Raw genomic sequence first — 62,544 nt, 5'->3', positions numbered from 1 at the left:
AGAAATCAGTGGCTTTCTTATACACTAACAATGAAAATACAGAAAGGGAAATTAGAGAATCGATTCCATTTACTATAGCACCAAGAACCATAAGATACCTGGGTATAAACCTAACCAAAGAAGTAAAGGACCTGTACTCGAGGAACTACAGAACACTCATGAAAGAAATTGAAGAAGACACAAAAAGATGGAAGACTGTTCCATGCTCTTGGATTGGAAGAATAAACATTGTTAAAATGTCTATACTGCCTAGAGCAATCTATACTTTTAATGCTATTCCGATCAAAATTCCACCGATATTTTTCAAAGAGCTGGAGCAAATAATCCTAAAATTTGTATGGAGTCAGAAGAGACCCCGAATTGCTAAGGAAATGTTGAAAAACAAAAACAAAACTGGCGGCATCACGTTACCCAATTTCAAGCTTTACTACAAAGCTGTGATCACCAAGACAGTGTGGTACTGGCATAAAAACAGACACATAGACCAGTGGAACAGAGTGGAGAGCCCAGATATGGACCCTCAACTCTATGGTCAAATAATCTTCGACAAAACAGGAAAAAATATTCAATGGAAAAAAGACAGTCTCTTCAATAAATGGTGCTGGGAAAACTGGACAGCGATATGTAGAAGAATGAAACTCGACCATTCTCTTACACCGTACACAAAGATAAACTCGAAATGGATAAAAGACCTCAACGTGAGACAGGAATCTATCAGAATCCTAGAGGAGAACATAGGCAGTCACCTCTTCGATATCAGCCAGAGCAACTTCTTTCAAGGTATGTCTCCAAAGGCCAAGGAAACAAAAGCAAAAATGAACTTTTGGGACTTCCTCAAGATCAAAAGCTTCTGCACAGCAAAGGAAACAGTCAACAAAACAAAGAGGCAACCCACGGAATGGGAGAAGATATTTGCAAATGACAGTACAGACAAAAGGTTGATATCCAGGATCTATAAAGAACTTCTCAAACTCAACACACACAAAACAGATAATCATATCAAAAAATGGGCAGAAGATATGAACAGACACTTCTCCAACGAAGACATACAAATGGCTATCAGACACATGAAAAAATGTTCATCATCACTAGCCATCAGGGAGATTCAAATTAAAACCACATTGAGATACCACCTAACACCAGTTAGAATGGCCAAAATTAGCAAGACAGGAAACAACGTGTGTTGGAGAGGATGTGGAGAAAGGGGAACCCTCTTCCACTGTTGGTGGGAATGCAAGTTAGTGCAGCCACTTTGGAGAACAGTGTGGAGATTCCTGAAGAAATTAAGAATAGAGCTTCCCTATGACCCTGCAATTGCACTGCTGGGTATTTACCCCAAAGATACAGATGTAGTGAAAAGAAGGGCCATTTGTACCCCAATGTTTATTGCAGCAATGGCTACGGTCGCCAAACTGTGGAAAGAACCAAGATGCCCTTCAACGGATGAATGGATAAGGAAGATGTGGTCCATATACACAATGGAGTATTATGCCTCCATCAGAAAGGACGAATACCCAACTTTTGTAGCAACATGGACGGGACTGGAAGAAATTATGCTGAGTGAAATAAGTCAAGCAGAGAGAGTCAAGTATCATATGGTCTCACTTATTTGTGGAACATAACAAATAGCATGGAGTACATGGGGAGATGGAGAGGAGAGGGAGTTGAGGGAATCTGGAAGGGGAGATGAACCATGAGAGACTATGGACTGTGAAAAACAACCAGAGGGTTATGAAGGGGTGGCGGGGGGGTGGGGTGGGAGGTTGAGGAACCAGGTGGTGGGTAATAGGGAGGGCACGTACTGCATGGAGCACTGGGTGTGATGCCAAAACAATGAACACTGTTATGCTGTAAATAAACAAATAGAAATAAATAAATAAAGAAAAGAAAAAAAAAGAATTGAGTAGTAATAACTAAAGTTCCAAAGTTCTTGTGTTGTTTTGAAGGACAGTAAAGATACTAATTACATACAGTCTCCGTTAAGTATGTGTGCAAAATAATTTTAAGATTATGTCTAGAAGGTGGCATCTGGTCTTGAATTCAGGACCTCTGCCTCCAAATAATTCTAGAGAGGGGGGAAAAAAGGATTTCTTAGAGTGCTTTTGGCCTCTTAGCCATAAAATGCAATTGCTAGGAGTCTAAAGCCTAACCAGTCATTGAATGATTCCTCCTAATTCTGCCTCAGAACTACTTCAGCCTCACAGCCATTAGGCAGATCTGCATCAGCCTTTTCCAGCACACTCTGTCCCCTCCTGACTCTCAGACTTACTCATAAATTCCTTCATGTCTCCAGCCACCTCCTATTTCTTTCAAACAGGTCTTAAATGTCAGGAATACTCAGTCACCCACAAATAAACTGAGATGTTGCTTCTTCCACAAAACTTCTTATTAACAGTTATGAAGACATCTCCCTTTGGTCACACAGACTGTGCACTGAAATTTCCATCTATCAACTCCTTGGCTCTGGATACAAGATGCCTTCCCCATGAACTCCCAAAACCCTCTCCTCATTTGGGTCTCTTCAGTCATACTTGTTTAGCTGACTATGTATCCTTTGCTATTACATCTGTGTCCAGACCAGCATGACGTTTCTAGAGGACTTGGACTACATATCCTCCTCCCCAACAGACTTGAAGTCTCCTAGTGTGTTATCTGTGGTATACCCTACTGAGAGATGCTTCATTAGGCTGATGAGAAGGAACACCTGAAGGATTCCAGGGCAGAAGAGGTCCCGCAGATTTCTCTGAAAACAAACAAGAGGGAAATTCCTATTGTGGAAGATCAGAATGGGACCCTATACCACCCCTTCACCTGCTATAAGCCTGACAGATGGCTTGTTCCACACATTCAACATTCCCCATGCTCTCAGCCATCATGACCCAGAGATCCCAAAGATGTCTTCATCAACCTCTGGATCTCTCTTTCCCTGTTTATTCAATGTGCATTGTTGAGTGCCTACTGCATACCCAGCAATGTTCCATCTGTCTTCTGCCTGTAACCCAGAAGACCAGACCTCTAATTACTGTTCTCTTTTGATTCTCATATTTCCATTTGCTTCAGAGATGTGGGGTACCACCCACTAGCTCATTCACTAGGGCTTTTTCCTGACCAAAACAGCCACACAGAACTTCTTGATCAGGAAACAACGTCTTGCAGTAGAACAGGTTTCTGGCCCCATCCCTCCATTAGAGGGTGGGTCCCTTCCACTCTGGCAAATTTGATCTCCTCATGCCATTTTATTTCCTGCTCTGACCCAGCCAGTCCTGTGCCCTGACTAGTGTGATCATGTCATTCTCCTTTCTCACCTTCCTCTTGACCCCTAGTCTATTCTTTCTCAAATTCAGTATTGTTTTTTAACTGCTCACGGTTGGCAGAAGAACAAATAAACTTCTGAACTCCTCCCCAACACATATGAAGATATAAAGGTCCCTGCAGCTCTTCCATAATAAAGAAAAAGGCAAGAACATTGTATGGAGGAAGCTTAAGTAGGCATCTAGTCTTCTACCCAAGCTCAAAGTTCTTCCCCAAAACAAGTGCCTAGTAGACCCAAGCTCCTGGAAGCTCCAGCCTTTATCTCTTCACCTTGAACTCTCCTTTTTCAAGAATTCTGTTCTTTGCCTTCTAGATGGCCACAACTGGGATTCAGGCACTTTACTTTCCAACAACAATGAAGAAGATCAAGATGCAGAAAGGAAACAGTCTCCTTAAGTATTGGTTACTATTGCATCTCTTACTTTCAGAAACCGGTAAGTGATTTCCTTTAAAAGTGGGTGATCTCAGAAGCATCAAGGTGCTTTGGGAGATGCTGGCCACTGCCAGGACTAGCTCTGATTCTCTTCTATAGAGTGGGGAATCATCATTTTACCCCAATCACTTTAGTCTAGTTAGGTATCACCCAGGAGGCAGTCAGAGCACAGTGGTTAAAACTGTAGACTCTGGTCTCAGACTGCCTGTGTATGGGTCATGGCTCGACTGTTACCTGTGTACTTCAGGTGACTTGTTTAATTTCTCTGTGCCTCAGTTTCTGCATTTACAAAATTATAATAACCTGTGTGGTTGGCTGGGGGTTTAACTACTAAGAACGGGAAGAGTTGACTGTGTAATCTTGGTCATCTCAGTTTCTTTATAGTTTTATTCAAGATCCTGATCTTAACCCCAATTTGTACCACGCTGCTGAAAGGGGGGGGCTTCCCAAAATAGAGCTAAAACTCTAACCCTATGTTAGTTCAATTAAGCCCAAAGAAAAAATACGTATGTGTGGAATGAAGTGATAGGCACCCATATTCCAGTTAGTGGTAAAGTGACCCACAAATTAATTTTGATTAAGTTGAGTATCTTTGTCCTTCAGTATTGTGAGGGGCAAAAAATAGACACAACAATAATTCTGTCTGAGTCTCCAAGAAGGTTGAAAGATTCCCTACATCTTATAGCCATTTGTTCTGGGAGATCTTGTGCTTTTAACCTATATATGACTTGTGCTTCTCCAGCCTCCACCATAGAGATCAGTAGACCTGGAAACTGAATGCATATAGACTCACCCAGTCCCTTGTTGAAAGGCCACATCTCAAACTCTGATTAATTTAATCTAGAATAGTTTGCCTAGGAATCTTTTTTATTAATAATCTACGCAGACAATTCTGAAATAGATGTTTTCTGAATAAAACTGAAAAATATTTTTTCAGAAGGGAGCAATACTACTTTAAGAATGAATTAATCAATATATACTAGTTTCACAGGGCTTCTACAATTCCTTTATAATACTTCTTATCTGTATTGGGTCTTATATAGTAGAATATAAAATAAGCTTACTACCAGTGGAACTAGGTTATATAATCCTGGTGTTGGGGCTGGGTGGAGAGGGCAATTTAGCATGGTAGCTGAAAGTGCAGATCCAGTACCCTAAGTATAAACTCCTGCTCGACTACTATCTGCATAAATATAGACAAATGTTAACATTTCTAAACCTCAATTTCTTCATCTTAGCTGTTGATAATAGTAGTATCTAGTTCATAGGGCTATGGTGAATATCCAATAGAATTATCCATGTAATGAATTTAAACAAGCATTGAACCAGAAAGTATTTATGCTCAGTATATGTTTGTCATCATTTAGGATTATCAACAGGTGAAACAACCACATCAGGTGAGAATGAACACAGCACAACCTCTGGTGGAACAAGTATAGTCTCCAATACTGGATCTAGTGTGACCTCTAGTGGAACCAGTACAGCCTCCAGTACTGGATCCAGTGTGACCTCCAGTGGATCCAGCACTATCTCCAGTACTGAATCTAGCACAGCCTCTGGAGGGACCAGCACAGCCTCCAGCACTGAATCCAGTGTGACCTCCACAGGGTCCAGCACTATCTCCAGTACTGAATCTAGCACAGCCTCTGGAGGGACCAGCACAGCCTCCAGCACTGAATCCAGTGTGACCTCCAGTGGGGTCAGTACAACCTCCAGTACTGAATCTAGCACAGCCTCTGGAGGGACCAGCACAGCCTCCAGCACTGAATCCAGTGTGACCTCCAGTGGGTCCAGCACCAACTCCAGAACTGAATCTAGCCCAGCCTCTGGAGGGACCAGCACAGCCTCCAGCACTGAATCCAGTGTGACCTCCAGTGGGTCCAGCACTATCTCCAGTACTGAATCTAGCACAGCCTCTGGAGGGACCAGCACAGTCTCCAGCACTGAATCCAGTGTGACCTCCAGTGGGTCCAGCACCATCTCCAGTACTGAATCTAGCACAGCCTCTGGAGGGACCAGCACAGCCTCCAGCACTGAATCCAGTGTGACCTCCAGTGGGTCCAGCACCAACTCCAGTACTGAATCTAGCACAGCCTCTGGAGGGACCAGCACAGTCTCCAGCACTGAATCCAGTGTGACCTCCAGTGGGTCCAGCACTATCTCCAGTACTGAATCTAGCACAGCCTCTGGAGGGACCAGCACAGCCTCCAGCACTGAATCCAGTGTGACCTCCAGTGGGTCCAGCACCAACTCCAGAACTGAATCTAGCACAGCCTCTGGAGGAACCAGCACAGCCTCCAGCACTGAATCCAGTGTGACCTCCAGTGGGGTCAGTACAACCTCTAGTACTGAATCTAGCACAGCCTTTGGAGGGACCAGCACAGTCTCCAACACTGAATCCAGTGTGACCTCCAGTGGGTCCAGCACCATCTCCAGTACTGAATCTAGCACAGCCTCTGGAGGGATCAGCACACCTGTCAAAACTGGATCTAGCATAACCTCTGGCAGGACTAGTATAGCCACCCAAACTGGACCCAGTGTGACCTCCAGTTGGTCCAGCAAAGTCTCTAGTACTGGATCAAACACAAACCCCGGTGGGACCAACACAGCCTCCAACCCTGGATCCAGTGTGACTTCCAGCAGGACCAGTGTAGCCTCCAAGACTGCATCTAGTGTGACTTCCAGTGGGACAAGCATAGCTGTCAACACTGCATCCAGTGCAACCACAGGAGGCTCTAGCACACATTCTCCAACTGGAACACACACAACTTCCCATAGGGTTGGCACGAGTGCTACTATTCCAGTGAATGAAATGATACCCAGTGGGTCCCTGAAACCATGGGAAATCTTCCTCATTACTCTGGTCTCGGTTGTAGTGGCTGTGGGATTCTTTGCTGGGCTCTTCTTCTGTGTGGTGAGTGCCTGCCTAATATGTAGGAAAGTGTCTGGGGAAGAAGTAGCAGGAACATGAGGAAATGGGGTATGAATAGTAGGGCCACCAAGTTGGGGGGGGGGGAAAGACCAGGAGTATGTTACAAAAGAGAAGTAGCAAGTTAGAACTGGAAGAGCCAATCAATGTGCTGAGCAAACTATTGACTTGCAGGAAAAGAGTCAAAAGAAGGAATAAAGTGTAGAGGAAGAAGTACTAGGTGAAGGATATGATACAAAGGGAAAGAAGATTCCAGAACAAGTCCATGTTAAGGCTTGGGAGAAGGGGATATGATTCTGAAATGATTTGCCCTTCTTTTTCTAGAGAAATTCCCTGTCCCTGAGAAACGTCTTTGACACAGCTGTCTACCACCCCCATGGCCCCAACCTTGGCACAGGCCCTGGAGGGAATCATGGAGTCCACCACAGGCCTAGCTGGAGCCCTAACTGGTTCTGGAGGAGACCAGTATCTTCAGTAGCCATGGAGATGAGAAGGGGACACAATGGGCCCTGAATGGCCCCTGAAGCCAGAGTGCCACCTTTTTCAAGGAGGAAGCCAACCAGGGAGACCAGAGACCTGAGTGTCCTTTTATTTGTCCTCAGGAGTCCCCTCCCAGTTTTGTCTGGGTCTCTGACAGCCCTGGGGAAGACACTCCCTGTCTCTTGCTTTTACTAAACTGTGGAAAGAGGACATTCTATTGGTCAATTATCTAAGAAATAAACACATCCAAAATACATGATGGAATCTTGTATGCGCATGAGTGAATGTCTACAGTGCTGAGTTGAATTTCTCTGTTCTATGAGAGAACCTCCATGCCAAAACCCCTTGGCATTCAAAATCTCCATAGTAAAATCCAGAGATTTCATTCCTGCCTTCCCCCTTTCTCTAATCCTTCTTATCCCAACAGAAACACTGTGTTTCTGAGACTCACCAGACTGATAAGGGAATTGAACTGGGAGAAATGAGAAGGGAGGGCAGGTGCCAGGATTCTACAGGCTCACTGCTTAAGCATGTGGTACACAGAGACTATGTCATGATATATAGAGAACCCAGAGCAGGATGAAGTGGACAGTTGCAATTACATGTGCTGTGGGACAGGGCACATTCACTCAAAATCATAGTTTCTTGGGCATTTACCTTTGCTCTAGACCTGGTCTACTTGTCAGAATAGAGGTGCAATCTGACACTTTTCTCTCTCACAGTGTTCCTTTCAGAAGCAGAGAGTGTTTCCTTTTACCAAGAGAAACACTTTTCAGCTTTAACTTTTCTGGCCAAGGTCTAAGCTTTCAAGAGGTTCAGAGCAGAGACACCTGTGGTAAAGCCTGCGATTCTAATGAGTCCCCTCCCAGAAGAGCTGAACATATCACTTTCATGGGTACAGGGGTGAAGCCCACCTACAGGTCTTGAAGGACAGAGAGGAGCTACTTTGGAAGGTTGAGTTGCCCGAAATCCACAAGGCAGTGACAGATATCCCCCTGGGGACAGAGCCCTCAGACAGGATTAGTAATTTATTAGAGGATTCACCCCAACTTGTAGCAGTGGAACCTGCTCTGCCTTCCAGTACTTACTTGGTTTTTCTAATGTGAGCAAGTCAGAGGATGATCAATGAGGCCACGCTAAGCCCTATTCAGGACCATCATCATCACCATTTCACTTAAAGGGACTCAGCACCAAAAGGAGATGCTGAGTTGAGCAGCCTGAAAAGATGTTTTCCACTGATGTAAACAGTGGAAAGCATACTGTGAAAGTCAGGCAAGGGAATCCATTTAGATAATTAAAAATTGTAAACATTAATTTTCAAGTTTAAAATTGTAATAGATAAATGGAAAGAGGCTGGCCATTGTTATGAATAAAATTAGTAACCTGGAAAAAAAATTAGTATCCTAGAAGAGTAAGTGGGAAAAATAACTTAATTATACAAAACAATACAGAGATGAAAATCACCCAGAAAATAGAAGACACTTGGAGAAGTGTCTAACATGCAAGTAATAAGGTTCAAAACAGAAAAAACAAAGAGATTCATTAAAAGAAGTAAAAGAAAAATAGAGGTTTAAATCTGCATAGTGAAAGGGTTTGGCAACTACAGCTCTGTAAATATAATAAAAATCATTGACATCTATTTTTTAAAGACTTTATTTATTTAAGAGAGACCACAGAGCAAGAGAGAACGTGGGTAGGGGGAGTGGCAGGGCAAGAGGGAGAATCAGACTCCTGCTGAGCAGGGAGTCCTATGGAGCTCCACTATAGGACACTGGGATCATGACCTGAGCTGAAGGCAGACGCTTAACCGACTGAGCCAGCCAGGTGCACCCCCGCACTGGCATCTACTTTAAACAAGTGAACCCTATCTTATGTATATTCTATTTCAATAAAGTTATTAAAATATTATTACCAGGCATATCATTCAAGTAAAAATTTTGATTTCCAAAGATAAACAACAAATGACTCAAAGAAATGGGCACTTCAACACAGAGGAAGATGGAAAGACAAAAAAGCACAGTAAACAAATTTAGCTTGTGATTAACTCACATGGTTAGGCTGTGAGTACCTTGCTACTCCCAGCACCTAGTGTGTGTGTGTGTGTGTGTGTGTGTGTGTGTGTGTGTAGTTTGGAAACATCATTACTTAACTTTCATCATGGAATTCACTTACATGGACCACACATATTTTGACTTGACAAAGTCACAGCTCACCAAGAATGTTTGATCCAAACAGAGTCTAAGAAGTGGACAGAATTAATGCTGTCCCTTTCAGATCTCGTGCTTTTGCACTACTGGCCTAACACAATGAACTTTGAATGAAATCATTTTTGGATCTTCATCCTGTGCCTAAAACTGATTCATCTGAAAAGACCTCTGTGGTCAGAGCATCACGCTAGTTAGACTTTTCTAACTCCCATTTTACTGCCACTAACCCTTTTCATTCTAGCCCCCATATTATTATGGGGTGCAGTTCTCTGGGTCTCAGTTTGCTCATCTGTAAAAATGAGGATGATGGAGTACCCCCTCATGAAGTGTATTGGTAGCACTATAAATTTTGTTATTTATTTATAGTGCTATTTTGGGTAAGTTAATATATCATATATTCTTGAAAATATGGAAAATAATTGCATCAAAAAACTTTGGTGACTGAGGGGAGGAGGAGCAACATGGCAGAGGAATAGGAGACCTAAATTTTGTCTGGTCCCAAGAATTTAGCTAGATAGTTATCAAACCACTCTGAACAGCTACAAACTCAACAGGAGATTGATGAAAAGAATGGCAGTTCTATGAACAGAAAAGCGACCACTTACTGGAAGGTAGGACATGTGGAGAAGTGACTCTGAGGTGACATATGGGAAGATAGACTGTGGGGGGAGGGGCTGGCTCCCGGCAAGAGGTAGAATAGTGGAACACAGAATCAGAACTTTTAGAAGTCTGCTCCACTGAGGGACATCACTCCAGAGGCTAAGCAGGGGATGGAGCCCTCATGGGGACAGTGTGGTCTCATGACTCGTGGGGATACAAAAAGACCCGGGGTGTCTGAGTGTGGCAGAGCTGCCAGGTACTGGAGTGGGGAAGCTGACTGCAGAGATGGAGCCAAGTCATGGGCTCTTAGCATGGGGTTACCTTAAACCATGATCCAAGGCACAGTTGGGCCACTGCTTTTCAAGCAGGGACCCCATAAGTGGCAGATCCAAAAAGACACCCCTCTTTCCTCCTCCAGTAGGAGCGGTGTGAGAGCACATGGCAGGAAGCAGCTGAGTTTGGAGACTCCAAATGGGGCTGAGTGCCAGAGATGGAAACACTTGGTCATAGGCTGGGTGAGCATGAAGTGTGGCTGGAGACCAGGGAGACAGGAAGGATTGACTGCTTTCCTCTAAGGGTGAACTGAGGAGCGGGGCCCCGAGCTCTTAGCTCCTACAGGGCTGGAGATTTGGAGGCTACCATTTTCATTCCCATCCTCCAAAGCTGTTTGGAAAACAGTCAGGGAATTAAAGCAACTGAGATAGAACCCGAGCAGATTAATTAGCCTGGCCCCTGGCAAGGGCAGTACAATTCTGCCTTGGGCAAAGACATTTGAGAATCACTGCAACAGGCCCTCCCCCAGAAGATCAGCAAGAACATTCAGCCAAGAGCAAGTTCACCAATCAATGAGAACTGCAAAACTTCAGAAATATCTGCGTACAGCAGATGGAATTCATGGCTTTCCCCCCATGATTCTTTAGTCTTGCAAAGTTAAATTTCTTAAATTTTATTTTTCTCTTCTTCTATTTTTAAAATTTTTCCTCTTTCCTATTTTAACCTTTTTAAACTATTTTATCTTATCAATACCTTTTAAAAAAAATCTTTTCAAATTTTCATTGTTAGAGTCATATTCTATCCCTTCATTGTATTTAACCTTATTTTTGTATATATATAGGTTTTTCTTTCTTAAAAAATTTTGGATACAGTTTCTTCTAAGAGATCAAAATATACACTAAGTCTAGTGCATGGCTTTGTTCTAGTCTCCAGCCTCATCACATTCTTCCCTCTTTTTTTTTTTTCATTTTTCAACCAACTTCTTATCTTATCAATTCCTTTTTTACAACCTTTTAAAATTTTCACCTTTACAGTCATACTCCATCCCTTCATCATGTTTGCCCTTATTCTTGTATATATATATACAAGTTGTGTGTGTGTGTGTGTATATATATATATATATATATATATATATATATAAGTTTTTCTTTCTTTAAAAATTTGGGAGCAGTTTCTTCTAACAGACCAAAATACACCCCAAATCAAGTGTGTGGCTCTGTTCTATTCATCAGTCTAATGTGTCTATATCTATATATCTATATATAGATATATAACATGGAAGATAATATAGAATACCTCTCTTGAGAAATAAAATCCCCTTCTTGGGAAATAACAGAACTAAAATCTAACCAAGCTGAAATTACAAAAGCTATTAATGAGGTGCAATAAAAAATGGAGGCTCTTGGGGCGCCTGGGTGGCTCAGTGGATTAAGCTGCCTTTGGCTCAGGTCATGATCTCAGGGTCCTGGGATTGAGTCTTGCATGGGGCTCTCTGCTCAGCAGGGAGCCTGCTTCCCTCTCTCTTTCTCTCTGCCTGCCTCTCTGCCTAGTTGTGATCTCTCTCTGTCAAATAAATAAATAAAAATCTTTAAAATAAAAAAAAATGGAGGCTCTTACTGATAGGATAAATGAGGCAGAAGAGAAAATTAGTGACATAGAAGACCAAATGATGAAGAATAAAGAAGCTGAGGAAAAGAGAGAAAAACAACTACTGGATCATGAGAGGAGAATTTGAGAGATAAGTGATGCCATAAGGTAAAACAATATTAAAATAAGTGGGTTCTCAGAAGAAGAAGGAAGAGAGAGAGGTGGAAGGTATATTGAAGCAAATTACAGTAGAGAATATCCCTAATTTGGTAAAGGAAACATCAAAATCCAGGATGCACAGAGAACCCCCTCAAATCAATAAAAATAGGTCAACACCCCATCATCTAATAGTAAAACTTTTAAGTCTCAGAGACAAAGAGAAAATCTTGAAAGCAGCTCGGGACAAGAAGTATACACCTACAACAGTAGAAATAGTAGGCTGGCAGCAGACCTATCCACAGAGACCTGGCAGGCCAGAAAGGACTGGCATGATATTATTCAGAACACTAAATAAGAAAACTGTGCAGCCAAGAATGCTATATCCTGCTAGGCTGTCAAAGAAAATAGAAGGAGAGAAAAAAAGCTTCCAGGACAAATAAAAAAAAGAATTTGCAAACACCAAACCAGCCTTTTAGGAAATATTGAAAGGGATCCTCTAAGCAAAGAGAGAACCAAAAAGCAACAGATTAGAAAGGAACAGAGACAATATACAGTAACAGTCACCCTACAGGCAATACAATGGCACTAAATTCATATCTTTCAATATTTACCCTGAAGGTAAATGGGCTAAATGCCCCAATCAAAAGACACAGGTATCAGAACAGATAAAAAACAAGACCCACCAATATGGTGTCCAAAAGAAACTCATTTTAGACCCAAAGACACCTCCAGATTGAAAGTGAGGGGGTGAAAAACAATTTAACACACTAATGGCCATCAAAAGAAAACTGGGGTGGCAATCCTTATATCAGATAAATTAGAAAAATTAAACAAGATGAAACCAGAGAGGGAGACAAACTGTAAGAGACCCTTAATCTCAGGAAACAAACTGAGGGTTGCTGGAGTGGGGGGGCTGGGAAGGGTATGTGCTATGGTGAGTGCTGTGAATTGTGTGACTGATGAATCATAGACCTGTACCCCTGAAACAAATAATACATTATATGTTAATTTAAAAAATCAACAGATAATGAGAACTAAATTAATTGAGGTTTTACTAAGTTCTAGGCTTAGAGCTGAGTGTTTAAAATGCATCATTTCATTTAATTTGCTCTACAGTCCTATGGAATATTATATCCCCCTTACAGGTGAGGAGCCTGGAGCTCTGTGATCTCTGTGATCTTAGTTATTTGTCCCAGCACATGTAGTATGGGGCAGATCTGGGACTCTAACCCAAGTTGGTTTGATCCTGGAGTCCATGCCTATACTCCCAAGGCTCTGTGTGAATACTGTCTGAGGGCACCTGTCCTCAGTTCCTTAGATGACTAACAGGCTGTGTCTTCTAGGTGAGTCTCCATAGTTTCACATAAGGATGTGGATTCACTTTTGTCTTGAAAGTCCAACAGCACATAACTTCACCATGTTGCAAAGGATGTACTAATAAAGTGGCAGGTGGGGGACCTGGGTGACTCAGTCAACTAAGCAACTGACTCTTGATTTTAGCTAAGGTCCTGATCTCAGGGTTGTAGGATAGAGCCCCATGTCAGGCTCTGTGCTCAGCACAGTCTAGTCTAATTGTCCCTCTCCCTTCTCCCCTTTACACACTCTATCTCATAAATAAATAAATAAATAAATAAATAAATAAATAAATAAGGCACATGGGTGGCATCTGCCTTCAGCATCTGCTTTCACCTCAGATCAAGCCCCATGTCATGCCCTCTGCAATGTGGGGAGTCTGTTTATCCTCCTTCCTCTGCTCCTCCTTCCGCTTGTGCTCTCTTGCATGCTCTCTCTCTCAAATAAAATCTTTTTAAAAAATAAATAAAATCTTTAAGAAAAAATAAAGTGACAAGGAAAGCTGTTTACTCATAAAGATTGTGAAACAACAGAGAGAGAGAGACAAAGACACAATAAAGATGGTAAAGAGAGGAGAAAATCAATGAATCTAGAAAGTAAAAATTTGACCATGAAAAAGATGATAAAGGGAGATAAGGGATATGAGATAAATTTGGGGATAAGGGAGAAGAGAAATTAATTTTATAATATTCATTTTTTTCTCCTTTAGAGGAACTTTTTCTTCCCCCTGATAAGTAGTGGCACTTACTAACCTCATGACTATAGCTTTGGCCTTGGTCTGGACCTGGACTCAGAATTGGACTCTGGCCTGTTCTATAGCCTAGAAAATGAACTGGTCCATGGAGGAGCACGTGGCTTTGTACACAAAGTGGGCCATGATGTGGGCCATATATTGAGCCACAGTGAATCATGGCAGGAGTCATGGACACAGAGGAGGCCATTACAACAGCCATGAAATGGATCACAGAGGAGGCCACTAAGGAAGCTATGAAGTGGGCCACAGAAGAAGACCCCAGGAAGCCACAGCAGGACAAGGTGGTTGTGGCCACAGGTTGGATAATATTATGGAAAAAGTTATGGAAAAACTATTATCCAGTCTATTATAGTCATAGACTATGTCATAGTCATTGCCATAGACTATATTCATAGACTATGACTATAATAGACTGGATAATATTTTGGAAAACATTATGGAAAAAGAAAGTATTAGGAGGGCATCATGGAGGAGAAGAAAAGAATGATCATGGAATGATTAAAATGAAATATGGGGGGGGTGCCTGGGTGACTCAGTGGGTTAAGCCTCTGCCTTCAGCTCAGGTCATAATCTCAGGGTCCTGGGATCAAGCCCCGCATCGGGCTCCCTGCTCAGTGGGGAGCCTGCTTCCTCCTCTCTCTCTGCCTGCCTCTCTGCCTACTTGTGATCTCTGTCTGTCAAATAAATGAATAAAATCTTTAAAAAAAAAAGAAATAGGGGGGATCCTAGCTAGCTCAGTTGATAGAGTCTATGACTTTTGATCTCAAGGTTGTGAATTAGTCCCATGTTGTACACAGCCTTATTAAAAAAAAAACAAAACTTAAAAGGAGCACAAAAAGTTTCTCGAGGAGTAAGTTTAAAGATCAAGAAAAGGACCAGTAAAAAGATCTCAGAGACCTTGATCAACATTGGGAAAAATCAAGCAGAGACTGGGTTTGGAGGAGATGCACAGCTTTTCCAGGCTTGGAGATGACTTCAAGTTAAAGCTTTCTTGAGTTCTACCTGAGTCTCAGACTCTACTATAGGGAGTCATAGTTACCATCCTTAGGACATTTTCTCTCCCATCTCCCACCATCCAAGTCATGGTCACTGTTTCTCATCCCTGTTTCCTCAGGGTGCTATAAATGCTACCACACATTTCTAAGGAACAAAAGCATGCAATAAATATATTATCAAGACCATAGGCTTCTTGTTTTCCTATGTGTTCCTTTGGTTTTCATGAAGTTGTTTTCTCTTTTAATGGCTTACTATGTCCCAGGTGCTGTCCCAGAAGACTTTAAAATACATCATCATTTAATTCTTAAAAAGTCCTTGAAGAGCCTTTGAGGTAGGTAAAGATATTTAAATAAGACACAAAAAAACACTAACAATAAAGAAAAGTTTGATGATTTGTATTTCACTGAAGTCCAGTATCAGAATGTATCTGTAAGAGAATGAAAAGGAAAACCAAAGACGGGATCGGATACTGTACTACTTACATCTGACAGAAGACTCATCTCTAGAATATAAAAAACACTACAAATCAGTAAGAAAAAACAGAGCAATTAAAAATGGGCAGAAGATTAGATAAATATTTAGCAAGAGTATATCAAAATGCTTAGTGAACATTTGGACAGGTGTTCAATATTATTTTTTTATCAGAGAAATGAACATTAAAACCACAGTGAGATACCACCAAAGATATACCAAATGACTTGAATTTAAATAACTGCAGTCAAATGCTCTGCCACTGAGCTATACCCCTGAATTTAAATAACTGATAATACTGAGTATTAGCAAGGATGTTGAACAACTGGATTCTTAAATATTGTTAGTGGGAGTATAAATTGATACAATTATTTTTGAGAAAATGGCAACACTAAAATTAAATACAAGTGTATCCTATGACCCAAAACTCCTAATCCTGAGTAAATATATCCAAAAGAAATGAATGCCTTTGTCCACCAAAAGACATGTCTCATAGCAGCTTTACTTAAAATAGTGCTGAGCTGGCAATTATCCAAAGTCTATTAACATTAAGATAGGTAAATACATTATGAGATGTTTATACAATGATTGCTATTTAATAGTGGAAAAAGAATGAACTACTAAATCATGCAATTACATATGAACCCCATAACATAATGTTGAATAAAAGAAAAAAACAGAGGGGTGCCTGGGTGGCTCAGTGGGTTGGGCCGCTGCCTTCGGCTCAGGTCATGGTCTCGGGGTCCTGGGATCAAGTCCCGCGTCGTGTTCTCTGCTCAGCGGGGAGCCTGCTTCCCTCTCTCTCTCTCTCTCTCTGCCTGCCTCTCTGTCTACTTGTGATCTCTCTCTGTCAAATAAATAAATAAATAAATAAATAAATCTTTAAAAAAAAAAAAAGAAAGAAACAGAAGAGTACATACTACGTCATTCCATTCACATGCAATTCAAAAAACAGGTCCAGGAGAAGGCATAATGAACCTTGTGTGGGGGGTGTGTGGGGGGGATATGATAATGTCCTGTATTTTGTCTGAATGGTGATTACATGGGTGTATACGTAAATAAAACTTCATTAAAATGTGCACATAAGATTTGTGCACTTTATAGTGTGTGTAAGTTCCACCCCGACTTAAAAAAGGAAAAAGTATCTTCTGAAAACTTCTTCTGGCAGTATTATGATTTCCTTGTTCAGAAGATATGGCTGGGGAAATGCAGTGATAAATAAGCCCAGTGACAGTGGTGGTGTTGGAAGCTTTGTCTGCAGGGTGGCAAATACCTATTTCAATGAGGACAAATCACTACTTCCTTTAGGCTGGACGAGGTTCAGTGCAATCAACCAACCTGACACCAAGTTTCTCTGGAGAATGAAGCCATATAGTGGGATTAACACTGATCTCTGCTAACTGAAATAAGCTAGACACAGAAAGACAAATCTTGTATTATCTTAGTTACATGTGGAATCCAAAAAAGTCAAACTCATAGAACCAGAGAATAGAATGGTGGTTTCCCTGGGTTGAGGATTTGGAGAAATGAGGTGATTTGAATCACAGGATATAAAGTTTCAGTTATAAGATGAATATGGTCTGAGGAGCTAATGTATAGTGTGGTGACTATATAGGTGATAATACTGTATTGTATACCTGAAAGTTTCAAAGAGAGCAGAATGGGGCATTCTCTCCTACACACACACAAGATAATTGAACTAGTAAGAATAGTTGATGGGAGTGCTTGTGTGCGTAAATAAAATCACCTGGTTTGGTTTTGTTTTGTTTTGTTATAAACCCAGGGCACTCTCTCTCTTTAAAATAAATAAATATTAAAACCAAAAGCAAAGATGTCATCATGAAAAACAAAGAAAGTGAGAAACTGTCATAGATTTCAGGAGCCTATGGAGACCTGATGAGTATGTGCCATGGGGAATCTGAATGTAAGTGACAGAAGGAAGGAATATGGGCATTCTCACTCCAGGCCTGACAGAACCTCTGGAGATGAGCTAGTTTCATCTAGTAATTGAGAAAATCTTGGTAGCACTCAAATAGTAGGAACAAGGAAATAAATTTGTAGGCTGCAGATAAGCCAATGAAAAGGATTTGGATGATGACTGAGAAAAGAGGTAGTTTTCAGATACTGAGATTAGGCGTTTATGTCCCCTCATCAATGCCACTCCTTTCTGTTAAGGACAAAGGTGCTCTACACCTTCTGACATCTAGCTCTCCTGTCACCATGCACTAGCCCCCAAGCAGACCTGGCTTATACACTCGTTGCCTCCCCCCACCTTACCACTCCCACCTGTGGGCAAGAAGCCCTCTCTGAGCACAAAGACATTGTGTCGAGAACAGCTCTCACCCAGGGTTCCGCACCAAAAAATGATGCCACTCATGCCAACAAGCTTTGCTATCCTGTTACTGTTCAAATCTGGGCTCTGGGCCCTGTTTGCACCTGTAAGATCTCTCTTCCCCCCTGCCACTCCACTCTATTAGAGACTTTTCCCCTTGATTGACAGAAAGTAAAGGGGCAGCCTGCTCCTCCCTGCAAGGAGGAAGACAGGGAGTCCTGGATTCTCTAGGCAGCAGTATATATAAATTCCACAGCCACTGCAGGCTTAAGAAGAAAAGAGATATAGTAGAGGGAAGGAGCGAGGAAAAAGCACCCTGCCTTCCAGCCCATGTGAATTCTCTTGAGATGAAAAGAAGAAACTGCTCTGCCACATCCCTCCTCCTGCTACTCCTTCTTCTTGGGGGTTCAGAATTGGGTGAGTGAATTAACTTTGGAGAAAATAGAAAGCTCCTCAGGGACTTCAGAAATGGGGGTTGGGATCTATGGAGAAAAATCATCCTAGGACTCAGGCAGGGCCAGTCTTAAGCAAAGCTATGCAATAAGTGAATGAACTTTAAGAAGTTCCAGACCCTGCTATCTGCCCCCGACCTTCTGTCACAGGGAAGCAGGGTTCCAAGGGTCCTGTTCATTCTCTTTCTCACACCCTCTTTTTTTTTTAAGATGTTACTTATTTATTTGACAAAGAGAGGGACAGCAAGAGAGGGAACACAAGTAGGGGGAGTGGAAGAGGGAGAAGTAGGCCTTCCACTGAGCAGGGAGCCTGATGTGGAGCTCAATCCCAGGATCCTGGGATCAGGACCCAAGCTGAAGGCAGATGCTTAATGACTGAGACATCCAGGAGCTCCACCTCATACCATCTTTTAAGGAAATGATCTGCTTTTGATCATTTATACTTTTAAGTTTTCCTATTTTAATTCTACTAAATATTTAATCCTATTAAATTTAATCCCATTAAATCCTATTTAATTCTTAATTTAAGTATTTAATTCTTAATTTAAGAATTTTAATTCTTAAAAATAAAAGATGCGAGGGGCGCCTGGGTGGCTCAGTGGTTTAAGCCGCTGTCTTCGGCTCAGGTCATGATCTCAGGGTCCTGGGATCGAGTCCCGCATCGGGCTCTCTGCTCGGCGGGGAGCCTACTTCCCTCTCACTCTCTCTGCCTGCCTCTCTGCCTACTTGTATCTCTCTCTGTCAAATAAATAAATAAAATCTTTAAAAAAAAATAAAAGATGTGAGCTTTATTAGGGAATTTTGGGAATCAGCAGCAGATAGGAAGGAATTCTTTTGGACAGAGGACCCAAAATTCCAAAATTTATGCCATGTAAGCTGCATTTATTCATATGAATAAATACTCCCAGGCCTGATGCCCTGCAGGTGGGGGCAGTGGGAGGTGCAGAGGCTTCATGTCTTCCTTCTACTTATGCCCTTGTCAATCTCAATCAGCTCACACAATCCCTCATGAGTCATGCTACCCCCAAACCAACTTGAATCTCACCTGCTTCCAATCCTGCCACTTCAGCTTCAGAATAGAACCAGGAACTGTCTCATTCAAAATCATATACCAAGCCATGACCTGAATTTAATCTCTAATATGAATCACATCTCCTGCCTCATTTGTTTACCCCAGACATAACTAGATGAGGGGCAACACATACAAACGTGGAATAAGAACATCCAATCTGCTGAACTACTAACTCTGAGGATGGGAGTGGAAGGGGGAATGACGTGGAGAAAGAATCAGTCTTAGTGTTCCACAGAAAGAGACCAGAACTGCAGAAAGCAGAATCAAAGGCTGGTGAACAGACATTCTAAGGTTATGGCTTAGCTCTGGGAACTGCATATTGTAGAGCCAAGGGATTCCTTGTGGAATATGTTTTATCAGAATTAAACCTAAAATACCAGATGACCCTTAACTTGAATAACTCCAACCATATTTTATGGGGAGACCGGCCATATAAAAGGGAAGGATAACTACTGAAAACTATTAAGCAGAGCAGATGATGATAGGCTATCAAAGATCCACATTAAAAGAGATTATTTTTGAGTAGGAACAAGCCAAAATGTTTCCACTAAGAATGCACTGAGCAGCCCTGATGACTCACAGACAAGAGAAAAATATACCAGTGACAACCTGAGCCTAAGCTCCACTGACGACTACACTGAACCCCTTATGACCTCTGAGGACTACACCTCTACAGATCCCGGGACCACCGAGGACTACACTACTGCAGATGTGGGGACCACCGAGGACTATACCACTGAAGATCTGGGGACCACCAAGGACTACACTACTGCAGACCTGGGGACCACCGAGGACTACACCACTGCAGAGGACTACACCACTACAGACGTGGGGACCACCGAGGACTACACTACTGCAGACGTGGGGACCACCGAGGACTATACCACTGAAGATCTGGGGACCACCAAGGACTACACCACTGCAGAGGACTACACCACTACAGACGTGGGGACCACCGAGGACTATACTACTGCAGATGTGGGGACCACCGAGGACTATACCACTGCAGAGGACTACACCACTGCAGATGTGGGGACCACCGAGGACTATACCACTGCAGATGTAGGGACCACTGAGGTGCACTGCAGGAGCACTGCAGACCTGGAGACCACCGTGGACTATACCACTGCAGATCTGGGGACCACCAAGGACTACACTACTGCAGACCCGGGGACCACTGAGGACTATACCACTGCAGACGTAGGGACCACCGAGGACTATACTACTGCAGATGTGGGGACCACCGAGGACTATACCACTGCAGAGGACTACACCACTGCAGATGTGGGGACCACCGAGGACTATACCACTGCAGATGTAGGGACCACTGAGGTGCACTGCAGGAGCACTGCAGACCTGGAGACCACCGTGGACTATACCACTGCAGATCTGGGGACCACCAAGGACTACACTACTGCAGACCCGGGGACCACTGAGGACTATACCACTGCAGACGTAGGGACCACCGAGGACTACACCACTGCCGATGTGGGGACCACCAAGGACTACACCACTGCCGACATGGGGACCACTGAGGACTACACCACTGCAGACATGGGAAACACAGAGGAGTATACCACGGCCAACCCGGGGACCATGGAGGACCATACCACTGCAGACGTGGGGACCACCGAGGCCCATACCACTGCAGACCCGGGGACCACCAAGAATTATACCACTGTGCACCGGGAGACCACAGAAGATCATACCACTGTAGATTTGGGGACTACCAAGGACCATACCACTGCAGACCTGGGGACCACCAATGACCATACCACTGCAGAGGTGGGGACCATTGAGGACTCTTTTACTGCAGACCCGGGGACCACTAAACACTACACCAGTAAACATCCAGACACTCGCCCTGAGGGAACAGATTCAGTAACCTCAGTGAAACCCACTAGGCGGCTGACACCTGTCGGAATAATTCTCATCTCCCTGGCAGCCACCACAGTGGCAGTTTCACTCTTGGTTGGACTTGGCTTCTTTGTGGTGAGTATTGGCCCAGGAATGTGAAGGTCATTATAGGAAAAAGGGTATCTGAGGAGGAAGATGTGGGCATGAGAAGTTGAGGCATGATAAATTGTCAGAAGTGAGGAAACCTATACAGAGCTTTGGAAAGACAGAGAGAGATAGATGGGGAGAAAGGAGAGGAGCAAGAAGCATAAAAAGTGAGGACAGAACTAAGGAAGAGAGTAAGGTGTTAGAGACAGAGGGAAGGGGAAGAGAGTATGGAGGAAGATAAAGCAGACAAAAAGAGGAAAATAAAAGCACAAATACAGGAAGGCATGGTGAGAGCTAGAAAAAAGCATAAACCATTATGTATGAATAGATATAAAAATTTGGAAATTTTCATAAAAATACAAGAAATTGGTAGTAAGAGGAGAGGACGAAATAGAAACATTTTGAATGGCCCACTCATCTCAAAAATGATGTTATTTTATTTTTTTTTGATTACCACCCACTCTGAAATTCTGCAGGAGATTTTTTAAAACCAGGTTTGAGTAGATTTTTATGAGCATGGCTACTCTATATTGGAGAGACAATGGATGAGAGCTCTCACAGCGGGGCTCTAGGTATGTTTTGTCCTCTGAGGGGCCCCATTGTTTCTACAAGAGAAAATAAAGACTCTATGCCAGGCTTGTTGCTTGCTCGTATTGACTTTTGGTCTAAGACCTAAGCCTTCAAGGTCTGACTTCTGCTGGATAGGGAAGGGCTGGTCCTTTTTGGCCATCCTGACCTAAGAATTCAGTTCCCATTGAAATCTTAACAAGTGGCAGCTTACATGATGAGCCAGCTCACTCAGGTCATTAAAGCCTCATTAAATCTTTTGGTCTTTGATGCTACTGGGCACTGACCTCTGCCCCAAGAGGCAAACCCATAGCTTGGGATCAATTTGTAAGTGTGATTTAAGTCAAAAAGAATGCATTATTCAGTTGGGGTGTTCATGTTTAATTCCACCAGAATCACACTATGAAACTAGAACATTCTATGTCACACTATGAAACTAGAACACTCTGATGAATGTCTGACAAGAGGAAAATGAGAATAATAGCCTCTATAAGTACTTGATACACATGTGAGTCACACTGAGTATTTACTGGTAGAGGGAGAACCCTCTTGACTTCACTGTTACACGAACAAGTGGATTTCTAATTATGTGGATCACTATGAAAATTCAGACACTCTTGGGGCGCCTGGGTGGCTCAGTGGTTTAAGCCTCTGCTTTCGGCTCAGGTCATGATCTCAGGGTCCTGGGATCAAGCCCCGCATTGGGCTCTCTGCTCAGCAGGGAGCCTGCTTTCTCCTCTCTCTCTGCCTGCCTCTCTGCCTACTTGTGATCTCTGTCAAATAAATAAATAAAATCTTAAAAAAAAAGAAAAGAAAGGAAAAAAAAAAAGAAAATTCAGACACTCTTGCTCCAGGTTGGTGGATAGTTTCTGCCCTCCACACCAGGCCTCTAAGAGCTGATAGAGAGCAGCCACTAGCAATAATAGCAGCTTCTTAACTTCTTATAAAGACTAAAAACAAGAGATGGTTCAAAAGGCTCAGAGTTCAGGGAGTAAGAGGAAAATTTGTATTCTCAAACTTGCTAATTGTTATAAACATTTAACCAGAAAATGTTTAAAAGATAAGAATTATCTATATTTTCATCTTCCCCTCTAATTCCATTTATCAAAGTAGTTTTATTTTCCCTACATGACTTCAAATTTTTTGGAAATTATGTATCTCTACAGGTAAGTGTCAAGCTCTAAAGAAAATGGCAACCTAGGAAGGAGTCATAGAGCTGGGAATAGGAGCTTGATAACTCACCACAAGAGAGGAACTCTCTTAAAACTAAACTACTTTTTTCTTCTCTAGAAAAATTGTTTCCTGCAGCCATTAAATCCACCCACCAGCGTTATCTATTCTCCCCATGCCATGGACTGGAGTGCACCATGAAGCGGATTCCAGCAGTAACTATAATGGGTTCTAGAGCAAATTAGAATGCCATCAGTCTCTGCAAAACCATGAAGCATGATAGGCATCCTCAGACCTCCACTCTTCTCCCCCATTCCCGAGCCCTGAGAAAGGGCTTTAAATGAGAAACTTAGCTGACTCTAGGAATAAGCACATCAGGGACACCCAGAAGGTTGCCTATCTGCTCTGAGTATCCCCTAATTCTGTCTGGCCATAGTTGCTTCCTCAGGAAAATTGCCTTAACCTATCTACCAGGTTTAGTCATGAAAACTATTTGAGGGAGACAGACACAACTCAGGTATAAGAGATATTCATTAATTCTGATCAAAGAAATAAATCAAATGTTTGTGTCTTTCTGTGTAAGTCTCATATCTAAATTCATTCATTTAAAAAAATGGTGGAATGCCCAACATGGGGCAAACACTCTATCCATTTCTGTCTGCCCAATCTGAATCTCTGTACTTGAAGAATATAGCTTTCTGGTCTCTCAAGAGTACTACTCCCAAGTCCTCTCCACACCCAGGCCAAATGATTATGTTTATAAGATGTAGCTAATTGGTCATTCAACAAATATCCAGTAAGCAGCTACAGTAGGGACAGGCCACTGTAGCAAATAACTGAGTTTCATCTCTGTCATAGTGTGAAATGAAGGGCAAAGTCTGATCCGACCTCTGACTTGGTAGAACATCTATGCCTATATGAGTCACTCAGGGAAGAATTTCTTTCACGAAAAAGCCTAGAAATTATGCTTAAGATGGCTAAAACCTCAGACAAGGCCCAAGTATCAAATATAACATCTCCCTGAGGAGTTTAGGACAAAAAGCAAAGAGTAAAGATATTTGAAGATAGATGATTTTTGTTGCCCACCAGCCACTATTGCCAGCATCACTGCCACCTTTTCATAAACATTTTATAGTGTTATGGTCTAGAATCAGAAACATAGAGTAAATTACTATACTCTAGCTTAAGTCTGTTTCCAAAATTCATATAACGGCTATTATTCAAGTGTTGTCACTACAATTTGAGTAAGACACAAATTGCTTACTAGATAATGCTCAAGACAGACAGGTACACTGATGATTTTTATGAGATGACCGTGGATATGTTTGGTCTATCAGTGTACTAGGGCACCAAGAAGCTAAAAGACTCAGAGATTCATCACCAGCTAGCTCAGTACTGTTGGAGCAAGTACCCTAACTTCTCAGAGCCTCTTCCAATCTTTAACACGAAAAAGCTTATTTAATAAATAATTATGTGTTACTTATTCAGTCATGTCTGAAAATGTTAAGACAGTCCTTGTTCTGGGGCACCTGGGTGGCTCAGCTGTTAAGCGTCTGCCTTTGGTTCAGATCATGATTCCTGGGATCAAGCCCCACATCAGGCTCCCTGCTCAGCAGGAAGACTGCTTTTCTCTCTCCCACTTCCTCCTCTTGTGTTTCTTCTCTCCCTGTGTCTTTCTGTCGAATAAATAAAATCTTAAAAAAAAAAAAGGACAGTCCTCATTCTATTCTTGTTAGTCTGTGACAATTGTAAAGTCTGATCATGCTTATTAATTTTATGTTGGCTTTACATCGGTCATAATAGGATCCAGAAAATGCTTACATTATGAGGATTTTAAAAATTACCACCTAAAGAAAACATATGTGGCAGAAATACCTATTTGCTATCCAAATTCCATTCTTTGTTTCATACCTGGGGAACCCAAGTTTGTGCTGGGTGGCAATGTTCCCATTTTCCAGTGTCCATTGCAGCCAAGTGTGGAGATGAGATACTGCCAATGAAATGCAGACAGAAGCCTCTGGGCCATGTTCCCCCTAAAATGAAATGGCAGAGCATGACCAGGAGAAAACACTTCACCCCTTCATCCTTCACTCTTCTTTCCACCTGAAGTATAAGTATGAGATGCAGCAAGCATACTGAGACCAAGAGGAGACAAGTGAGAAGGTGAAGGCTGTCATGCTGAGAGTGGAGTAAAGAAATCATTTGGGTCCCAGGGGGTGCTTCTGCAGCCTCGTTGCTGCTCCAGACCCTTCGTATATGAGACAAGTAATGTGCTGCAGCTTTTAGATGGCATTCTGTAATTCCAGCCAAATGGGATCCTAACTGATATGACATGCTTTTAAAATATCATAAAGAACATATGGACCACCATGGCCCCCATTTCAGGAAACACCATGGTAGGTCCTTTCTAGGCTAAGTGCTAAAGCATATTATACTCATTATGACACTTATGATTTGTTGTATGTATCTATGCATGCCATCTCTTTAGATATACAGCTTGTCCCTTCATGTGAGTCCAGCCCCACTCAGCTAATACTCCTGTTTTCTTTATAAAGTCCAGGGTTGAGAAGAATTCTTTAGGTATTGTTTAGGAGTGGTACCAAATCCAGTTGACCCCAACTGGCACATGCTGTTACTATGCTGCCCTGATTAAGAAGACCAGGCAAGCACACACCTTACAGAATTGTGCCTGCACAGGATTTATGCCTGGTTTGGCAAGTCACTCCTCCTAAAAGTGTGTGTGAATGCACATTCTGGTCCCATCACCTGTCTTTGCAAACAAGAATACTTGTGAAGTTATCCAACAATAGTGACTCAACATCCCCCATATAGAAGTATTGCTTGATAACTTAGTGAACACATAATTGTTTTTTAAATCTAGTCATGACTATTCCTGTGATTTACTTGCAAGTCCTCTCTGTAGTCTCTCTATATTTATTTCTTTTATGGAACAGATCACAAGCTGAACTTATCTTTACTTCTGTTTTAATTTATTTATCCCCTCTCTATCTCCTTTCACTAGAATCTTAGTTCTTTGAGAATAAGGATCTTAAGAACAATACAAGGAAAGATTAAGCATTCAGTTATCACTGTGCTTCATTAATCCTAAGATGTACATTTCCCCCCATTGCATATAGTTTAAAATAGAGTTTAAAATGGAAATGTGTCTTACCACTGATGGCATGTCATAGTTTAGTTGGTGGCACTTTTTCTTTCTTAGTGGGACATGTGGTGCATATTGAATTCAGTATCATCCTAGATTTGATGATTTATTTTGGAATAAATAAATGAAAGTATACTTTCTTTTGGTGTTATTTCTTTCATTTTCATCTTGTTAGGAAACAAATTAAAATTCCTTTAATAAGTGTCTAGTATGCCATCAAGGAGATTCAAATTAAAACCACATTGAGATACCACCTGACACCAGTTAGAATGGCCAAAATGAGCAAGACAGGAAACAACATGTGTTGGAGAGGATGTGGAGAAAGGGGAACCCTCTTACACTGTTGGTGGGAATGCAAGTTGGTGCAGCCACTTTGGAGAACAGTGTGGAGATTCCTGAAGAAATTAAGAATAGAGCTTCCCTATGACCCTGCAACTGCACTGCTGGGTATTTACCCCAAAGATACAGATGTAGTGAAAAGAAGGGCCATCTGTACCCCAATGTTTATTGCAGCAATGGCTATGGTTGCCAAACTGTGGAAAGAAACAAGATGCCCTTCAGCGGATGAATGGATAAGGAAGATGTGGTCCATATACACAATGGAGTATTATGCCTCCATCAGAAAGGACGAATACCCAACTTTTGTAGCAACATGGAGGGGACTGGAAGAGATTATGCTGAGCGAAATAAGTCAAGCAGAGAGAGTCAAGTATCATATGGTCTCACTTATTTGTGGAGCATAACAAAGAACATGGAGGACATGGGGAGATGGAGAGGAGAGGGAGTTGAGGGAAACTGGAAGGGGAGATGAACCATGAGAGACTATGGACTCTGAAAAACAACCAGAGGGTTATGAAGGGGCGGCGGGGGGCGGGGGGGGGTGGGAGGTTGAGGAACCAGGTGGTGGGTAATAGCGAGGGCACGTACTGCATGGAGCCCTGGGTGTGATGCCAAAACAATGAACACTGTTATGCTGTAAATAAACAAATAAAAATAAATAAATAAATAAATAAAAAAGTTGGGTATTCATCCTTTCTGATGGAGGCATAATACTCCATTGTGTATATGGACCACATCTTCCTTATCCATTCATCCGCTGAAGGGCATCTTGGTTCTTTCCATAGTTTGGCGACCGTAGCCATTGCTGCAATAAACATTGGGGTACAGATGGCCCTTCTTTTCACTACATCTGTATCTTTGGGGTAAATACCCAGCAGTGCAATTGCAGGGTCATAGGGAAGCTCTATTCTTAATTTCTTCAGGAATCTCCACACTGTTCTCCAAAGTGGCTGCACCAACTTGCATTCCCACCAACAGTGTAAGAGGGTTCCCCTTTCTCCACATCCTCTCCAACACATGTTGTTTCCTGTCTTGCTCATTTTGGCCATTCTAACTGGTGTCAGGTGGTATCTCAATGTGGTTTTAATTTGAATCTCCCTGATGGCTAGTGATGATGAACATTTTTTCATGTGTCTGACAGCCATTTGTATGTCTTCGTTGGAGAAGTGTCTGTTCATATCTTCTGCCCATTTTTTGATATGATTATCTGTTTTGTGTGTGTTGAGTTTGAGAAGTTCTTTATAGATCCTGGATATCAACCTTTTGTCTGTACTGTCATTTGCAAATATCTTCTCCCATTCCGTGGGTTGCCTCTTTGTTTTGTTGACTGTTTCCTTTGCTGTGCAGAAGCTTTTGATCTTGAGGAAGTCCCAAAAGTTCATTTTTGCTTTTGTTTCCTTGGCCTTTGGAGACATATCTTGAAAGAAGTTGCTGTGGCTGATATCGAAGAGGTGACTGCCTATGTTCTCCTCTAGGATTCTGATGGATTCCTGTCTCACGTTGAGGTCTTTTATCCATTTCGAGTTTATCTTTGTGTACGGTGTAAGAGAATGGTCGAGTTTCATTCTTCTACATATCGCTGTCCAGTTTTCCTAGCACCATTTATTGAAGAGACTGTCTTTTTTCCATTGTATATTCTTTCCTGTTTTGTCGAAGATTATTTGACCATAGAGTTGAGGGTCCATATCTGGGCTCTCCACTCTGTTCCACTGGTCTATGTGTCTGTTTTTATGCTAGTACCACGCTGTCTTGGTGATCACAGCTTTGTAGTAAAGCTTGAAATCGGGTAACGTGATGTCGCCAGTTTTGTTTTTGTTTTTCAACATTTCCTTAGCAATTCGGGGTCTCTTCTGACTCCATACAAATTTTAGGATTATTTGCTCCAGCTCTTTGAAAAATATCGGTGGAATTTTGATCGGAATGGCATTAAAAGTATAGATTGCTCTAGGCAGTATAGACATTTTAACAATGTTTATTCTTCCAATCCAAGAGCATGGAACGGTCTTCCATCTTTTTGTGTCTTCTTCAATTTCTTTCATGAGTGTTCTGTAGTTCCTCAAGTACAGGTCTTTTACCTCTTTGGTTAGGTTTATTCCCAGGTATCTTATGGTTCTTGGTGCTATAGTAAATGGAATCGATTCTCTAATTTCCCTTTCTGTATTTTCATTGTTAGTGTATAAGAAAGCCACTGATTTCTGTACATTGACTTTGTATCCTGCCACATTACTGAATTGCTGTATGAGTTCTAGTAGTTTGGGGGTGGAGTCTTTGGGGTTTTCCATATAAAGAATCATGTCATCTGCGAAGAGAGAGAGTTTGACTTCTTCCTTGCCAATTTGGATACCTTTTATTTCTCTTTGTTGTCTGATTGCCATTGCTAGGACTTCTAATGCTATATTGAACAAGAGTGGTGAGAGTGGGCATCCTTGTCGTGTTCCTGATCTCAACGGGAAGGCTGCAAGCTTTTTCCCATTGAGGATGATATTTGTTGTGGGTCTTTCATAGATAGATTTTATGAAGTTCAGGAATGTTCCCTCTATCCCTATACTTTGAAGCGTTTTCATCAGGAACGGATGCTGGATTTTGTCAAATGCATTTTCTGCATCAATTGAGAGGACCATGTGGTTCTTCTCTCTTCTCTTATTGATGTGTTCTATCAGATTGATTGATTTGCGAATGTTGAACCAACCTTGCAACCCAGGGATGAATCCCACCTGGTCATGGTGGATAATCTTTTTAATGTGCTGCTGGATCCTGTTTGCTAGGATCTTGTTGAGAATCTTTGCATCCATATTCATCAGTGATATTGGTCTGAAATTCTCCTTTTTGGTAGGGTCTTTGCCTGGTTTGGGGATCAGGGTAATGCTGGCTTCATAAAAAGAGTCTGGAAGTTTTCCTTCTGCTTCCATTTTTTGGAACAGCTTCAGGAGAATTGGTGTTATTTCTTCTTTGAAAGTTTGGTAGAATTCCCCAGGGAATCCGTCAGGTCCTGGGCTCTTGTTTTTTGGGAGGTTTTTGATCACTGCTTCAATCTCATTACTAGATATCGGTCTATTCAGGTTTTCAATTTCTTCCTGGTTCAATTTTGGGAGTTTGTCGCTTTCCAGGAATGCATCCATTTCATCTAGGTTGCTTAGCTTATTGGCATATAACTGTTGGTAATAATTTCTGATGATTGTTTCTATTTCCTTGGTGTTAGTTGTGATCTCTCCCTTTTCATTCATAATTTTATTAATTTGGGCTTTCTCTCTTTTCTTTTGGATTAGTGTGGCCAATGGTTTATCGATCTTATTGATTCTTTCAAAAAACCAACTTCTAGTGTCATTGATACGTTCTACTGTATCTCTCGTTTCTACCTCATTGATCTCTGCTCTAATCTTGATTATTTCCATTCTTGTGTGTGGAGTTGGTTTGATTTGTTGTTGATTCTCCAGTTCTTTAAGGTGTAGAGACAGCTGGTGTATTCTGGATTTTTCAATGTTTTTGAGGGAGGCTTGGATCGCTATGTATTTCCCCCTTAGAACCGCCTTTGCTGTATCCCATAGGTTTTGGACCGAGGTGTCTTCATTCTCATTGGTTTCCATGAATTTTTTAAGTTCATCTTTGATCTCCTGGTTGATCCAAGCATTCTTCAGCAAGGTGGTCTTTAGGTTCCAGGTGTTTGAGTTCCTTCCGAACTTTTCCTTGTGATTGAGTTCCAGTTTCAAAGCATTGTGATCGGAGAATATGCAGGGAATAATGTCAGTCTTTTGGTATCGGTTGAGTCCTGCTTTGTGACCCAGTATGTGGTCTATTCTGGAGAAGGTTCCATGTGCACTTGAGAAGAATGAGCATTCTGTGGTTTTAGGGTGGAATGTTCTGTATATGTCTATGAGGTCCATCTGGTCCAATGTTTCATTCAATGCTCTTATTTCTTTATTAATTTTCTGCTTCGATGATCTGTCTATTTCTGAGAGAGGCATATTAAGATCTCCTACTATTATTGTATTCATATCAATATGACTCTTTATCTTGATTAATAGTTTTCTTATGGAATTGGGTGCTCCCATATTGGGGGCATAGATATTCACAATTGTTAGATCGTCTTGGCGGATAGTCCCTTTAAGAATTATGTAGTGTCCTTCTGTATCTCTGACTACAGTCTTTAGTTTAAAATCTAATTTATCTGATATGAGAATCGCTACCCCGGCCTTCTTTTGAGGCCCATTGGCATGAAAGATGCTTCTCCATCCCTTCACTTTCAGTCTGGGTGTATCCTTAGTTTCAAAATGGGTCTCTTGTAGACAACATATGGGTGGGTCCTGTCGTTTTATCCAATCTGCAACCCTGTGTCATTTTATGGGCGCATTTAGGCCATTCACATTGAGAGTGGTTATTGAGAGATAGGTTTTTATTGACATCGTGTTACCTTTGAAGTCTTTCTGTCTGTAGATTGTTTCTATATTTCTGTTCAATGATATTCTTAAGATTTTTTCTCTTTTATAGGACCCCCCTTCATATTTCCTGCAGTGTCGGCTTGGTGGTTGCATAGTCTTTTAAGCCTTGCTGGTCTTGGAAACTCTTTATCTCTCCATCCATTTTAAATGTCAGTCTTGCTGGATAGAGTATTCTTGGTTGCATGTTCTTCTCATTTAGTACTCTGAATATATTGTGCCAGCCCTTCCTGGCTTGCCAGGTCTCTGTGGAAAGGTCTGATGTTATTCTAATGGGCTTTCCTCTGTATGTAAGGAGCTTCTTTGTCCTAGCTGCTTTTAAGAGGGTCTGTCGTGAAACATAATTCCTCATTTTAACTATAAGGTGTCAAGAGGACTTTCGAGAATCTAAAATCTTGGGAGGAAATCTCTCTGCCTCTAGTACATGAATGTTTTTTCCATTCATGAGATTGGAAAAATTTTCATAGACAACTTCTTCCACTATATCTTCTAGACTTCTTTCTTTTTCCTCCCCTTCAGGGATTCCAATAATTCTGACGTTGGAATGTTTCATGGCATCATTTATTTCCCTGATTCTGTTTTAATGGCTTCTGAGCTGTTTGTTCCAGGCTTCCTCCTGATCCTTTCTCTCTATCTGTTTGTCCTCCAGATCACTAATTCTATCTTCTGTCTCAGTTACCCTAGCTTTTAGAGAATTTAGATTGGATTGGAACTCATTGAGAGCATTTTGAACATCATCCCTGGTGGCTTTCAGTTCTGCCCTATCATTGTGAACATCATCCCTGGTGGCTTTCAGTTCTGCCCTAATCAATTCTGTTTGGTCATCCATGGCTTTCTCCAACCTAGCTATTGCCTGGATAATTGTTAGTCTGAATTCCTTTTCTGACATATTGTCTATGTCGATAGCCATTAGCTCTGTTGCAGAAGGCCCATCCTCTGTATTTTTCTTCTGTTGGATATTCCTCCTCCTAGTAATTTTGGTAAGAGATGACTGAACAGATGCAGCTGGACTTATTGATTGTGGTGCAGTCAAGGTGCACCCTGGAACGCTTCCGTGCAATCAGGGTTCCCCACCCGAATGAGAGAAAAAATAAAAGAAAAAGAAATAGAGAATAAGAAAGAAAAAAAAGGGGAAAGAAAAAAGGAAAAAAAAGAGAGAGAGAGAGACGGAAAAAAAGGGAAGATAAAAGAGAAGGCTCAGCCCAAATGGGCCACAAGGTAAGATTTATGAAATATACAAACAAAAACAGACAAACAAAAAGACTGATAAAAGTATATGATAAGAGAAAAAAATATATATATATAAGCAAAAAAAAAGGGAAGAACCTCATCAGAAAGAACCCCAAGTATAAGATTTATATATTATCAAGACAAACACAAATTCACAGAAACACTGACAGAAGGAAAAATTGGGAGAGTGGTTATAAATTCTCAGTGTGGGTGAGGAAGTTTATCTTGATTCTTCCTGAATGTATCTTGATGTTTTTGTTAAGGGACTCAACTTTCCTTAGTTACAGGAGTATTAGAAACTGGTTTGCCTATAGGGGTCATTGATTGGGGAAAGGGGATTACCTTGAAGTTTAACTCTATATGTATAGTAGAAAATAAAAATTAAAAAAGAATAAACTAGACTAAACTAAGTTAAAATTTAAAAAAATTTAAAAAATAGAAAAGCAAAAGAAAAACACGGGTGTATGTATCAAAAAGGTCAGGTTAGAAGGTTATTAAAGAATTTGATGTACTGGACATCTCAGTGTGATGGTAAATAGGTTAAAAAATTATCTGTATGTATATAAAAAAAAGAACCAGAATATTGGTAAAGAGTTAAAAATAAAAGTCGTATTTATGAAGTAGTGGTGGTTGTTCTCTTGTAGTCTTTTTTTTTTTTTTCTTCCTTCCTAGTTGGTTTTCTGGGGGAGGGGCCTGCCACGTGGGTTTTCAGACAAAGATGTTCCCTGAGTTAGGTCCTCCCACTCCCCTCAAGGGGGTGGGCTCTGAGGAAACTGTTTTTTTCAGGCTTTTGTTCTCTGGGGGTTTTTATGTTCTTTCATCTGTTTTCTCTCGCCTTGACAGCTTTTGATGGTTTTTGGAGGTTTAGAGGAGAGCAAACTGCACCGTGACCTCCCTCTCAGAGAATGTTCTGCAGAGCTGCTGGCAGAGTCAGTTCTGAGTCACTGTCCCTGGGGATGCAGGAGCTCCTCCTTGTACCCAATACCAGGGCAGTGGTGGCTGTCTAAGCAGCTCCAGACCGCCAGAGAGGTTCCGAGCAGAGATCGCACACTGAGATTTTCCCACTGTTCCAGGCTGGGAATGTTTTTTTTTTCTGGATGCCAGAGCTCCAGGCTAGCACCTATGAGCACCTCTCCCAAGGGAGGGTGTGGGACACGTGCATTTCAGGATTGCCGTCTGGCCAGGCTCCCAGCCCGTCACAGGAGCCAGACCCCACTCGTTCTCAGGCGCGCTGGCGGGTCAGGTGCACTGGTGGCGCAGGGACAGAGACCTGATTTCTCCGCCGCACTCTCTCTGGCTCAGCGCCAGGGGAGGCTGTCCTGGGTGGGGACTTAGGTCCCTGACCCTAACTGCCCAGGTTCCCACCATTTCCCTCCCCCGCGATCCTTTGCTCTTTGTTTTTTGAGTGCTTTCAACCAGACTCCAAGTTAATGCTGGTCCGCAGATGTAGGGCACTCTCGTGTTGGGGTGTTACTTTCCAATCGGTCACCTCTGGTGGCTCCATCCCCCTTTTGTTTATCTTCCAATATCAGTCCAACGCTCCCAGTCTGCTTTACCTGCCACTTCTGCTCCTGTAGAGATCCAGACATGTATAATTCTGATCTCAGGCTGATTTCATGGGTGGTCAGAGTTCTTTGGTAGGTAATCAGCTCACTTTAGGATATAGGTTGAAATGGTGCCTCCTCCTACTTCCCCGCCATCTTGACCCAAAATCTGAACTTTTAAAAGTCTGCTCCACAGAAGGACATCACTCCAGAGGATAAAGTGGGGTGAAGCTCCCATGGGAACAGCGTGGTCTCAGGTCCTGCAGGGTCAAAGAAGGGTCAGGGGTGTCTGAGTGTTGCAGAGCACACAGATATTAGAGCAGGGAAGCTGGCTACAAAGATAGAGCTGAGGAGAGAGCTTGTAACTCAGGGTTACTTTATCATGATCCGTGGGACAGGCCACTGCTCTGTGAGCAAGGACCCCACAAGATCTGGGGAGACATCCCTGGAAGAGCTCAGGGATCTGTGGAGTTCAGAGACTCCAGGTGGGGCTATGTGCCAGAGACAGAGATGCTTGGTCACAGGCTGGGTAAGCTCAGAATGCAGCCGGAGGCCAGGGAGATGGGAGTGATTGAGCGCTTTTCTCTGAGGGCTCACAGAGGAGTGGGGCCCCGAGCTCTTGGCTCCTCCGGGCCAGAGATTGGGAGGCCACCATTTTCATTCCCGTCCTCTGGAACTCTATGGAAAGCATTCAGGGAACAAAATTTCCCGAAAGTGAACCTTAGCAGATTACTTAGCCTGACCCCTGGTAAGGGCGGGGCAATTCCACCTCAGGCAAAGACACTTGAGAATCACTACAACAGGCCCCTCCCCAAGAAGATTAGCAAGAAATCCAGCCATGACCAAGCTCACTTACCAAGGAGAAGAGCAGAATTCCAGAGGAGGAGAAAGCAAAGCATGGAATTCATGGCTTTCTCCCCATGATTCTTTAGTTTTGCAAAGTTAATTAATTTTTTTAATTTATTTTTTCTTCTGCTAATTTTTTTTAACTTTTACCCTTTCCTCTTTTAACGTTTTTGGCTAGTTTATCTTAACAATACCTTTCAAAAAATATTTTTTGAACCTTCATTATTATAGTCACATTTATCCTTCATTGTATCTAACTTTATTTTTTGTATACACATGGGTTTTTTCTCCTAAAAAAATGTGGGATACAACTTCTAATAGATCAAAATATACCCTAAATCTAGCACAGGGCTTTGCTCTAGTCTCCAGTCTGAGCAAATTCTCTCCACTTTCTTTTTCATTATTCTCCCAACCAACTTATTTTATCAACTCCCTTTTTAGAAATTTAAAAAAAAAATTTCATCTTTATAGTCATATTCCACCCCTTCATCGTATTTAGCCTTATATATATTTTTCATTCTTTAAAATTTTGGGAGGTAGTTTCTTCTAAGAGACCAAAATACTCTCCAAATTAAGTGGGTGACCCTGTTTTATTCACCAGTCTAATATATATTTTTTCTTTTTTATATTTTTCTTTTTTTTATTTAAAATTTTTTTTGTCTGAACTTCTTTTTACCCCATTTCTTCCCCCCTCATGATTTGGGTCTCTTCTGATTTGGATAAAGCATTTTTTACTGGGGTCATTGCCACCCTTTTAGTATTTTATTTGCCCCTTCATATAGTCTTATCTGGAGAAAATAACAAGACAGAAATACTCACCACAAAAAAACTAAAAAAGTACAAGAGGCAGTACTGAAGACCAGGGACCTAATCAATATGGAGTTTGGTAATATATCAGATCTAGAGTTCAGAATGACGATTCTCAAGGTGCTGGCCAGGCTCAAAAAAGGCATGGAAGATATTAGAGAAACCTGTCTGGAGAAATAAAAGCCCTTTCTGGAGAAATAAAAGAACTAAAATCTAACCAAGTTGAAATAAAAAAAGCTATTACTGAGGTACAATAAAAAATGGTCTCTCTTACTGTTAGGATAAATGAGGCAGAAGAGAGAATTAGTGATATAGAAGACCAAATGACAGAGAATAGAGAAGCTGAGCAAAAGAGAGACAAACAACTACTGGACCATGAGGAGAAAATTGGAGAGATAAGTTATACAATAAGATGAAACAACATTAGAATAATTGGGATTCCAGAAGAAGAAGAAAGAGAGAGGGGAGCAGAAGGTATATTGGAGAGAATTATTGGAGAGAATTTCCCTCATATGGCAAAGGGAATAAGCATCAAAATCCGGGAGGCACAGAGAACCCCCCTCAAAATCAATAAGAATAGGTCCACACCCATCATCTAACAGTAAAATTTACAAGTCTTAGCAACAAAGAGAAAATCCTGAGAGCAGCCCAAGACAAGAAGTCTGTTACATACAATGATAAAAATATTAGATTGGCAACAGACTTATCCACAGAGACCTGGCAAACCAGAAAGAACTGGCATGATATATTCAGAGCACTAAATGAGAAAAACATGCAGCCAAGAATACTATATCCAGCTAGGCTGGCAAAGAAAATAGGAGAGATTAAAAAGCTTCCAGGACAAACAAAACTAAAAGAATTTGTAAACACCAAACCAGCTCTACAGGAAATATTGAAAGGAGTCCTCTAAGCAAAGAGAAAGCCTTAAAGTAGTAGACCAGAAAGGAACAGTGACAATATACAGTAACAGTCACCTTACAGGCAATACAATGACACTAAATTCATATCTGTCAATAGTTACCCTGAATGTAAATGGGCTAAATGCCCCAATCAAAAGACACAGGGTATCATAAAGGATAAAAGAACAAAATCCATCAATATGCTGTCTACAAGAAACTCATTTTAGACCCAAGGACACCTCCAGATTTAAAGTGAGGGAGTGGAAAACATTTTACCATGCTAATGGACATCAAAAGAAAGCTGGGGTGGCAATACTTATATCAGATAAATTAGATTTTCAGCCAAGGACTATAGTAAGAGATGAGGAAGTACACTATATCATACTCAAAGGGTCTGTCCAACAGGAAGATTTAACAATTTTAAATACTTATGTCCCTAAGTTGAAAGGAGTCAACTACATAAACCAATTAATAACAAAATCAAGAAAACACATTGACAATAGTACACTAATAGTAGGGAAATTTAACACCCCCCCTCACTGAAATGGACAGATCATCCAAGCAAAACACAACAAGGGAATTAAGGCCTTAAATGACACACTGAACAAGATAGACATCACAGATATATACAGAACATTCCATCCCAAAAAAACGGAATACATATTCTTCTCTAGTGCACATGGACAATTCTCCAGAATAGATCACATCCTGGGTCATAAATCAGTTCTCAACTGGTATCAAAAGATTGGGATCATTCCCTGCATATTTTCAGAACACAATGCTCTGAAGCTAAAACTCAATCACAGGAGGAAATTTGGAAAGAATCCAAATACATGGAGACTAAACAGCATCCTACTAAGGAATGAATGGGTCAACCAAGAAATTAAAGAAGAATTGAAAAAAATCATGAAAACAAATGATAACAGAAACACAACGGTTCAAAATCTGTGGGACATAGCAAAGGCAGTTCTGAGAGGAAAATATATAGCAGTACAAGCCTTTCTCAAGAAACAAGAAAGGTCTCAAATACACAACCTAACCCTACACCTAAAGGAGCTGGAGAAAGAACAACAAAGAAAGCCTAAACCCAGCAGGAGAAGATCAGAGCAGAAATCAATGAAATAGAAACCAAATAAACAATAGAACAAATCAACAAAACTAGAAGCTGGTTCTTTGAAAGAATTAATAAGATTGATACAACCCTGGCCAGACTTATCAAAAAGAAAAAAGAAAGGATGCAAATTAATAAAATTATGAATGAAAGAGGAGAGATCACAACCAACACCAAAGAAATACAAACAATTATAGGAACATATTATGAGCAACTATACACCAGCAAATTTGACAATCTAGAAGAAATGGATGCATTTCTGGAGACATATAAACTACCACAACTGAACCAGGAAGAAATAAAAAACCTGAACAGACCCATAACCAGTAAGGAGATTGAAGCAGTCATCAAAAATCTCCCAACAAACAAGAGCCCAGGGGAATTCTAACAAACATTTAAAGAGGAATTAATACCCATTCTCCTGAAACTGTTCCAAGAAATAGAAATGGAAGGAAAATTTCCAAACTCATTTTATGAGGCCAGCATTACCTTGATCCCAAAACCAGAAAAAAACCCATCAAAAAAGAGAATTACAGAGCAACATCCTTGATGAACACAGATGTGAAAATTCTCACCAAAATACTAGCCAATAGGATCCAACAGTATATTAAAAGGATTATTCACCATAACCAGGTGAGATTTATTCCAGGATTGCAAGGTTGGTTCAACATCTGGAAATCAATCAATGTGATACAACACATTAATAAAAGAAAGAACAAGAACCATATGATACTCTCAATACATGCTGAAAAAGCATTTGACAAAGTACAGCATCCTTTCCTGATCAAAACTCTGCAAAGTGTAGGGACAGAGGGTATATACCTCAATATGATCTATGAATAATCCACTGCAAATATCATTCTCAGTGGAGAAAAACTGAGAGCTTTTCTGCTAAGGTCAGGAACACAGCAGGGATGTCCATTATCACCACTGCTATGCAACATAGTACTAGAAGTCCTAGCCTCAGCAATCAGACAACAAAAAGAAATTAAAGACATCCAATCAGCAAAGAAGAAGTCAAACTCTCACTCTGTGCAGATGATATGATACTATATGTGGAAAACCCAAAAGACTCCACTCCAAATCTGCTAGAACTTATACAGGAATTCAGTAAAGTGTCAGGATATAAAATCAATGCACAGAAATCAGTTGCATTTCTTTACACCAACATCAAGACAGAAGAAAGAGAAATTAAAGACTCAATCCCATTTACAATTGCACCTGAAACCACAAGATACCTAGGAATAAACCTAATCAAAGAAGCAAAGCATCTATACTCAGAAAACAATAAAGCACTCATGAAAGAAATTGAGGAAGACACAAAGAAATGGAAAAATGTTCCATGCTCCTGGATTGGAAGAATAAATATTGTGAAAATGTCCATGCTTCCGAGAGAAATCTACATATTTAATGCAATCCCTATCAAAATACAATCCATTTGTTTCCAAAGAAATGTAACAAATAACCCTAAAATTTGCATGGAACCAGAAAAGACCTCAAATAGCTAGTGGAATATTGAAAAAGAAAGCCAAAGTTGGTGGCATCACCATTCCAGACTTCAAGCTCTATTACAAAGTTGTCATCATCAAGACAGTATGGTAATGGCACAAAAACAGACACGTAGATCAATAGAACAGAATAGAGAGCCCAGAAATAGACCCTTAACTCTATGGTCAACTAATCTTCAACAAAGCAGTAAAGAATGTCCAATGGAATAAAGACAGTCTCTTCAACAAATGGTGTTGGGAAAATTAGAGAATCACATGCAGAAAAATGAAACTGGACCATTTCCTTACACCACACATGAAAATAGACTCAAAATGGATGAAGGACCTCAGTGTGAGAAAGGAATCCATCAAGATCCTTGAGAAGAACACAGGCAGCAACCTCTTCGACCTCAGCTGTAGCAACTTCTTCCTAGGAACATTGCCAAAGGCAAAGAAGCAAGGGCAAAAATGAACTTTTGGGACTTCATCAAGATCAAAAGCTTTTGCACAGCAAAGGAAACAGTTAACAAAACCAAAAGACAACTGACAGAATGGGAGAAGATATTTGCAAATGACATATCAGATAAAGGGCTAGTATCCAAAATCTATAAAGAACTTCTCAAACCCAACACCCAAAGAACAAAAAATCCAATCAAGAAATGGGCAGAGGGGGTACCTGGGTGGCTCAGTGGGTTAAGCCTCTGCCTTTGGCTCAGGTCATGATCTCAGGGTCCTGGGATCAAGCCCTGCATTGGGCTCTCTGCTCAGCAGGGACCCTGCTCCCCCCCCCCAACTCTGCCTGCCTCTCTGCCTATTTGGGATCTCTCTCTCTCTCTCTGTCAAATAAAAAAAAAAAGAAAAAGAAATGTGCAGAGGACATGAACAGACATTTCTGTAAAGAAGACATCCAGATGACCATAGACACATGAAAAAGTGCTCCACATCATTCAGCATCAGGGAAATACAAATCAAAACCTCAATGAGATACCACCTCACACCAGTCAGAATGGCTAAAATTAACAATTCAGGAAATGACAGATGCTGGCAAGGATGCGGAGAAAGGGGAACCTTCTACACTATTGGTGGGAATGCAAGCTGGTGCAACCACTCTGGAAAACAGCATGGAGGTTCCTCAAAAAGTTGAAAATAGAGCTACCCTATGACCCAGCAATTGCACTACTGGGTATTTACCCTAAAGATACAAACGTAGTGATTCGAAGGGGCACGTGCACCCGAATGTTTATGGCAGCAATGTCTACAATAGCCAAACTATAGAAAGAACCTAGATACCCATCCACAGATGAATAGATAAAGAAGAGGTGGTATATATATACAATGGAATACTATGCAGCCATCAAAAGAAATGAAATCTTGCCATTTGCGATGACTTGGATGGAACTAGAGGGTATTATGCTTAGCGAAATAAGTCAGTCAGAGAAAGACAACTGTCATATGATCTCCTTGATATGAAGAAGTGGAGATGAAATGTGAGGGGTTTAGGGGGTAGGAAAAGAATAAATGAAACAAGATGGGATTGAGAAGGAGACAAATCATAAGAGACTCTTAATCTCACAAAACAAACTGAGGGTTGCCAGGGGGAGGGGGATAGGGAGAGGGTGGTGGGATTATGGATATTGGGGAGGGTATGTGCTATGGTGAGTGCTGTGAAGTGTGTAAACATGGCGATTCACAGACCTGTACCCCTGGGGCTAATAATACATTATATGTAAATTTAAAAAAATAAGATATGCAGTTAAAAAAAAGTTAAAAATAGAATCACCTTATGATCTAGCAATTGCACTACTAGGTATTTACCCAAAGGATAAAAAAATACTGATTTGAAGGAACACATGCACCGCAATATTTATAACAGCATTATCTATAATAGCCAAATTATGGAAATGGCCAAATGTCCTTTGATTGATGAATGGATAAAGAATATGTGAGATATTTCTCTCTCTCTCTCTCTCTCTCTCTCTCTCACACACACACACACACACAGACACACACACAAATATTACTCAGCCATAAAAAAGAATGAAATCTTCCATTTGCAATGACATGGTTGGAGCTAGAGAGCATTATGCTAAGAGAAATAAGTCAGTCAGAGAAAGACAAATACCATATAATTTCACTCATAGGTAGAATTTAAGAAACAAAATAAGCAAAGGAGAATAAAAGAAAGAGGCACGGGTGCCTGGGTGGCTCAGTGGGTTAAAGCCTCTGCCTTCAGCTCAGGTCATGATCCCGGGGTCCTGGGATCAAGCCCCACATCAGGCTCTCTGCTCAGTGGGGAGCCTGCTTCCCCATCTCTCTCTCTCTGCCTACCTCTGCCTACTTGTGATCTCTCTGTCAAATAAATAAATAAAATCTTAAAAAAATGATTAAAAAAAAGAGAGAGAGGCAAACCGAGAAATAGATCTTTTTTTAAGATTTTATTTATTTATTTAACACCGAGAGAGAGAGAGAGAGAGAGAGAGAGAGAGAGGGAGGGAGAGAGAGAGAGAGAGTGCACAAGCAGGGAGAAGAGTGGGCAGAGCAGGCAGAGGGAGAAGCAGGTTCCCTGCCAAGCAAGGAGCCTGATGCAGGACTCGATCCTAGGACTCTAGGACCATGACCTGAGCTGAAGGCAGACGTTTAACTGACTGAGCCACTCAGGCATCCCAAGAAACAGAGTCTTAACTATAGAGCACAAACTAACGGTTACCAGAGGGAAGAGGGTGTAGGAGGATGGTTGAAATAGGTGATGGGGATTAAGGAGTACACTTGTGATGAGCACCGGGTGATGTACAAAGAGCTATATTGAATCGCCATATTGTACATCTGAAACTAATATCACACTGTAGGTTAACTAACTAGAATTTATCTATTTTTATTTTTTAATTTGTTTTAGAGAGAGAAAGGAGTGGGGAAGAACAGAGGAAAGGGGAGAGAGAGAATCTCAATTGGGCTCCATGGCCAGTGTAGAGCCCAACACAGGGCTCAATCTCACAATCATGAGATCATGACCTGAGTGGAAATCCAGAGTCAGATGCTTGGGGGGCCTAGGTGACTCGGTCACTTAAGCATCTACCTTTGGCTCAGGTCATGATCCTGGAGTCCTGGGATTGAGCCCGGTGTCAGGTTCCCTGCTCAGTGGGGAGCCTGCTTCTCCCTCTCCCTCTGCTGCTATCCCTGCTTGTGTTCTCTCCCCCATCTCTCTCAAGTAAAAAAAATAAAATCTTTAAAAAAAAAAAGTGAGGGGGCACCTGGGTGGCTCAGTGGGTTAAAGCCTCTGCCTTCAGCTTGGGTCATGATCCCAGGGTCCTGGGATCGAGCCCTGCACCAGGCTCTCTGCTCAGCGGGGAGCCTGCTTCCCTTCTTCTCTCTCTGCCTGCCTCTCTGCCTACTTGTGATCTCTGTCTGTCAAATTAATAAATAAAATCTTAAAAAAAAAAAAGTGAGACACTTCCAGGTGCACCCTAACAGGAATTTAAACAAAACTTTGAAAAGAAAGAAAAGCACCAATTACAGTATAATGTGCTAAGTGCTATAATAGAGGTAAATACTGCTGTGGAGCCCAAATGAGGGGCATCTCTTCACTATTGCAGACCCAAGAAAGCTTTTCAGAGAAAGAGATAATGACCTGGAATTTATGACATATTTCTGGGCATTTTTGCTACTTTCACATGTGTTGTCTTTTTTTGATCCTCATGTCAACTCTGTGACATAGGAAAATCATCCTGTCTTAGAAACACAGACTGAGGCTCAGAGAAGTTAAATAAATTTCCCCCCATCATATGAATGGTAAGTGGTACAGCAGGGCAGAAGGGGGTGGAGTGAGCCTCAGGTCTTCTGGCTCCAGGGGCGTTTGCTTTTTACCTCATTAGAGCTGAGTTTCAACTGATGAACAGCCCCTTGGCATCCGCCTCATAAAAATCCTCCTTTAGGCTTATGATGAGAGGACCTTGGGTCTTTCTTTTTCTCTGTTTTAGGTTTGAGCAAAGCAAGAGAAACCAGACATAGTCCTCATTCCTAAAGATTCCTAGCGTGAAAAGGAGTTGTAGACATACACGCACAAAAGAGCCATCATTGTGTGTACAAAGGACAATAGGAAAGGTGTCATCAGTTTTGACATTTACAGTTTATATTTGCTTTGAATAGTGTGTTCTGCTCTTAAAAATATTTGCAGCATCTCAGATCCCATTCTTGAGAGAAATTGGACTGAACACAAGGAGAGTCACTCCAGTTGCTCAGGATTCCACATGAAGTTTTGGAGGCAGCCCCGAATCAAGATGGCTCTAAGGTATTCGTGATTTTCTCTACCCAGGAGTGTTTTTAATTTCTGTACTCTACATATAGGAAGGTGGAATGTGATGATCTCTTTAGCTATCCATCAGGTCTTGACTGAGTATACATTTGCAAGTTACTATGTGTGGCTCTGGAGGACACAGTGGAAAACCATAAAGCAACTTCTACCATCAAGATGGCTGGTGGAAGCTAATGGACATGTCTGTCATGTAGATGTAAAAGTTGTGAAATGCCTTAGCGTTCCACACCCTCTTTGGGAAATTCAAGACATTGCAGCAATGACATTTATCATCAGTAATGTAACCATACAAGGAAGGTAAGTTACAAATGCACCCCTGAGCAGAGGCATTCATGCTGAGACCACAGCTGACCCATTCTTTCTCATTTTTATTACTATGCACTGCTTGTGTCTAGCTGCTGGCAGTTGATACCTGATTTGTAAAGGAAGCTGAGGCATAATACAGTGTTGGATACTGGATCACAGAGACTATAACTATTTTAAAAAACAGAACTCATGGGGTACCTGGCTGGCTCAGCTGGTAGAGCATGCAACTCTTGATCTCAGGATTGTGAGTTCAAACCCTACACTGGGGATAGAGATTACTTAAAAAACAAAACAAAACAAAATTTAAAAAAACCAACTCACTAGTAAAGTCAAATAAATACCATGAATGTTAGAGTTGATGAAAAATGACTGTTAAAGGGGCACCTGGGTGGCTCAGCCAGTTCAGCGTCTGCCTTTACTTCAAGTCATGATCCCAGGGTCCTGGAATTGAGCTCTGCTTTTGGCTCCTTACTCAGCCAGGAGCCTGCTTCTCTCTCTCCCTTTCCTCCCTGCTCATGCTTTCTCTCAGTATCTCTGTCTTTCTCTCTCTCTCAAATAAATTAATTAATTAAATCTTTAGAAGAATGGCTACTAGAAGACTTTGGATATGGTTAAGTTGTTAAATTGATATGGATGAATATTTAACTAGAATCTATATTCAGCATGGGAGAAGAGGTAATGGGGAGGAACACAAGGACTGTCAAATGTCAAAGAAACTGCAGAAATAGCACCCATGGCAACAGATGACCTGGACAGAAGAGAGATTCCTGGACTATCTGTATCTTCCTGAAGAAATGGGTTTTAAAAATTGAGATATAATTGACATATAACATTATATTAGTTTTCATATTTGTATAGATTGTGAAATGATCACCACAATAAATCTAGCTAACATCCATCACCACACACAGTTACACATTTTTTCTTGTGTTGAGAACTTTTAAGATCTATTGTCATAGCAACTTTCAAATATACAATGCTATAGTCGGGGTGCTGTTTGGACTTGTTTTATAACTGAAAGTTCGTACCTTTGGGCCACCTTCATCCATTTCACTTACCTCTTGGACTCTGGCAACCACAAATTTGTTCTCTGTATCTTTGAGTTCAGCTTTTGTTTTGTTTTGTTTTTAGATTTCACATATAAGTGAGATCATATGATATTTGTTTTTCTCTACCTGGCCTATTTCACTCGGCATAATGCCCTTGAAGTTCATCCATGTTGTCTCAATGGCAGGACTTCCTTCTATTTATGGCTGAATAATATTCCATTGCATTATACACCACAACTTCTTTATCCATTCTTCTGTTGGTGGACACCTAGGTTGCTTCCATATCTTGGTTACTGTAAACAATGTGCAGTAAACATATGGGTTTATATATCTTTTCAAGGTAGTGTTATCATGCTTTTTTTATAAAATATTTTATTTATTTATTTTTTGAGAGAAAGAGAGAGAAAAAAGGTACATGATTGTTGCGGAAGGGGCAGAGGGAGAAGCAGACTCCCTGCTGAGCAGCAAGTCTGACATGGGACTTTATCCCTGGACACTGAAAGGACTGAGCCACCCAGGTGCCCAGTGTTTTCCTTTTATTTGAATAAACACCCTGAAGTGGAATTGCTGGATCACATGGTAGTTCTATTTTTAATATTTTGAAGAACCTCTATACTGGCTGCACCAATTTATCTTCCCAGCAACAGTGGAACAAGGGTCCCCTTTTCCTCATGTCATTGCCAACACTTGTTATTTCCTTTCATTTTAGCCATTCTAAAAGGTGTGAAGTCATGTCTCATTGTGGTTTTGATTTGCATATCCCTGATGTCTCATGATTAGTGATGTTGAGCATCTTTTCATGTACATGTTGGCTATCCTTGCATCTTCTCTAGAAAAAAGTTTATTCAGATTCTCTGCCCATTTTTAACTGGATTGTTTGTTTTCTGCTACTGAATTACATGAGTTATTTATATATCTTGGATATTAACCTCTTATCAGATATATGGTTTGTCAGTATTTCCCATTCAGTAGGTTGCCTTTTCATTTCCTTAATGGTTTCCTTTGCTCTGAAGAATTAAATGTCTTGATGAGCCCTCTAGTGGCAATGGCTGAATAGCCTCCCTCTGAGAGATGAGCACCTCTTGCTAACTACCTACTTCTAAGTGCCTCGGGGAAGCTGGCTTGCCTGACATGTCACACACCAGCTCATTCCTCATCTTGCACTTGCTGAGGGCTGAGGCACAGGATATGTCCATAATAAATACAATTTTTCACTAAATCTAAGACCCCATTAGCTGGCAAACATATTATTTCATGCAATATTAAGAAAAAAAAAGTCAAAAAAAAAAAAAAAGAAAAGAAAAACAGTCAATTAAATGACATGCCCCAAACTCCCAAACACATTCTATGAGACCAGAATTACCTTGATCCCAAAACCAGACAAAGACCCCACCAAAAATAATTACAGGCCAATATCCCTGATGAACATGGATGCAAAAATTCTCGCCAAGTTACTGACTAATAGGATCCAAGGGTACGTTAAAAGGATTATTCACCACGACCAAGTGGGATTTATTCCTCGGCTGCAAGCGTGGTTCAACATCCACAAAGCAATCATTGTGATACACCGCATTAATAAAACAACAACAACAACATATGATCCTCTCATTAGATGCAGAAAAAGCATTTAACAAAGTACAGCATCCTTTCTTGTTTAAAACTCTCCAGTGTCATGATAGAAGGAACATACTTCAGAAAAGCTTTAATACTGTCTACATTTCCATTATGGAACAGGGAAAACTGGTCCCACTGAGCAAGTAGGGAGACAGTGGAGAATGAAACAGAGTGGCTGTGACTGCATCCTTCAAGTCATGCTTGCTCCACATAGTTGTGTGCAGGCCTGGCTATCCCTTTAGGCTGTCACCTCACCTGGTCTAATGCAGTTTGTGATAGACTAATCTATAGATGCTCAGAAAAGTCTATTACTCAAGACTAACTCATTCTTGAAGAAAATGACCCAAGACAAACACATGTTGCTATAGTTTCCTCATTAAGGGTCATAGGTCCATGTTGTTCAATATGGTAGCCATTAGCCACATGTAGCAATAAGCACTTAATGTGGATCTAGTCCAAATTCAGACTCTTTTTAAATATTATTTATTTATTTGATAGAAAGAGAGAGGGAGAGAGAGAGAGCTAGTGAGAGAGGGAGCAAAAGCAGGTGGAGTGAGAGAGGGAGAAGCTGGCTTCCTGCTGAGCAGGGCACACAATGCAGGGCTCAATCCCAGTACCCTGGGATTATGACCTGAGCTGAAGGCAGACACTTAACTACTGAGCCACCCAGGTGCCCCTGAGATGGTTTCTTAGTTATACAATACACACCAGATTTCAAAGACTTAGTACAAAAAAATTCACTAATAATTTTATATTTACTACACTTTAAAATTATATATTATTTTTGGATATGCTGAGTTAAATAAAGTATATTATTAAACTTACCTGTTGTTTGGAGCACCTGGGTATCTCAGTTGGTTAAGCGTCCAACTCTTGATTTTGGCACAGGTCATGATCTCAGGGTTGTGAAATCAAGCCTCACATCAGGCTCCATGCTCAGCCTGCTTGATCCTCTCTCTTTCTCTCCCTCTGCCCCTCCCCCCACTCTCTCTCTCTCAAAAAATTACCTGTTGCTTTCTATCTTGCTAGAAACTTTTAAATTACACATAACTCACATTGCATTTCTATTAGATATCACTGTCTTAGGGCATAAAGCATTGAGGTCAAAGTCATATAGGACTGGGATAGTTCCCCTTCAGAGTGATTCATTTCCACTTTGAATCATCCTAAAGAAGTCAGATCCTGATAGGTGGTCTAGAGTTTGGATTAAGGGAAGACATGTCCTCCCCTCTTTGGACCAGAATAGGGATAGTGGGGCAGCTTGTGTGTTGGGCTGGGAAAGCACACTCAAGGGTACCTCCAATTGTGGGGAGGTAAACTAGACCCTGAAACTTAGAGCATGCTGGAGGTGAAGTAGAGAAGCAACCAGTAGGAGAACCCATCCATACAGGGAGGACTCTGAGCCTACCTTTATTTTTCCTCTTATCTGCTTATCTGTTTATGCATTTACTGGCCAGATCTTGATTTATTCACTTAGATGTTTACATAGATTATATTGTCTCCTGGTTGTTTTCTTCCTTATAGGATATTGCCTTTTAAAAAATTTTCACCAAATTTTGGTGGGATTTCTGGTGGGAGCAGAGACAAATGTGTCTGTGTTCAATCAGCCATATTAAGTCAGAAGACCCAGTTGAGTTTTCAGTGTGGTTGCACTGGACTAGAGATGCCTGGCATGGATCAACTTTGCCATGTAGAAGCAAATGCCATGAAACTGTTCTATTTTCCCTTTCTTTGGCACTTAGGCCTCTGCTTTGGTGTATGACTTAATGCATTTCCAACAAGATCCTTTGCTACATGATGAGACAGCTCAAGAACTCCAAATGGTATATCATCCTGTGGAGCGATCTTCTGGGAACAATGTGAGCTTATGGTTTTCAGTTTATTTTAGTTGGCCTCTAATGATCAGAAGCAAAGCTGAACCAAAATAAATAGGCTAATATACATTCTCCACCACTGATGCTCATAAATACCTGTATTTTTATATTGCTGCCAAAATCAAGGACTACAGAAAGGGTATTTGGATGGATCTGACAGCAATCTTAAGAACTGTAGAAGAGATGGGGGGGTCAGGTAGCTCAGTTGGTTAGGCATCCAACTCTTGATTTTGGCTCAGGTCATGATCTCAAGATTCTGAGTCCCTGAGCCCCTTGTTGGCCTCTGCAAGACACTGCTCTCTCTCCTTCTTCCTCTGCCCACCTGTCCACCACCCCACTCATGCTCATGCTCTCTCCCTCTGTCTCTCTCTCTCAAGAAAAAAAAAAGGAACTGTATAAGAGACTCTCTTTTGCTCAATAACTTCCTTTTTCATTAAAAAAAGTAATAACATTTTCCAAGTGGCTGCACCAACTTGCATTCCCACCAACAGTGTAAGAGGGTTCCCTTTTCTCCACATCCTCTCCAACACATGTTGTTTACTGTCTTGCTAATTTTGGCCATTCTAACTGGTGTAAGGTGGTATCTCAATGTGGTTTTGATTTGAGTCTCCCTGATGGCCAGTGATGATGGAACTACAGAACACTCATGAAAGAAATTGAAGAATACACAAAAAGATGGAAGACCATTCCATGTTCATGGATCACAAGAATAAACATTATTAAAATATTTATACTGCCCAGAGCAATCTGTACTTTCAATGCCATTCCAATCAAAATTCCACCAGCTTTCTTCAACGTGCTGGAACAAACAATCCTAAAATTTGTATGGAACCAGAAGAGACTGAAAATTGCTAAGGAAATGTTGAAAAGGAAAAATAAAACTGGGGGCATCATGTTGCCTGATTTCAAGCTTTACTACAAAGCTGTGATCACCAAGACAGCATGGTACTGGCACAAAAACAGACACATAGACCAGTGGAACAGAGTAGGGAATCCAGATATGGACCCATAATTCTATGATCAACTAATTGTCAACAAAGCAGGAAAAATATCCAGTGGAAAAAAGACAGTCTCTTCAATAAACGGTGCTGGGAAAATTAGACAGCTATGTATAGAAGAATGAAATTCAACCATTCTCTTACGCCATTCACAAAGATAAACTCACAATGGATGAAAGACCTCAACGTGAGGCAGGATTCCATGAGAATCCTAGAGGAGAACATAGGTAGTAACCACTTTGGCATTGGGCACAGCAACTTCTTTCAAGAAATGTCTCCAAAGGCAAAGGAAACAAAAGTGAAAATGAACTTTTTGGACTTCATCAAAATAAAGTTTCTGCACAGCAAAGGAAACAGTCAACAAAACAAAGAGGTAATCCATGGAATGGGAGAAGATATTTGCAAATGACACTACAAAGGGCTGATATCCAAGATCTATAAAGAACTCCCCAAACTCAACACACACAAAACAGATAAACACGTCAAAAAATGGGCAGAAGACATGAACAGACACTTCTCCAAAGAAGACATACAAATGGCTAACAGACACATGAAAAAATGTCCATCATCACTGGCCATCAGGGAGATTAAAAATAAAAACCACATTGAGATACCACCTTACACCAGTTAGAATGGCCAAAATTAGCAAGACAGTAAACAACATGTGTTGGAGAGGATGTGGAGAAAAGGGAACCCTCTTACACTGTTGGTGGGAATGCAAGTTGGTGCAGCCACTTTAGAAAACAGTGTGGAGCCTAGTTAAAAAATTAAAAATAGAGCTACCCTATAACCCTGTAATTGGACTACTGGGTATTTACCCCAAAGATACAGATGTAGTGAAAAGAAGAGCCATCTGTACCCCAATGTTCATAGCACCAATGGCCACAATCACCAAACTGTGGAAAGAGCCAAGATGCCCTTCAACAGACAATGGATAAAGAAGATATGGTCCATATATACAATGGAATATTACACCTCCATAAAAAAGGACGAATACTCAACTTTTGTATCAACATGGAAGGAACTGGAGGAGATTATACTGAATGAAATAAGTCAAGGAGAGAAAGTAATTTATCATATGGTTTCACTTACTTGTGGAGCATAAGGAATAACATGGAGGACATTAGGAGAAGGAAAGTAAAAGTGAATTGAAGTAAATTGGAGGGGGAGATGGAACACGAGAAACTATGGACTCTGAAAAACAAACTGAGGGTTTTGGAAGGAAGGGATGGGGGATGGGCTAGCCTGGTGGTGGGTATTAAGGAGGACATGTGTTGCATGGAGTACTGGGCATCATGCATAAATAATGAATCTTGGAACACTTAAAAAATTAAATTAAATTTAAAAAAAGAATGAAATCTTGCCATTTGCAATGATGTGGGCGGAACTTGTCTAAGTGAAATAAGTCAGTCAGTGAAAGAAAAGGTAACTAAAACAAAAGGCAGAAACAGACCCATAAACACAGAGAATGAACTGATGGTTGCTAGAGGAGTGGGGGGCAGGAGGGATAGGCAAAATGTGTGAAGGGGAGTGGGAGATAGACACTTCCAGTTATTGAATAAGTCAAAGAAATAAAAGGTACAGCATAGGGAATAGAGTCACTGATATTATAATAGAGCTGCATGGTGCAGATGTAGCTATACCTGTGGTTAGGGCAGTATGATGTATAGACTTGTCAAATGTTATGCACCTGAAACTAATGTGACATTGTGTAAACTGTACTTCAATAAAAAATAAATAAAAATAAATATATTTTTAAGAAAATAAAAGGTAACTTGGGGGCCTGGGTGGTTCAATCATTTAAGCTTGGGTCATGGCCCCAGGGTCCTGGGATCAAGTCCTGTGCCAGGCTCCCTGCTCAGCGGAGAGCCTGCTTCTCCCTCTCCTTCTGCCTGTGGCTCTGCCTACTTGTGCTCTCTTTCTCGCTCACTCACTTAAATAAATAAATTAAACCTTAAAAAGTAAAAGAAGAGGGGCGCCTGGGTGGCTCAGAGGGTTAAAACATCTGCCTTCTGATCCCAGGGTCCTGGGATCGAGGCCCGCATTGGGCTTTCTGCTCAGCCAGAAGCCTGCTTCCTCCTCTCTTCTGCTTCCTTCTCTCTCTCTCCCTGCCTCTCTGCCTACTTGTGATCTCTGTCTGTCAAATAAATAAATAAAATCTTTAAAAAAAATAAAATAAGAGAAAAGAAAAAGTAATCAATCTCAATCAGTAAAGGAAACCATACATCCTAAAGTTACCTAGCACAGTATAAACTAGGATTTCTGGTACACATCTCCTAATAATAGTCCAATGGAGATAAAGGATATTTTAGAGATGATTTTATAAGGAACATGCAATTTTCTCTTCTCTAAGTTCTCTAAACTCTGTCCCTGGATCACGGACATCCCTATCTTTGTAGAACTTTATTTTAGCACTTTCTGGAATCTCTTCCATTACCCCTTGTCTTAATGCTCTGCCTTCTCCTTGGCTAGGTTTGCTAGAGTGAAAAGCATATGAAATCAATTATTGAATTTGCTACAGAAAATTTGCTGAAAACTTTTAGCTTTATATTACCTAGTGTCCTTATTAAGGACCTTATATGAGAGATTTATTTTAGAATTTACTGCTGGGAAAATGTGAAATTTTTGCTTTATTTTCCTTTTCCTCATATGCATTATAGGCTGCCCATATTTTTCTCCTTTCTCTCTCTCAAAAAGCTTAAAACACTAACTTTTGCAAGTATGTCAATATTTTCATTCCTAAGTCTTTGAGTATTTGAGTATTTCTGTTCACTTTTGCCTCATTTTGGATATTTAAAGGTTTTCATGTGTATTTATATATTATTATTTCATAATTGTGCTTTTGTGATAAGCCATTTCAAATAATCTGAGGAAAGAGATGAAGTATAAATCAATGTACATTACAGGGGCGCCTGGGTGGCTCAGTGGGTTAAGCCGCTGCCTTCGGCTCAGGTCATGATCTCAGGGTCCTGGGATCGAGTCCCGCATTGGGCTCTCTGCTCGGCAGGGAGCCTGCTTCCTCCTCTCTCTCTGCCTGCTTCTCTGTCTACTTGTGATCTCTCTCTGTCAAATAAATAAATAAAATCTTTTAAAAAAATCAATGTACATTACAAATTGTTATCTTGAACAAACTCCAGGGGAAGTCAGACATCTACTCATACACTGGGCATGCCAGTTACAGCACCTGTTACACACAAAGCCTCTGCTGAGAACACAGCCCCAGGCACCCTGCGCCCTCTGACCACAGCTAACTGGTCCAGAGATGGGTACCTGATTCATGGTCAGCCAATCAATAAGCTGGCCAGTGACTAGTAATATGGCATGGTACTAAAAATCAAGCCAAACCAACCAGATTCTTTCTATTGGGAATTCACACCAAAATGGGCACTTAGGTGGCTCACTAGTTTAAGCATCTGCCTTTGACTCAGGTCATGATCTTGGGGTCCTTGGATCCAGCCCTGCTTCTGGCTCCTTGCTCAATGGGGAGCCTGCTTCTCCCTCTCCCTCTACCCCTCCCCCTGCTCATGTGTGCATGCTCTCTCGCTCTATCTCTCAAATAAATAAATAAAATCTCTTAAAGAAAGAATTCACACTAAAAAATAGAACTATAAAGAAGTGGCTAATAGTAGAAAGAATTTAGAAAGTAGTATAGTACGATGGGTAAGAGTTTGGGTTTTGGAATCAAACAAACCAAGGTTATTGTTTTTTTTTTTTTTAAGATTTATTTATTTATTTTGATTGATTGATTTTTTTGAGAGAGAAAGAGTGAGAGCAAGGGAAGGGGCAGAGGGAGAGAATCTTTAAGCAGACTCCCTCCCTGATTAGTGCAGAGCCCAATGCAGGCCTTGATCTCACAACCCTGAGATCGTGACTTGAGCTGAAACCAGGAACCAGTAGCTTAACAGACTGAGCAACCCAGGCACCCCAAACAAACCTAGGTGGGTTTTTTTTCCTTTTTTTTTTTAAATTTGTTTATTTGTTTATTTACAGCATAACAGTGTTCATTGTTTTGGCATCACACCCAGTGCTCCATGCAGTATGTGCCCTCCCTATTACCCACCATCTGGTTCCTCAACCTCCCACACCCCCCCCCACCCCTTCAAAACCCTCAGGTTGTTTTTCAGAGTCCATAGTCTCTCATGGTTCATCTCCCCTTCCAGTTTCCCTCAACTCCCTCTCCTCTCCATCTCCCCATGACCTCCATGTTATTTGTTATGCTCCACAAATAAGTGAGACCATATGATACTTGACTCTCTCTACTTGACTTATTTCACTCAGCATAATTTCTTCCAGTCCCGTCCATGTTGCTACAAAAGTTGGGTATTCATCCTTTCTGATGGAGGCATAATACTCCATTGTGTATATGGACCACATCTTCCTTATCCATTCATCCGTTGAAGGGCATCTTGGTTCTTTCCACAGTTTGGCGAACATGGCCATTGCTGCAATAAACATTGGGGTACAGATGGCCCTTCTTTTCACTACATCTGTATCTTTGGGGTAAATACCCAGCAGTGCAATTGCAGGGTCATAGGGAAGCTCTATTTTTAATTTCTTCAGGAATCTCCACACTGTTCTCCAAAGTGGCTGCACTAACTTGCATTCCCACCAACAGTGGAAGAGGGTTCCCCTTTCTCTACATCCTCTCCAACACACGTTGTTTCCTGTCTTGCTAATTATGGCCATTCTAACTAGTGTCAGGTGGTATCTCAATGTGGTTTTAATTTGAATCTCCCTGATGGCTAGTGATGATGAACATTTTTTCATGTGTCTGATAGCCATTTGTATGTCTTCATTGGAGAAGTGTCTGTTCATATCTTCTGCCCATTTTTTGATATGATTATCTGTTTTGTGTGTGTTGAGTTTGAGAAGTTCTTTATAGATCCTGGATATCAACCTTTTGTCTATACTGTCATTTGCAAGTATCTTCTCCCATTCCGTGGGTTGCCTTTTTGTTTTGTTGACTGTTTCCTTTGCTGTGCAGAAGCTTTTGATCTTGATGAAGTCCCAAAAGTTCATTTTTGCTTTTGTTTCCTTGGCCTTTGGAGACATATCTTGAAAGAAGTTGCTGTGGCTGATATCGAAGAGGTGACTGCCTATGTTCTCCTCAAACCTAGGTTTTAATCTTGGTTGTGGGACTTACTAAATGTGTAACTCTATACAAGTTATTTGACTTCATTTCCTCAAAGGAAAATCACAGTACTTTCCTAAGAATATTGTGATTATTGGGGCACCAGGATGGCTCTCTCAGTTAAGCATCTGCCTTCAGCTCAGGTCATGATCCTGAGGTCCTGGGATCAAGTCCCACATTGGGCTCCCTACCTTTCCCTCTCCTCCTGCTGCTCCCCCTGCTTGTGTTCTCTCTCTCTCTCTGACAAATAGATAAATAAAATCTTAAAAAAAAGAATATTGTGAGAATTAGATGTACTTTTTGTTCTCACAGGAACTAAATGGTAGTGATGGTGATAGTAATGAGGGCACTGCTGATGCTAATCAATATGCAGTGATGGTGGTGACGGTGTTGGTGATGGTGCTGGTGATGTTTATGGAGATGGTGGAGATGGTGATGGTGATGGTGGTGGTGACGGAGGTGGTAATGGTGATGGTGGTGGAGACAGTGGTGGAGATGGTAGTGGAGGTGGAGACAGTGATGGTGACAGTGATGGTGATAGTGATCAGGTGTAAAGCTGGAAGAGTCTTGACTTGGAATGAGGAAGCAAAGTTCAAAAGTTAGGAAACAGTGGAATTGTATAGTAAGTCCATGGTAGCAGAAAAAAAATGTGCACATGGAGGAGAATAGCCAGGCCACTCTGACAGCTGACATACCAAGACTAAAGCAGGATTCATAAAAGAGAGGAGGGAGAGGGGAGAGGGAAAGATATGGGTAGTTGGGAAACAGTGAGTTTAGTTTTTCTCTGGATAAGATAAGATTGGCTGGGGGTGCCTGGGTAGCTCAGTGGGTTAAGCCTCTGCTTCCGGCTTGGATCATGATCTCAGGGTCCTGGGATTGAGCCCTGCATTGGGCTCTCTGCTCAGCAGGAAGCCTGCTTCTTCCCTCTCTCTCTGCCTGCCTCTCTGCCTACTTGTGATCTCTCTATCAAATAAATAAATAAAATATTAAAAAAAAGATAAGATTGGCTGATTGAGCAAACATGTTGGGTCATCAAGAAAAGGCATTTTAGTTATTTATAGATTCTTACAGAAACCTTCAATTAGAAGAGCTCATCTGTGGAGCATTTGTGAAGACTGTCTGTCTATAACACCTGCCAGTAACCTTCCACCAGCACCACCTTAAACCACACTTGCATTTGTCTCATCAGATGTTCTCCAGATCCCCTCTTCCTTTTGTAGGTTCTGAATGTCTTTCCTCTTTCACCAACCAGATTTCTGGGTTCATAGATTTTTTTTCTTTCTTCACCCTCAGTTTCAACCTTCTGTGTTTGGGCAAGGACTGGAAAGTCACTATATAGGATGAAATGGAAAAAACTCTTGCTTTCAGTGGGATTTCCTCAGAATCCCAGGCACCTGAGATACCACAGATGAGAAGATCCTCAAGAAAGACCTAGAACCACCAGCCAAATTCAAAGGGCAGACAACACTTGGCACATCTTTATTTTCTCCTTAGTATTGTTGCAAAAATCAGTTTCTTTTTTAAAATTTTCTTTATTTAAATTCAGTTTAGTTAACACAAAGTTATTATTATTTTTAGGAATAGAGCTTAGTAATTCATCAGTTGTGTATAACACCCAGTGCTCATTACACCAAGTGTCCTCCTTAAGGCTCATCACCCTGTTACCCCATCCCCCAACCCAAAAATGAGCTTCTTTTATGTTTGGCCAAGTTTAAGTTCTTTACCACATTATTACAGTTAATAATTACAGTTAATAATACATTATTACAGTATTACTGTTACTGTCATCCCATACCTTCCTTTATTTATATATCAAGGAGTTGACATAATTTTAAAGTAAAATTTTTATTGTGTCTTGAGAGCAGAGAAATAATTTGGAAAATTATTTCCAGATATATTGAAAATCAAAGCAAGATGGATTTAGTTTATAGAAATTCCCTCCATTTATGGGAACTTATCAGAAATAAGCAAAGCAGATACATCAACATTACATTCAGCAAGAAGTAAAAAAAAAGAAGAAGAAGAAGTAAAAAGTAAAGCAATAAATTAAAATTCAAAGGAATTGCAGAAAACAGAGAAAATTAATAATTTTTAACAATTTCAACAGAGGTAAGAAAATCAAATCAAGTTGACTTTGCAAAGAAGCTGGAACACAAGTTCCCTGCACTTGCCCACAACTAGGCCTCTCTGGAGGGTGCGGCCTTAGGAAGCACCATATTATCTGGGGTTGAATGAATGCTGTTGGGCAGGTTCTGACTGCCTCCACATCTTCCTTCTGTCATTAACTAAAATACCAGATCCTAAAATTCCCTTGAAGATTATGTCCTAAAGTTTTGGGTTTTGTTTTTAAGTTTAGTTATTATTATTATTATTATTTTTTTAGTAATCTCTACACTCAATGTAAGGCTTGGACTCATGACCTCAGAATCAAAAGTCTCATGCTCTACAGACTGAACCAGCCACACATCCCTTTAATTTAATTTAATTTAATTGGAAACAATTACTTACTGATGAACACTGATGAAAGAGCTTCCTATGATGAGGGAAATTCAAAAAGGAGTAAGACTTTTGGTGCCTGGATGGCTCAGTTGGTTAAACATCCAACTCATGATCTCAGCCCTGGTCTTGATCTCAGCATTGTGGGTTCGAGTTCCACGTTGTGCTCCATGCTGGATGTGGAACCTACTTTAAAAAAAGTAAGACTTGGTTGCTGACCTCCAAGAGTTTACCATTTAACAGTGGAAGACACACACTGGGTATAAATAATGACAGAAGGCAAAAGGTGAGAGAGCTATAGAAGCTGTCAGAGGGGCATTGGGAGCTTGGGAAAAGCACCCAGCACCTGACATCCTGGGCCTGTTTTAAAATGTGTTTCTAGGGGTGCTGGGGTCGCTCAGTGGGCTAAGCCTCTGCCTTTGGCTCAGGTCATAATCTCAGGGGCCTGGGATAGAGCCCCACATTGGGCTCTCTGCTCAGTAGGAAGACTGCTTCCCCCCTCCTTCTGCCTGCCTCTCTGCCTACTTGTGATCTCTCTCTCTGTCAAATAAATAAATAAAATCTTAAAAAAAATAAAATAAAATGTGTTTATAGATCTTTTCCTGTCATAAAGGTAAATCATCATTACCATATGTATTTTGGGAAATAGTAAAATATTTAGAAAATAAATTAGAGATGATTAAATCTTAGGTCATTGTGATGGTTAATTTTGTGTCAGCTTGGCTAGGCCATAGTACCCAGATATTTAGTCAAACATTTTCTAAGTGTTTCTGTGAAGTTATTTTTTAGATGAAATTAACATTTGAATCAGTGGACTCTGAATACAGCAGATTGCCCTCTGTAATTTGGGTGTGCCTAATCCAATGATTTGGAAGTCCTGATAGAAAAGGTGACTTCCCCATGGAGGAAGAGGGAATGTTGCTTCCAAACAGCCTCCCCACTTCAACTGCAGTATCAACTCTTCTCTGAGTCTCCAGCCCACCAGCCTATCTTGCAAACCTTGGACATGCCAAATCTTGGACATGCCAGCCTCCACAATCGCCTGAACCAATTCTCTCTGTATATCTCTGATTCCATTTCTTTTTTTTTAAAGACTTTATTTATTTATTTGAGAGAGAGAGAGAAAACGAAAAAGAGAGAGCATGAGAGGAGAGAGGTCAGCAGGAGGAACAGACTCCTTGCTGAGCAGGGAGCCCGATGTGGGACTCAATCCTGGAACTCCAGGATCATGACCCGAGCTGAAGGCAGTCGCTTTCTGGTTCCATTTCTGTGGAAAAGGCTGACTAAAACAATCATGGTGCCATTTTTTACAAACATTTTTTCTAGTATTTATGGCCAGATTTTGGAGTTTGGGGGGGTGTATGTTTTTTTTTCCTTTTATCACCAATTGCACATATAATTCTATATTCCTTTATTCCTTTTTTTTTTTTTTTGAGAGAGTGCGAGTGAACAAACAGGGGAGGGGCGGGAGGGAGAGAGAGAATCTCAAGTAGGCTCCATGCCCAGAGCAGAGTGCATCGTGGATCTCGACCTCACAGCCCTGAGATCATAACATGACCTGAAATCAAGAGTTGGACACTCAACTGACTGAGTTACCCAAGCACCCCACTTTATTCCTTTTTGAAAATTTATTATTATAATATTTTCATCTTCCTTGTTAATACAAAGTTTTAATAAATGCCACTTAAGCAGCTCAACGATGGTGTATGAAATGCATAGTCCATAATTTATAGTTTTTCCCATTGAGTGTTTATGCTGTTTCCAGTATCTTTCTTTTTTTTTTAAGATTTATTTATATTTTTTAGTAATCTCTACATTCAATGTGAGGCTTGAACCCATGACCCTGAGATCAAGAGTCACATGCTCTTCCCACTGAGCCAGCCAGGAGCCCCTTAAGATTATAAATAGTAATGAATACTTTTATTTACAAAACTTTCCCCACAACAGAGAATTTGATTGATTCTCAGAAATGAGATCGCTGCATCTTAGGCTAAGAAGAGACAATGGGGGAACAGCAGCATCCATCAGCAAGCTGGATTGGAGATGCTGTCAGGACCTGCAGGGAGGACGCAATAGCAGACTCCCCTCAGCTTCCCTCCCCTGCCCCAAGACTCATTTTTTAAAAAGATTTTATTTGTTTATTTGACAGACAGAAATCACAAGTAGGCAGAGAAAGCAGGCAGAGAGAAAGGGGAGGGAAGCAAGCTCCCCACTGAGCTGAGAGCCCGATGTGGGGCTCGATCCCAGGACCCTGGGATCATGACCTGAGCTGAAAGCAGAGGCTTTTACTCACTGAGCCACCCAGGCGCCCCGACCCCAGACTCATTTTTAATAAGATTTTGCTAAGGAGTTTGGGATAAAGGAAGAGAATTACAGAAATGCTTAGAACTGGAAATCAGATATGACTGATGAGATTTCACAGGCCTAAGGCCTTGGGGGAAATCCTGGAAGTGAGGTTATTTCACAAACCAGAACCCCAGAAATCATAAAGAATGAAGATAACAAGTACCTTTGAATTTGGGGATGCAAGAGGGCCTGGAAACAGACATGGATATCCATGTGAGAAGCCAATAGAGCCCCAAGCCCCTAGCTCACCTACACAGAAGCATGACTCCCACAGTCCCCCCACAATTTATGCTTTACTCAGTGGAGAGGGAGGTCCAGAGGACTATTCTGAAACTGGGAGAATTAACTAAAAGTCTGCATACAAAATGGTAAGACTTCCAGGTCTTCTTTCCCATCAGGTCTGAGAACTTGGCAGTCAGACTTGCCCTCAGAAGAATAATGGAGAAATCGCCTCTAGAGAGACTAATCAGACCAAGAAAAACCCTGCAAACATCAGCAGTGGGAGGGGGTAGGGAGTTGTGCTGGTTCAATCCCACTCTTTAGTCTCTCTTTTGTCAGCTGCTCCCTCTTAGGCAGAGAGAGAGAGAGCACTCAGAGCTGGAGCAGAAAAAAGGGACTTGCTCCCTCATGTTTGCTTCCCAATCCTATCAGCACACCACAGCAGTGACAGCTGGTTCCAGTAGCAGTTGCTGGTCCCAAACTGTACTTCTTTCACACTCCCAGCATGAGCCCATCACACCACCTCAGAGACACCAACTTACGGCTCAAGTCTGGCTCAAAGGTCTTGCTCCAGCTCCCTGGGACCCCTGCAAAAACAGATTCTACTCTTTAATAATCCCAAGCCTTCCCTTGGTTCCCCAGCCTTAGTAATGGAGATAGATGCTTCTCGCACTGTCTGGTTCTGTGTTCTCTACTTTTTGCTCCTTTTTGCCTTTTCTGGATCTCAATATGTGCTTAACAATTCTTTGTATAAAATGATCTGTTTAGAGGCACCTGAGTGGCTCAGTCCATTAAGCTCCAACTCTTGATTTTGGCTCAGGTCATGATCTCAGGGTCATGAGGTTGAGCCCTGTGTTGGGCTCCACACTGAGCTTGGAGCCTGCTTGACACACTCTCTCTCCCTCTGCTCCTCCCCACCCCACTTTCGTGTGTGTGTGCTCTCTCTCTAAGAAAAAACAATCTGTTTAAATATATGGAGTTTTTTCTATCACCTGACTGGACCCTGAATGCAGGATCTTCTGGAGGAACAGTCCAGCCCATTTGCACTATAGTGAAGCCCACTGAAAAAACCCACCAACATATGTTGTTATCAAACAACTTAAACTACAAGCCAAGGGTTACCATACCAGTCAAGGTCCAATCAGGAGACAGCAGTCAAGCCCTAATTTGAGCTGGGTGAATTTAATATAAAGAATTATTGACTTGTAAGGAGGAGTAATCATAAAAACATAAGGAGAACCTAAAGCATAGTCTAGGGCTGGGGGAGCACACCTTAAGGATGACAAACCTGGAGGGGCATCCCCCACACCAAAGCTGGGTTCAGACCTCCCTGGAGGGGATGTGGTTGAGCCCCAGATAATTTCACTGGGATGCCCAGGCCAACGCAATGGGTTTGGCAGGAAACATGACTTTGGGGTAGAATAGCAGCAACAAGGGAGTTGGGCACTAGAAGCCCACCAACTGCATGTAAAGCCTGGGGCATGCAGTGTACATGTCAGGACTAGCTCATTAAGGAAATACATACTCTCAGCACGTGGCTGAGTGGGAGCCCAGTGGATGTTCCCACCAGACACACTGATGCTTTGTGCCCTTGGAGCTACAAGAATCAGGAACTGCAGCTCCTTGGAACCAGAAGTCTCTTCCTCCCACAAAGTCCCTCCAGTGCCCTCTCCTGACAGAGATTAATCTTGCCTTGGCTGCAAAGGAGAAGTGCTCACAGCTCTATTATCACAGCTCAGGTTAGAGGATGGATTTTCAGTTGAGAGGAAATACTCTGATAACCAGTCTAGTGATGTTTTGGTGCCACTAAAATGAAACATGGGGATTGAAAATACAGGAATTGAGAGGGGCCCCTGGGTGACTCAGTTGGTTGAGTGTCTGCCTTCTGCTCAGGTTGTGATCCCCGGGTCCAGCGATCCAGTCCCACGTTTGGCTACCCGCTTGACAGGGAGCCTGCTTCTCCATCTCCCACTCCTCCTGCTTGGGTTCCCTCTCTCGCTGTGTCTCTCTCTGTCAAATAAATAATAAATAAAATCTTTTTTAAAAAGAGAAAATACAGGAATTGAGAAACTTCAAAGAAATAGAGACAATGCAAAGAACTAAAAAATAAAACCCACAATATTTTCGTAAAAATAAGAGAGGATATTGTCTCCATGAAAAAAGAATGAGAGGCTCTGAAAATGAACATTTAGAGAACTAAAAGACAGCATTTTTAATTAAAAATATAATTCAAAAACTATAAACAAGTAAATAAATAAATATAATTTCAAAGACAAAAACACCCATATAAGTGTTAGAATTTAAAGCTGAAGAAATCTAAAAAGAAGCAAAGAATAAATGATATAGAAAACATATGAAAGGTGCTCAGTCATTAAGTGTCTGCCTTTGGCTTGGGTTGTGATCCCAGGGTTCTGGGATTGAGCCCCCCATCAGGATCCCTGCTCCACAGTAAGCCTGCTTCTCCCTCTCCCATTCCCCCTGCTTGCGTTCCTTCTCTCACCGTGTCTCTTCCTGTCATATAAACAAATAAAACCTTTACATTAAAAAAGAAAACATATGGAAATCAGATCATTAATCTGGATGAATAAGAGGATCTCCAGAAAAAGCCAAAGGAGAGAACAGAAGGGAAGAAATTATCAAAGAAATAATTCAAGAAAATTTCCCAGAGCTGAGAGCCATAAAATTCCAAACTGAGAGAGAACCTTGAGTATCTAGCAAAATTAATGAGATCCAAAGTATATGATTGTGGGAAGCCGCGGTAAGGCTTAAGACGAGAGCCAAACCAGGCTCGGACTTGTGCCTCCTCCAATGTCTCACTGCCTGATTCAAGGCAGAGGACAATGGAGTTGAGTTGCATTTGAGAAAGAGCCTGTGCCATGCACTGCTTGCTCGCCTACGTGACTTCTCACATGCCCTCTAGATATTTGACCTTCAAAACAACACAGATGCACTCGTTAATCTTCTAGTGGTTCTTGCTGTCCTGTTAGAAGCTATGAGATAACTTTCAAGTGTGTTTCTAGTGGATGATGTTTACCATCCACCACCTGGCACTGTTATGTCTGTAGTGAAAAATATTATGAAACTGGCATGTTAACCTTTAATCCTGCAGCAACACTTAGATAAGTCACCCTTTCACTGTAGACTTCTATATACTCTCTTGTTTTTACTAATAAAGCAGCATTTGGTGGAAAT

General features: G+C 41.3%; 2 protein-coding genes across 2 annotated transcripts; both read left to right on the top strand.

Moving 5' to 3' along the window:
* Positions 1-3,963: 3,963 nt before the first annotated feature.
* MUC21 (mucin 21, cell surface associated) lies at positions 3,964-7,187 on the top strand. The gene is made up of 4 exons (XM_046006103.1): positions 3,964-3,992; positions 5,180-6,239; positions 6,330-6,659; positions 6,999-7,187. The coding sequence occupies exons 1-4, from the start codon at positions 3,964-3,966 to the stop codon at positions 7,185-7,187; spliced, it is 1,608 nt and encodes a 535-aa protein (XP_045862059.1).
* A 7,055-nt stretch (positions 7,188-14,242) lies between these two features.
* Positions 14,243-54,894, top strand: LOC123942234 (mucin-12-like). The gene is made up of 3 exons (XM_046006102.1): positions 14,243-14,384; positions 19,937-21,402; positions 54,604-54,894. Exons 1-3 carry the CDS (start codon positions 14,243-14,245, stop codon positions 54,892-54,894), a joined length of 1,899 nt encoding a protein of 632 aa, XP_045862058.1.
* The last annotated feature ends 7,650 nt before the right edge of the window (positions 54,895-62,544 follow it).

Source organism: Meles meles, chromosome 5 (assembly GCF_922984935.1).
Source record: "Meles meles chromosome 5, mMelMel3.1 paternal haplotype, whole genome shotgun sequence".
NCBI lineage: Eukaryota > Metazoa > Chordata > Mammalia > Carnivora > Mustelidae > Meles > Meles meles.
The sequence above is the reverse complement of the archived record's forward strand: the minus strand, read 5'-3'. Positions and strand labels throughout refer to the sequence as shown.

Coding starts and splice junctions, on each gene's coding strand:
- LOC123942234 (XM_046006102.1), top strand. CDS start 14,243: ATGGCAGGAGTCATGGACACAGAGGAGGCCATTACAACAGCCATGAAA. Junction 14,385..19,936: donor CAAGGTGGTTGTGGCCACAG/GTTGGATAATAT, acceptor ATTTTTGAGTAG/GAACAAGCCAAAATGTTTCC. Junction 21,403..54,603: donor TTGGACTTGGCTTCTTTGTG/GTGAGTATTGGC, acceptor TTGTTCTCACAG/GAACTAAATGGTAGTGATGG.
- MUC21 (XM_046006103.1), top strand. CDS start 3,964: ATGGCTCGACTGTTACCTGTGTACTTCAG. Junction 6,240..6,329: donor CTGTCAAAACTGGATCTAGC/ATAACCTCTGGC, acceptor ACTGGATCAAAC/ACAAACCCCGGTGGGACCAA. Junction 6,660..6,998: donor CTGGGCTCTTCTTCTGTGTG/GTGAGTGCCTGC, acceptor TTCTTTTTCTAG/AGAAATTCCCTGTCCCTGAG.